Source organism: Heloderma suspectum, chromosome 5 (assembly GCF_057233095.1).
Source record: "Heloderma suspectum isolate Gila_16-S chromosome 5, 16-S_ref, whole genome shotgun sequence".
NCBI lineage: Eukaryota > Metazoa > Chordata > Lepidosauria > Squamata > Helodermatidae > Heloderma > Heloderma suspectum.
The window spans coordinates 63,185,258-63,257,346 of NC_139462.1; the positions used below are offsets into that span (position 1 = coordinate 63,185,258).

At 43.3% G+C, this 72,089-nt stretch overlaps 1 protein-coding gene across 3 annotated transcripts; it reads left to right on the plus strand.

The window, feature by feature from the left end:
• Nucleotides 1-436: 436 nt before the first annotated feature.
• Nucleotides 437-51,348, plus strand: EDNRA (endothelin receptor type A). 3 transcript variants are annotated; one of them, XR_014792102.1, is made up of 9 exons: nucleotides 437-710; nucleotides 7,271-7,725; nucleotides 26,526-26,650; nucleotides 28,664-28,862; nucleotides 36,899-37,051; nucleotides 39,278-39,411; nucleotides 43,518-43,626; nucleotides 46,280-46,663; nucleotides 47,794-50,939. XR_014792102.1 is itself a non-coding variant. In XM_084856222.1 (8 exons), the coding sequence occupies exons 2-8, from the start codon at nucleotides 7,339-7,341 to the stop codon at nucleotides 46,418-46,420; spliced, it is 1,248 nt and encodes a 415-aa protein (XP_084712348.1). In that variant the 5' UTR covers nucleotides 437-710; nucleotides 7,271-7,338; the 3' UTR covers nucleotides 46,421-51,348. The 3 variants fall into 3 exon arrangements, 2 of the variants coding, with proteins under 2 accessions (XP_084712348.1, XP_084712347.1); XM_084856222.1 differs by having other exon boundaries at nucleotides 46,280-51,348; XM_084856221.1 differs by having other exon boundaries at nucleotides 437-1,271; nucleotides 46,280-50,940.
• The last annotated feature ends 20,741 nt before the right edge of the window (nucleotides 51,349-72,089 follow it).

A 72,089-nucleotide genomic window follows, 5' to 3' on the forward strand; every position in this document is an offset into this window, starting at 1 on the left:
CATGACCTCTGGATTTGTTCCCCAGAAGGGGCAAAAGGGGACGTGGGAGGAAGGGCGGGGCCACGATCCCTCAGGCGTGATGCACGGCTCTGCCGCCTCCTTGCTTACCTCCGTCCCTTCCACGCAGATGATTCCGGATTGCAAGCACTTGCCCTGCAGCGGACGAACCGTAATCGATGCCTCACCCTTGTTTCTCAAGCGAGCAAGCACGCAGCCCCTCCCCTCCCGGGGAGGAACTGGTTAAAGTACTTAGCGTTCCCAGTTTGCAGGCGCGGGGGGGGGGAGGCTGTCTTGGGGGGGGGGGAGCTTGCTAGATCATTGGCAGCGTCTCACTTTTGGCTGGAGGCCTTATTTTTCGCCTTCGCCCTCCCCTTTGAAACTGGGGGATGGGGAGAAAAGGGGGATGATCTGGCCGCGCTCTCGCTCTCGATTAGCTGAGGTGGAGAGTCGGACTCCCACCCAGCCAGACGGGGATTGGGGCGGGGGGCGCTTTGCGAGGTCTTCCCTAGAAAAGAGACCTCCGAGGAGGAAACGCCGGCAGAACCCACTTCCTTCCAAACTTGCGCGGCGGCGCGACTCTAGATAAAGAAGCTTCCCATGCCCGGAATCGGAGTCCGGAGCGGCGGAGGCGTGTTCTCGTCCCCGGCGGCGCGCCGAGGGCCACTTTCGCCGCACGGCCGGCGCGTTTCTCTCGCCGAGAGCAGCAAACGGTGGGTGTGCGGCGCGAAGCCGCGTGCGCGTCTCCTCGGAGGGCGACTGTGGCGGACTCCTTTCAGGGCCGGGTTGTTTTGTCTGCGCCGGAGAGGCGCGAGACGGGAAGGCTGGAAAGCAGCCTAACCGGGGGATGCTGTTGCGCCTCTTGGATTATGCAGGAAAAAAGCGATCACCTCTTGTCGCACAGCTATAGTCTCTCTCCCTCTCCCCCCGTTTACTTTGTGTATGGGTATGTGTTCTGCTTGGACGCTGCTGCGTTGAAGGAGAAAAGACAAGGCAGACACGGCCCCTTATCTCTCCAAAGTACGCTATGTTTGCTTTGTCTGAAATGAGCAGAATTCAAACGTCTGGCCAGACTCGATCTGACACGGGAGACGCGTGAACAGAAGAAGCTGATGGTTTCCTGAAAGCCCCGACGGAGAGAGGACGAGAACCGGGCGAGGGGCTGTTTAATTCTACCCGCTCCTGTCGTTTGGCCTTTAAAAATCCTCCCCCGGAACCCCGCCGCCTTCACACCTACGAGTGTGGGGGAGATAGCGGGTCCAGCTCGACATCGGGTGAGATTGAAGGCAGACCTGGAAGAACGTCCTATTGAAATGAATGGCTCCTTCCAAGTTTAGCACGAAGTTGCCGAGTAGATCATAACTTCTCACTTTTGTGAGAGGTTCTCAGCACACTATGGCAGGATAACGTTCAGTTCCTTTGAAATCAAAGGCCCCTTTCTTCTTGCATGTAAAATGGGTTGGATCCAGATTTAGTCACACTTCAAGTAGACCCACTGAAATCCGTAGCTAAATCTGGATCCAACCCAATTCGTTTAGGATGGCCTGTACATTGTACTGAAGTCAATAGGCTGAGATCCTAATTCACTTTGTTAAAAGTACTAAGTTCCATTAATGGCATTTATTTCGAACTGATAATGTGGGGATGAGGATACCAATAAAGTAATGCAGCAATACACTTTTTTAATAATAATAATAATAATAATTTTTAAGAGCACCCTAAAACTTGCACTGGTATACTTGTATTTAAACAAGCATTCCAGCCCATCGTAGTCAATATGACCAAATCAGTCTAAGTGGAAGTTAAACTGTTTTACAGTTCAATCCTAAACATGTTTAGTCAGAAGTCTTGTTGCCCTCAGCAGCACTAGCTTCCTAGTATGCATGTTTAGGATTGCAGACGTAAGTAATTCATACACTAGAAAATTAGTGTTTATCTACCTGCATCAAAGTGTCCTTGGGCTTTTGGGAATTATGCCAATGTTTGTTGTTGTTTTAATTAACTTCAGAAATCCCTGGACACATAGCTTGTTCTTTCCTATACATGTTGTAAGATAACTTAACCCAGTGCACAACAAAGTAAAAACCAAAGTGCTTGGCTTTGAATCAGTTGGTAATTCAGTCCTAAAGAGTAAAATGATTTAATTTGGACTGCACACCTAAAGTCACGTACTTAGAGGTAAATTCAAGAGTTAGGCACCATCCAGCAATGTTCACTTCCCACTGGAAGCAATGGAATAGGTTTCAGTCATTCATGACTGACAAGTGATGTTGATTTTATTGGTACACATGCTCCAATCCTTTGCCTGTTTACTTCAAAGTAAATCCTACTGAGTTCCAATGGGACTTACTCCTTTGTAAATGTGCATAGGACTGCAGCCTTAGTCATGATTAACTTCAGTTGAATTTCACCAGATGGGTTGGATCCAAGCTAAGTTAGTTGAATTTAGACTGCAGTCTTACACACACTTACATAGGAGTCTCCTTGAAGTCAGCAGAGGGGCTCACTTCTGAGCAGATGTATACATAGGATTGCACTACACATTCCTATTACAATCAGATTACATTAGTAATCTTAAATCCTGTCAATTTCAAGACGAACTAAGTCCAATTTGCTGAGTCTGGATCCAACCCAATATGTTTAGGATCACATTGTGAGTCTCTACTCAACAGAAACTAACCAGTTTAAAATGCATGAAGAGTAGATTTTAAATTCTGCTAAACATCAGTTTAAGATAGCAATGCTAAGCATGTTTACTTGGGAGTAAGCCCCACTGAACACACTGCAACTTACTTCTGAGAAAGTATGCGTAGGATAGCAATGTAAATTCCTTCAGTAAACCTTAGCCTGAGCTTCCTGTGTTCCAAAAGGCTGTAAATGCACTGAAATTACCTAGACAAAGGATATGGCAATATATACGGAGTAGGTACATACATTATGAGGCATATGTGCCTCCTACGTTCAAGTGTAGCTCCTAGGTGGTTCAAGAAAGTGAGTAGGAACAGAATTCAATGGAAAAATCCCTAGTGTTCATGTCCATTTAGGTCACAGTAGAGTCCGATGACCACAACCTAGAAAACCACATACTGCAATCTATGAGAGCCTGGACAGAGTAAGGAGCAATGCTGTCCATAGGGGCCCACTGTCTACAGGGCCCCAAGGTTGGGGGGGGGGAGTGTCCTTAGATATTGTGGGTCAGGCTAGTCGAAGGACTTGTGTGGCTATTAGGGACTGCAGGAGAGGGAGAAAACAGGACAAGGTCAGGAGGGAAAGAAACAGCAGCACACAGGCAATTTAGATTGTTGGGAAAAGATTGTTAGAAATATCCCTGTGGCTTGACCACATCAGAATTTCCAAATCTGGCTTTGAGGGTCAGGAATCAGGATTATTTTTCCTCTCTTGCTCCCCAGGGTGCTCTCTAAGCTACTCTGTAGTGACAAATAATTTCAGTGTATTGATATCTTGTGGTTTGGGAGCCAAAAGAGTTCAGTTCTCATCTTTAGGGCCAGATTTTCCAAACAGCTTATTTTCCACACACAATATCTGAAAATTATAGTTTATACAAAAAGAACTGCTAGAAGTTCAGCTCCTTTGAAATTTCTTCCCACTGTTTTATTTTGTTTTACTTAATGACTTCCAACATTTGGGTATTTTTCATTTAGACAAAAAGATGAGTAAGTGGAGACATGATAGAGATGTATAAAATAATGTGTGCTGTGGATAGAGAGAAGATCTCACAGGACTCTAACCCAGGGTCATCCAGTGATGCTGAACTGTGCAAGATTCAGCACAGACCAAAGGAAGAACTGTCATGCAGTGCTTAGTTCAATTATGGAATTTGCTTCCACAAGATCTGGTGATGGGCTTTAAAAACAAACCAGACCAGGCATCCCCAACCTTTTTGGACCCGTGAGCACATTTGGGAATTTGAGAAACTGCTGTGGGCACCACTACAAAATGGCTCCCATGGAAGAAGTGGCTAGTCACATAATGGCTGTCATGGAGGCCTGGCTAAAGAGGTGGGGGGGGGAGAAATAGCGAGGCTAGAAGCTGAGAGGGAGGGGGAAATCACATGGCAAAGGGGTAGAGGGATGAGAAAGAGCGAGGCTAGGTGGGGGGATAAACAGTGAGGGAAAGAGGTGGGGGAGAGATAATGAAGCTAGAGGCTGGAAGTCAAGAAAAACAGCACAACAAAGTGGTGAGTGGGAGAGAAAGAGCAAGGTTAGGGACTAGGACGAGAGAGAAAGAAGAAGGCTAGGGATGGGGAAGGGAGAGAAATAGCAAGGAAAGGGGTTAGATGGAGAGAAATTGTAAGGCTATATGTAGGGGTGTGTGTGTATATATGTGTGTGTGTGTATATATATATATATATATATAGTATTTCCATATATAAGCATTTCCATATATAGGCATCCATTCATCACTATGGATATATACAAATCCATGTACATATATTAAAAGGGGGAAGTTTTTGTTGTTGTTGTTGTTAAAGCTTTCCAGGTGCCCACAAGCGCTACATTGGGGACCCTTTGTGGGCGCCGTTGGAAGGCCCCGTGGGGGTGCCATGATGCCCATGGGTGCCATGTTGGGGAGTCCTGGACTAGACAAATTCATGATCAAGGCTATCAATAGCTGCTAGTCATTATGGCTTCAGGATCAGAGGCTACATGAATCTAAATACCAGTCACTGGAGAACAACAGTGGGAGAGGATTATTATGCTCATGTCCTGCTTGGGCTTCCCAAGGGATGCTGGGCTAGATAGGCATTTGGTGTGATGCAGAAAGGCTCTTCTTATATTCTTAAGGTGGGATATATTTAGGTCTGATGTCCCATTAACCTAAGGTGCATACTGCCACCAGTGAGAAGAACATCCAAGTGAAGTTTGTTCCTATAGAAATCATTTGGTTTTTTAAAAAATCTGTTCATAAGATGCTTTGTGGGGATTGGGGAATTTTACTGTTGGTTTTGCCTATTGATTCCATGGGACAGCCATGATGATATCCTAGAAATATGGAACATTTTCCCATTTGGAAAGGGGCCATAACTCATTATTAGAGCATATGTATTGTATACAGAAGGTCCTAAGTTTAATCGTTGACTCCTCCACTTAAAGTAGGGGTGGGCAACTTCTGACCCTCCAGATGTTTTGGCCAACAACTCCCATAATCTCTCACCATTGGCTATGCTGGCTAGGGCTGATGGGAGTTGTAAGCCAAAACATCTGGAGAGCCACAGGTTGCCCACTCCTGACTTAAAAGATCTAAAGCAGGGGTGGGCAACTTGTGGCCCTCCAGATGTTTTAGCCTACAACTGCCATCCGCTCTAGCCAGCATAGCCAGTTATGAGGGATAATGAGAGTTGTAGCCAAAACATCTGGAGGGCCACAAGTTGCCCACCCCTGATCTAAAGGAAAAGAGCTACAAAAGATATTTGTCTGAGACCCTCCTTTTAGAGTTGCCGCCCAACACTTGTGCTGGACTCTGGCCATTGTATTTAGAAATGGAGTACCACTCTCATTTACTTCAACTGGGCAAACAACATGTTACACTCAGCTGTATGTATCTTTTTTCCAATGGTTTCTTGAATCAAAACCCAAAAATCTTTAGGTGCTACACGTTTCAGTGGGAGAACAGTAAGAGGAAGTTGCTGCATAATCCTTATCCCTCTCGCTGTTCCTCTACTCAAAATACCCCTCCTACACTTTTGTCCTTTAGGGGGAAATGTACAGGAATATGTCATGTGTGATTTGGCAGTTAAATAGGTTGCTGTGTAGGGTGTCAATACCAAACTGAAAATAGCTCCATCTGACAACTAGTATGGACTGTTTCTTGGGGTTTGTACAACAGTTGAGCCCTGTGCGTTGAAAGCAGAATGTGTCGGTGTATAATCTTCATGCAAAATTTTAAATACAACAACATATAGGCCACAATCCCTGGAGGATTTCAGTAGGCTTAAGCATGCCTGATTGTGACAGAGTCACAATCCAGCCAAAATTAAGCACTTAACTCTCTACAATTGAAATCAGGAAGATGTGCATCCTAGACATATATACTCAGAGGTAGGTCTGCTATGTTCAGTTGGACTTAATCTCATGTAAATGTGCATGGGCTGGCTAGTTTGTGCCCTGAACGTCTCATCTCCCTATTAGCCAACATTACCACTGACTATGCCTTATTTCAGTCAGGGGCGTCCTGTGACTATTTCTCACAGAGAGCTGAAGAAAGATGATGCATAATGACACATAGGAAGGGAATCACTTGGCTTACGTGATTCTAATCAGGACTTTGCATTTGAGTTTGTCTTTTTGGCTTGTAGTAACTTTATTGGTTTGGTGACTAACTATTACTCCTGCAGAAAAGGGACTCAGACATTTCTGAAAGATATTCCTGTAAATTGTTAAGGAAAGTAGTCTTTCTGATCTTCCAAGGACCAAAAGTTTTACAGCACCCAATATGTATTTCACAATTCTAAATTTCTCTTTTTCTATGATCCTAATCACATTTAGGATCATGGGTGTGGGAGAATAATTAAAATCAGTGCAGTTTACTTCCAAATAAATATGCTTAGGATAGGTGGGGTGAAATTAGGATTAGAGAATGGAAGTTTTATAAATAAAACACTGACACATGTAAACAAATGTACAAATATGTTCCATTAAAATCAATGTATTTCTAAATGTGCTAGCCTTAGGATCACAGACTTACATGATGGTTGGCAACACATGAACTGTCTGCAGTGAATATAAACAATATTTAAAATTTCTTGGGATGGTGTCCTTATTTCAGTGGAAGTAGTACTTTCATTTTCAGAAGGGTTTAGTATCCAGTGGATCTGTCTGCACAAACGGAAGCAGAAGGAGGCTATTTTTGCTGATTTCCCGTGCCACTTCCTGTACTGTTCTAGAGGGTCCCCCAGGCCCCAGCCTGCCAGAACAGATTTTCAGGGAGGCAAAGAGGGCTCCATGGGGAAAGGGAAGCCAAGACGCAAGAATGCCCCATTCCATGCATGGAATATGTTCACAAAACTCTGCATCCAATGAATTATGTGGACATAAAGTTTCTTGTAATCAAGGTGCAAAACTTACAAATAAATGTGCTCTGGATGTGTTTTGCAGGCTGCAAAATTGCTTTTATCAGTAGGCATTCTTTAAAATGCCAATCATCTTTTCAGAATGAAAAATGATTTCTCTTTTAAAAATAAAATAAATAAATATAAGTTTTGATTAGTGTGCTGATCCTGCAACATAAACATTTTCATTGTTTTTCTTTGCAGGTGGAATAAGTAAGAAATATAATATTGAAATACTGATCATATTAATTTCTGGTACTGAAGATTTGAAGATGGAAGCATTTCATTTCAGGATGGTTTTGGCACTTCTAGTAACTGGATCTGTCATCAGTGACCATTCAGACAGCTACCATTCAAACGTGACTTACTCTGGAAATGATGCCGCTGGCACAGAACCTAAATTGTTGCTCCATACAAGTCAACCCAACAAAACCTACAAGTTTTGTTCCCTACGTCCTAGAATTCATGATACTTTCAAATTCATCAATACTGTAATATCCTGTGCAGTTTTCATCATTGGACTTGTTGGGAATGCAACTCTGCTGAGGATTATCTACCAGAACAAGTGTATGAGGAATGGCCCCAATGCACTGATAGCTAGCCTGGCACTGGGAGACCTCATCTATATCGTCATAGATATCCCTATCAATGTATACAAGGTAAAATACCACAACTTTTATTGTGCATTTACTTTATGGAATAAGAAATGCTATGGGGATGTAACCCTCATGGTTTGCATCTGGATCAATAAGCCATCCTATACTTGTGTATGCCCATCTAAGGAATAATTTACACACACTTGTAGGCTTAAGATGTCATCTTGCATCACATCTTAGGTGCTGATAGCTGAACGTGTGAATTGCCTCCACTGCAAAACATTGTGCTTGGAGTGACATGAAGCCCCTGTCTATGGCACTGGGTATGTGATGCTTTTTCACACATACACATGCAAATCATCAGTTGGTGTTCCAGTCCACATAACTTTTCAGTGCAGAAGGGCATGTGGTAAGCGTTGCACCTATGGCAAAGCCGTTGCCTGCATGCTTTTACATGTTGCTGTGAAACATATAAAAGTGGGTAGATTAGTGGATGTAGCTTGTGATAAGCTGAAACAAACTGAGAAAGTAGTGATAGTATGTCCGGTGGATCACATAGTGCCACAGTAAAAGGTTAGTGTGAATTGGTTCTTAACCACATTATAACCAATGTATTTACTTGGGTGTTATCCACAAAGTGTAATGAGCTTGGAGAGGACAAGCAGATGATGAGGGCTCAGCTCCAGACATTCCTAGATGATACTGACGCTTTTGGGCCCATTTCAGTCTGGCTACTGGCCTGGCTATGGATCAAAAATGGCTTGGGCCATTTAATGGAACATAACCCAGTGGATTACCTATACTGAGAGAATGACAGATAATAAGTTACTGTTGATTCCCCTGTACTTCTCTGTGGCTTTGATACATCAGCCATGGTATCCTTTTGGATCACCTATAGAGGATAGGAGTTGGAAGCACTGTTGTTTAGTCAGTAATAGGCAGAATGAGGGATAATAAATGGAAAGTCAATCCACGTGAGCCAAAGGTGTGGTTGATTAATTGCTTATCAACCTAAGGAATTGGTATTTGACCTGTTCTGCATGAGGCTGCACCCCCACCCCAAGGTCCAAGGTCAACACTGGGTGGTAGAAGTGCTTTTAGATCCAGTCCTTTTACATCCAGCTGGAGGATGGATAACCCAGCCATTTGTAACATATAGCACCTTCCACAAACTTCAGTTAATGTACCATCTCAGTCCTTTCTTGGAGAGAGGTGGTTTGGCCACAGCTATGTATGCTCTCATGTCTAGGCTAAATTAGCATTCTGTGTTGTATGATAGACTGCTTCTGAAAAGCATCTAGAAAACTTCCAACTGGTGCAGAATGTGGTGGCCAGACTATGAACTGGGGCTGGCTCCTCCTGCAGACACTTCATTGCTCTAGTGTTAAAAGATCTTTAGAATCTCAATTCCAAGTGCTGGTTTTGGCTTATAGGGCCCTAAACAGCCTGAGGTTGAGGTATCTAATGCAGGGGTGCAGAACCTCTTTCAGCCTGATGGCCTAATTCCATTTCAGAGAAGCTCTTGGGGGCCACATTCCAGTGGCAGGTAAGGCCAAAGGCAAAAAGAGTGGGGCCAAAATACAAAAAATGTGAACATGTTTTAGCTTAAAGCTCTTAATGCCACTATCTAAGCCTTGGGAGAGGCATGCCAATGTTTTAGAATGGGGAAAAACTGCACTAAAGCTGGGAAACCACCAAATGATTGGTCGGGGGAAAGTGGGTGGGGCCTGGAGAATAGGTCGAGGCCTTCTGGGGGCTCCTGGAGGGTCAGATTTGGACCCTGGGACTGCAGTACTCTACCCCTGGTCCAGTACATCTCCTCCCATGTGAACCTGCCCATTAATTAGGATTTTCTTCAAAGACTCTTCTTCTGAAGTTAGGCAGATGGCTGCAGGGGAGAGGATCTTTTCCATGATGGCACCCAAATAATGGAACCCTCCTCAGACATGGGGTTGGATCCAGACTTAGTCATACTTAGAGTAGACCCATTGAAATCAATGGGACTTCAGTTAGTCATGATTCAACCCAATAAGAAGGAACATAGGATACTGCCTTATATCTAGTCAGGTTATTTGTCCATTGAACCATATTTGTTCATATTGTCAACTCTAATTAGCAGTGGCTCTCCATTTAACTTCAATCGAAGATAGAAGATAGAAGAATGGCAGATAACAGTAGGAAATAAAAGACCATTAAAAGCTCGAGACAACAGGACAGACTTCCCAGGGTGCATAAAGGATAACAGAGTTGGTGAGGGGAAAGGGAAGGGACCAGGACCCTGGGGTAGGGCACGTGCTTTGCATGCTAAAGGACCCGGGTGCAGTCCCTTCCATCTCCACTGAAAAGGGCCAGGTAGTAGCAGATGATGTGGAAGAAGTTCTGCCTCAGACCTTGTACAGCCACTTCCAGTCAGAGTAGTACAATCCTGGGCTAGTTGGACAAATAGCCTGCCTTGATATATGGCAGTTTCCTGTGTTCCATTGCTGAAGCTAAGTAGCAGTTTTATCTGATCAGCAATCTGGAGGAGGACCACTGGGAATTTCATGTATGAACAGGATATACATGCAACATTTTAAAATGAATTTTAAATAAAGAAAAGGAGGGTCCATAGGAGCAACAGCTGTATTAATCATCTTTAATCATATACTGTAAATTAGAGCCCCCACAAACCCAAGGTCCCTGCTGCAATGCAATTAAACAGCACATCTGTGTGGAGAATTGCCTTGCTTTCTTTAAAACTCTATACCAAATAAGAACTGGGTGACGGCACCCTTATCACAATACAGGGAGGAAACTGACATACTCCCACTTGTGGAGAAGTATAAAAATAGTGATACACTTTCTAGGAGAAGGAGACGGTCAGCCTCCCTCTATGTACTTCGCTACATTTTAGGGATGGGATCAATAGTACAAGAGAACTGTAGCTATACAATTCCAGTCTGGATCAGGACCACAATGGAGGTCCTCTCCCCTGACACCGTGGTCCCAGTCATGATCAGCTCTCCCCACCCCGGTGCCTGTTTTTGGTCAAGAAAAATCAAGCCTGCAATTACAAATTATGAGCTTAACGAAATATGTAGTTTGGCCCTTGTTTTACATCTTTACTGTAAGATGCTTACTCCCAGTGCAGCATAATTGTTTTAAAAAATGAAACAATTGAATTTGATTTTTGATCTTGCTCTTTGTTCAACTAACAATTAGAAACACAAACAGAAGAAGCCAAAGACTCAGATAGTATATTTATCATTTTATACTGTTTATAATGACATTAGAACAATTCAAAATTCACAGAATACACAGAAACAATTGTATCTGTGCATTTGGAATGGTTTCTTATTGTATTATAATTAGCAACTCTATTCTCATTTTCATACAACCAGAGATTGGGGTTCCCTGTGGGGTCCCTTCACCTCTTGTTTTGAGCAACTAACAAAATCAAGACATGCAAAATAAAGAGAGCAAAATGCTTACAAATTCCTAAGATTCATTTCATGGCCTCTTTTTCAGAGGCTTGGCCAAGGAAACTATAGTTATGCATGATGAAAATATTCTCTACTAGTCACTTTATCTTTGTTTGAAAGTAACACTTGCAGACTGTCAGAACTGATGTGTTGGAGTTCTGATATATGATATATTTATGGCCAGTCTCAAATAAGTTTAACATTATTGAGAGTGCCGGAACCAGTCTTAGTCACTTGGGATTACTGAGCAAAATTATTAAAATTCGCCCTTCCTTTCCCTTCTCTTTGGATCCTGAAGTTCATGAACTTAATGACCCCTTCTTGCCCAACATTTCTGATACAGCAAAATGATGCTTTGGTGTGTAATATGGCTTCACTTGTACAAATGAGTTTTTAGTTGTAAATAATCATTGCATTTTCTTGACCCAATGTACAGATGCCTGACAGCTAATTTAAAACACTCTAATAAGGCTGACATCTGGAACTCCTTTAAAAATATGTTGCAGCACATTCGCCTTACACTGCATACCACTGCATTTCTTTTGTCCTGTATGCAGGGTAGTGTAGGTGGTAGTCTTAGAACCCGGTTCACGCATGCACATACATAACTTGATTTCTCAGCAGCAGATAACTCAGCTGAATGTGTGGACTTGTTCAACTGAAAATCATTGTGTTTGGGGTAATATGACTGTGATGTCCCATTCACACATGCCAGTGACCACTTGATATTACAGTCATTAGTCTTATTTGAGTGTTCTGCCTTCCCTCCCAGTTTACCACTGCATGAGAAGGAGAACAGGAAGGAGCCTTTTGCCCCTGCCCCTTCCCTTGCACCCCTGTTGCTGCTTTATTGCTTTTCCAACCCATGGGGATCGGCATGGTGATGCAACAGAGGGGGCAGAACTAGTGCATGTGTCCTCTCTAGCCCTCCCTCCATCATGCGAGGGGCATAATGCCTGAGGAATACACTGCATACTCCTTGACTTAGGTGGTTCTTAATGCACTTTCCAACTCAATCCTATGCATGTTTACTCAGAAGTGAGTCCCACTGTGTTCACTGGGGCTTCCTTCCTAGGACAGGGGTACAGAACCTCTTTCAGCCCAAGGGGCAAATTCCATTTCAGAAAAGCTTTCAGGGGCCGCATTCCACTGGTGGGTGGGGGCAAAGCCAAACAGGACAGGGCCAAAGGCAAACGAGCTGGGCAGAAATGCACCAGATACCAGCATAGTTTAGCTTAAAGCTCTTACTGCCAGTAAATAAGTCTTAGGGAGGCATTTCAACCTTTAAGAAGGGGGGTGGGATGCACAAAAGGCAGGAAGTCGCTGAATGGAAGTGGGGCCAGAGAACATAAGAACATAAGAAGAGCCATGCTGGATCAGACCAAGGGTCCATCTAGTCCAGCATTCTGTTCATACAGTGGCCAACCAGCTGTCAACCAGGAACCCACAAGCAGGACATGAGCTCAACAGCCCCCTCCCGCCCATGTTCCCCAGCAACTGGTGCACATAGGCTCACTGCCTCTGGTACTGGAGGTAGCACATAGCCATCAAGACTAGTAGCCATTGATAGGCTTCTCCTCCAGGAATTTGTCTAACCCCCTTTTAAAGCCATCCAAACTGGTGGCCATCACTGTTTCCTGTGGTAGTGAATTCCATAGTTTAACTATGCACTGTGTGAAGAACTTTCTTTTATCTATCCTGAATCTCCCACCAATCAGCTCCATAGGATTGTCCTGGGTTCCTATATTTTGAGAGAGGGAGAAAAATGTCTCCCTATCCACATTCTCCACACCATGCATAATTTTGTAGACCTCTATCATCTCTTCCTTTACCCTCCCTTTTTCCAAGCTAAACAGTCCCAGCTGTTGTAACCTTCTCTCATAGGGGAGATGCTCCAGCCCCTTGGTCATTTTAGTTGCCCTTTTCTGCACCTTTTCCAGCTCTACAATATTTTTTTTTAGGTGTGGTGACCAGAACTGTACACAGTATTCCAAGTGCAGTTGCACCATAGATTTGTATGGGGGGGTAACTTTCTGGGGGACCCTGGAAGGCCAGTTGTGGCCCCCACTAGGCCTGAGGTTCTGCACCCCTGCCCTAGGAAGTGTGGTTTGGATTTCAGCCTTAAAAGGATTTTCTTCATAAAGTGTTATAGCTTTAGGGGCTGGTGGTATGAGCTGCTTTATTCATTACAGAGCAGTAGAAAGCATGCCAATGCATTGCGCAGGGTTAGCTTGCACAAGGAGATGCCTTATATGAATCAGACCACATTATAGTATTGTCTGCTCTGGCAGCAGTTCTTCATGGATTTCTAGCACTGCAGCCTCTCCTTTTTTAACTGATGATGTGAGGAATTGAACCCAGGGCCTTCTACAGGAAAAGCATGTGCTCTACCACTCTGCTATAGCCCCTTCATATTTCCTGTTGGAAACACAGACTTGCCTTACTTAAAAGCCAAATCTGAACCTTTATATGTATATATCATTACTTTTTTGTTTCTCGTGACTCTTTCTCTAAATCCAACAGATCTGGTTATAAATCCTTTTTGCTTAGCATTCTTTGAAGAGCCCTAGCAGAATGAAGTCCTGGCATTAGTACAAAGGTCTAGCTTAGCTTTGAATAAAGTTTAGATATAAAGATCTTGGGACAGACTTCCTCCCACATGGATTCTGCCACAACCTATGAGAGTCATGTCTGTCTCACTGACACCCCTTTTAGATCATTCCCAGTCACTTTCTCAGGTGATGTGTGTGTGTGAGACAGATAATCTGTGTATGTGCACACACATACACATGAGCGTCAAGACTTCTTCTTTTCTTTTTTGAGTATTGGTTTGTGCGCTTGTGTGTGTGTGTGTGTGTGTGTGTGGTGCACATATTTATACACACACACATTAAAAATGTGAAAGCTGAGATGCCAAGAAACCAAATTTTGGGCCCAATTTTACTTGTTACCAAATATAGAGCGATATACAATATACTGCAACAAAATGATACAGTCTGGAGTGTGTGTGTTCAGGATTCCAGCCAACCAGCTATGCCCCATTCCAGGATACTCCATTATATTTTCCCCGCTCCAGGTTTTTGTGTTTTTTTTCCTGCCCAGGCCTCAGTGTTCTGTGGCCACTGAGACTGCTCAGTCCTCATTGCGCTGTTTTGGCCCCCCCCCCCGACTCCCTTAGATTCCCCCCCACCAGTTTTTTTGTACTTCTGCAGACCTTGAGGTTCCACCAAGACTGGTAATAATTCCCTCTTGTGCATAGTTTGGCTACCTAAGGATCCACACTCAGAGAACGAGTTTACTATTAAGATATACTCTATATCAGTGGAGGCTGGTGGCTCCAACGTCAGTGGGGTGGTGGATCCGCTCCAGGTTTCAGTCAGAACCAGTCAGAACTCTAAAGGAGCTATCCAAGGCTCACCTTGGAATGCATTCTCCAATAGCGTGCCTACTATCAGTCAAGCAGCTATGTGAGACAGCTTGATTCTTCAACATAATATGTGCCTAGTCCTTTCATCCAGCCAATACTGGTTGTGGGCTAGTTGTGTATGAATGTGTAACTCATTCATCACCTTGATAGCCAGGTGTTTTCATAAACAAAAAAGCAAGAATCTGTATTTGTTTTTTGTTTTTTTAATCCATTCATTTCCAATCTAGGCTGTTACAATGTGCTCTATATAGGGCTGCCTTTGAAGAGTGTCTGGAAGCTTCAGTTGGTGCAAAATGCAGCACTTAGGCTGCTAAGTGATGCACGGTATTGTGATCACATCACCTTGGTATTGAAAGATCTGCACTGGTTGCCGATTGTTTTTCGGGTTCAATTCAAGATGTTGTGTCCTATAAGGACACAATCCTATGTACAGTATGTTTGAGCAGCAAAAATGGCTGGCTGGGGTAGGCTGGGAATTGTAGGCCGTTTTTCTGCCTAAACATGCATAGGATTGTGCCTGCAATGGCTTAGGGCTATCTGAGGGACTGCATATCTCGGTGGGGCCTATCTCGTGCCTTTCTGAGGCACTGCCTACCTTGTCATGAGCCTACTCAGTTATTAAGATCAGCAGGAGAGGCCCTAGACACCCTCGCTGGCAGAGGCCCAAGGGCTTTTCCTGTGCTGCTCCCAAACTCTGGAACACACTTCCTTTGGAGTTGCGATTGGTCCCCATTCTCCCAGCACTGGACTTTTAAAATTGTTGTTGTGGCTTTTAAGGTTGTTTGTAATGTTCACAATGTTTTTATTTGATTATGGTTTTTATTTTCTGAACTTTTTGTAATCTGCCTTGTTTGGCTTCCAAAAGGCAGTATGGAAATACAATCAGTCAATCAATCCTGCAATCTGTTGAGTGGGGGTGGAGTGGGGAGCCTGAAAACAACGTATAAATGTTATAGACCAATGTACCTTGGATTCACCCATTTTGTGGTAGCTTGTTAATTAACAAAAGCAGCTGTTCTATCACAAGATATGAAAGGCAACACAGCTGTGAGAAAAAGAGGTACTCTGCCCAATGCTTGGAAAGAAAAACATGTTTTAACAAATCACTGTGTTTGTGAATGTGTACACATCGGGAGGACAGATCAGTTTGAAATACAGTGGGCCTAATAGTAGAGGGGACAGGAGACGGCCAATTCCCCAGACAAAAAAAGGCAAGCAATCCTTCTGCAAAAACAATAAAAAGAAAAGAAGGAAACCAAATCTATAGAACTATAAACAATGCTTTGCCATTAAGCAAATACTATGTAATATACCAGTGCTAGAAGGAACCAAATTCTATTATTTTGACTGGTTTGCTGGATGTTCATAGCTGCAGTTTATGCCCCAATTTGTGTTTAGAAGTTTGTACCATTAGATTTTAAAGTTTAGAATGTCTGTAGCCTGGTCCTTGAGATTAAACTTGCCACTGTGCTCAGCGGTGGTGTAGTGGAGCCAGGGCTCACAGGGACACACCATTGCAACTTTTTTTATTAGCAGGGATGTGGATGTTATCTGTCACCACCACCCCTCAGACTTCTGTGTTCCCTCTGAATTTAGCTGCAGTCCTCACATTAGCTGTGGGGAAATGGATTTTCCCAGCGACAGTATATTGCTCCTTGTTGTAATGGGTGGCTTAGTTTTGAATGGGCCAATAAGACCCATTAACTTTACAAAAGACCTTCTCTTGGTGGAGATGAAAACTGCTAGAACTGGCTTGTTGATAACGGATCAACAAAGCTGCCTGCAATTTTGGCCTCTCCTTGTGTGGGGCTTAGGTATAGAGATGAGCACCTGAACTTCAAAATATATATGGGTGAAATAAGTCACCATGGTTTGAGGCATGTGCTGGGTGCCTGTGAGCACACGTTCTGTAACCCAACCCCTGCTTGTAGGTTGTTGTGTCATCTGAACCCAATGAGGGTGGGTTGTTGGTGTGGTTAACAAACCACCTACAACCCTAAAACAGCCCACTCCAACAACCCACCCTCACTGGGTTTAGGGGTTAGGTTATGGAATGGGTGCCCATGGGTGCCCAGCATGTGCCACAAATCACAGTAGCTTATTTAAGCCACCATGGCTGAAAATGATCATGCCAACCAGGTCTATACCACTGGTGATCAGGGTTAAAGGGAAGGAGAAAGGCGAAGGACAGGGGGGCTGTAGGAGCAGGCATAATAACAAACTTATATTTTTCGTGTTTAAAATCCTGCCTAGTGTGCCTTCCTTGCTAGGGAGGGCTACAAAACAAAGAGGGGGGAAAACAATGCTACAACATGAATTGACAATGAGGTGCCCCCTGACAATGCACTCTGCTTAGGAGTAAACCATTTATTATTTGGGTTTTCAGCAGCTCTGTGCAAGGTACCTCTTTGCTTCCATGAAAGGTTATATGGACCCTTCATAGTTATATCTGGCAATTGAACTGGGTGGGGAGATGGAGGAATACAAAAACTTTAATTGGATGGGCCTGTGATATTTGCTCATCCTCTGCTTAAAAACACAGGTGTGGAGAATAGCTGGACAGGAATCAGGATGGACTGAGGCTGCACTCCTAAACTCTCTTTTAAGTGTACTTGCAGTTCAGCTATGCTGTTGGTGAAACAGGCATTTGATCACTTTGCCAGGCTCCCAATTTGCTGGTCAGCCAGAGGTGAATTAACACTCCACCTTTAGTATTTGAACTGACTCCAAGACAACGGCTTTACAACAGTCTACCTCTCATGCCAGATGCAATATGTTTATTACATGCTGGAAGAAGGATAAATTTGCTACCATTAATTCTAAGTGCAAATATTATTTTCAAAAAATGTTTCTTATACAGGGAGCACAGTTGTCAGAGAGCGGAGCAGAAGCATAGGTCCAAGTCCAAAAATAGTTACATGCAGATAACAGTGCAAATCCAGCCAAACACATTGGTTGGGAATGCATGTTTGCATTGCAGTGTAGATGGAAATGGGCTCCCCAGTCCATACCACATAGAACCCAGTTTGCACTATCTAGGGGTGCTGGAGAAATCTGCAGTGGATTCAAATGAGTTCAGATTTCTATGAACCTGACCTGCGGATTCCACACTGGGCCTGGGTTTTCTGAATTGTGCAGACTTGCGAACCGTTCCTTTGGGGGGGGGGATTTGTGCAAATGCACACTTGCACAAGCATGAAATTCTCATACAAAAAATCCAATTCTGTCAATGAATGGACAACAGAACAAAAGATGACTGACAATCCACAAAACACAGATGAAATGGATTTAACAAAATCTATACATCCCTAGTTGGATCACATACCTCATATCTGAATGTACCCTGCAACTCTGCCTTCCCTCCATATCACCTGTGATGGATCATAGCAATTAAATACTCCAGCCTTATGGAAAGCCTCCTGAACACCAGTACTTAATACCAGTGTAGCCATCACCTATACCAGTGTAGCCATCACCTTTAAGCCTTATTTGTGATATTCCAGGGACATCTGGATAGCCTTTAATGGGAAACAAAGGGCTAGACCAAATGGTCCAGTCCAGCAAGGCAATTGCTATATTCCTTCTGTTAAAAGCCATTAACAAAACCTGCATTTTAACACCAGCAGAATTTTAAAGGCGATTGTGGTCCAGGATCAGGGCTGGTGTCAAGGGTAGGCATGGTTGGGCACCTGCCGAGGGCCCACACCCCAGCAGGGGCCCACTGAGAAGAGCCCCTGGACTTGCTCCTCCTCTTCACCATTAAAACCTGTTTGTTCACCTGCCTCTCACTCTGGCCCAGACGAAGGGGATGGTGAGATGGAGGAGCAACAAATGCCACTGCCTGCTTGCTCACTGTTAAGTGTGCAAGTGGTCATGGTGATTAGAAAGAGGATGAGGAGCAGCAGCAGCAGGTGACAATAGTGGTGAGAAGGTAGACGCGCTGAGGGAGGGGGCCCATTGCAGGTGTCTTGCCCAAGGGCCCTTTAAAACCTGGACTGGGCACCGTTCAGGATAGGAGGTTCCAACAACATTTACCTGGCCATGTACAAAACTTTAGGAGTGTCAAAAGGAGCCAAAAAAGTGCTGACATGTGCCACCCAAAGCTTCCTTAGAAATTATTTTTTCTCCTCTGGGTCTTACCATGTTTTCTTAAGGGTTTGCATACCATTTAGATTGTTGAAAGCATCTTCTATCCAGCAGCAAAAGCAGTGCCAAGCAACTTATAAATACCAACAAGTAAAATGAAGCCCACTTGGTGACATTTAGAGAAATCATCCAAATGGAATGTTCTCGGCACTTACGCCTTGTTTATTACAGCTCCGATGTTATGGTGGAAAAACCAGGGTTAGAGGGGGCGGGGATGTTCAGGAAGTTGCGGCTGTCTGGTCAGTTTTCCTGAATTCCAGAAGCAGAGCCTTGAAATCTTCAAAGTTTCAGATTTCAGCACCCAAGCGTGTGGTCAGAATTCTGCTATGCCAGAGACTGCACTGCCAATCTATTTTGAAATAATATGGCTTTAACATTGTAAAAAGGTTGTACAGTATTTAATGATAGTCCCGTGTCCCTCACGAAAATTTGGAATGAAAAGCCCGGACCCTAAAGGGCTGTTCGCAAGAGCCTCCTGTGTGCTTATGCCATGCACACAGAGGGCACGGCTGAACTGCACCTGCCAGCCTGGCCCCTGACCTTGGCACATTGAACAGAACGTTGGGAGGAAGAGCTTATGCATGTTCAGCGGGACACCCACAGCTCCTCACCCAGTCAGGAAATTTGCACATTTAGTGTGGGCTTTCCTTCTCAGTGTTCCACTCGAAATGGATGAACAAAGGGGCAGGGCAGATGGCTCACACACAGACCAAGGTGAGGCCGGCAAACATTTATTTATTTATTTAGCCGCCCATCTGGCCAGCTGCCCAGCCACTCTAGGCAGCATACAATACTAATAACAAATTTACATAATCAACTGAACAAAACAACACTACTCTAAAAAAACCTCTAACCCACCCCAAATGCCCTCCTGAAGAGCCAGGTTTTTAAAGCCCGGAGGAAGCTCATCAAAGAGGGGGCATGGGAGGTCACTAGGGAGGGAATTCCACAGAGTGGGGGCCACCACAGAAAAGGGCCTCTCCCTGGTCCTCACCAGGTTAGCTGTCCTGGCAGACGGGACAGATAGAAGGCCTACCGAGGCCGATCTCATTGAGTGGCGTCCCTGGTGCTGTTGGAGGCGCTTCTTAAGATAGACTGGGACGGAACCATATAGGGTTTTAAAGGTCAATGCCAACACATTGAATTGGGTCCGAAAAACAACTGGTAACCAGTGCAACTCCTTCAGCACTGGAGTGATGTGGTCTCGCTGATGGCTGCCTTTAATCAGGCAGGCCACCGTGTTCTGCACCAGCTGCAACTTCCGAACTGTCTTCAAGGGTAACCCCACATAGAGCACATTGCAGTAGTCCAGACGAGAGGAGATCAGGGCATGAACTACTGATGGGAGCAGATGGTTAGAGAGATAGGGACACAGCCGCCATATCAGATGGAGTTGGTACAGCGCTGCCTGGCTCATGGCTGACACCTGAGCCTCCATGGACAGCTGGGAGTCTAAAATGACCCCCAGACTGCAGACCTGGTCCTTCAGGGGTAGCTGCACCCCATTAAACACCAGGTCAACATACCTCAACCTCCCCTAGTCTCCCACAAAAAGTACTTCAGTTTTGTTGGGCTTCAGTTTCAGCTTAGTCCTTTCCATCCAGCCACTCACCAACTCCAAACAATTGGACAGGGTTTCTACAGCCAACCTTGGTGAGCATTTAAATGAGAGGTAAGAGTTGCCTGTCATCCGCATATTGGTGACACTGCACCCCAAACATCCTCATTATTTTTATTGTAGAATTTTATTGTTTTAAACTGTTTTATTATACGCTGTACATCGCCCAGAGTGGCTGGATGACTATAATATAATTATAGTCCCCAGTGGCTTCATATAGATGTTAAATAACATCAGGGAGAGAATAGAACCCTGTGGCACCCCGCAAGTGAGCAGCCAAGAGTCTGAAGTCTCCTACCCCAGAGCTACCTTCTGGTACCTGCCAGAGAGGAAGGAACAGAACCACCGTAATATGGTGTCCCCTATGCCCAACCCCCGCCCTCCAGGTGGTCTAGGAGGATACCGTGGTTGACGATATCAAAAGCTGCTGAGAGATCGAGGAGAACAAGGAAGGAGCATTTGCCCCTATCCAGAGCTCTCCCCATATCATCCACCAAGGTGACAAGGCTGTTTCTGTCCCATGCCCAGGCCTGAAGCCCGATTGAAATGGATCCAGATAATCAGCTTCTTCCAAGTGTGCCTGCAACTGCAAAGCCACCACCCGCTCAATCACCTTGCCCCCAAATGGCAGATTTGAGACCAGACAAAAGTTGTTCAAGTCTTGGGGATCCAAGGAGGGCTTCTTTAACAGTGGTCGTATCACTCACTGCCTCCTTGAGGACTGATGGCATCACTCCCTCCTCAAGGGAGGCATTCACCACCGCCTTGATCACCTCCCTAAGTCTCTCCCTGAAGCTCATAATGAGACAAGATGGACAAGGATTGAGTAAGCAGGTGGTCGGCCTTAAAGATGAAAGCACCTTGTCCACTTCCTCCAAAGGAAGAAGCTGGAACCGATCCCACACAACCGGTCTGCCACTGGCCGCCCCTTGTTCACTAACTGTATCCACAGTGCACAGAACAGTGCTCCTGATCCAGTCGATTTTATCTGCCAAGTGCTTTGCAAACTCAGCACAAGAGGCCTTTGAATGCTCCATTGGTTCTGAAACAACTGGACCGACCAGGTTCTGGACCATTTGGAACAGCCTCCTGGGACAACACTCTGCAGACGTGATAGAGGCAGCATAAAAAATCTTTTTTGCTGCTCTTATCGCCACGTGGTAGGCTGAAGCTACAGCTCTAACCTGTGTCCAATGGTCTTCGGAGCGAGATTTCCGCCACTGGTGCTCTAACCATCTCACCTCCTGCTTCAGAGCTCGCACCTATGGGGTGAACCATGGTGCAGTCTGAACCCTGTTCAGGGGGAGAGGGCGTTTTGGAGCCACACGGTCTAATGCCCTGGTGATTGCAACATTCCAGCCGTCCACCAGGGTCTTGACCAAGTGGCCATTTGCGTGCTCTGAAGAATCTCTAATGCTAGGGTATCCAGATGTCCTACTTTACAAAGGACAGTCCTCTATTTGAAGGTGCCCTCTGCCTGATGGGCTGTCCAGTCCGAGCCTAGTTTAAACTCAAAGAACCATGTGGAGGGAGAGCAGCAGGGGCCTTGAAGTTGCCCATCAGCACCTGGACAACTGAGCAGGCACACAGGTCTAGCGATGATGGGGAAATCCGTTTTGGGGGTGGAATTCGCTGAGCTTTCCTAGGCTTGCCTCCCCCCCGCCCCCGGACTTTGTTTCAGTAACTGCTGTGCTGCCTGACTCAAGCTGCAGTGAGTCAGGCCAGTTCATGGATCTTCTGGGAGTATTGAGCATGGGGTGGGGGGTGGGGAAGGTTCAGCAATTTGTGCAAAATTCTGAGCAAGTTGTGTAAATTATGGCCACATTTGCACAAATTGCTCAGAAATTTGCACAAATTGTAAAACCTTCCCCCCAAAATGCGCTAAAAAGTTCCCTGAGTTTGGGGAACAACCCACAGCTCAGGTCACAGACGCAAAGTGAGTCGTACACACTGCAGAACTCTATCAAGCCAAAAAAGAATCAGATTTCCCAGTAGCGAACATCCCTACACAAGTCACATAGCTGATCAGCCACTCCTGGGAAGCAGTATAACACTCCCCATACTTCTCCGTCACGTTGGGTATTTCCTTTACTCTGATTGGCTCCCAGCCAGGCATCCGCATTATCTGGGAGCACTGCATATATTTCTCATCTCATTGTATACCTGGACAGCATACTGGGGCCTAGGATGTCTGAACACATAAGCTGTATACCACATGTGGGAACTTCTATACTGATCTCTTAAAAATGTGATACCCTAAATGTGGAATCTAGGAATCCAAGGGAATACGAGGGCTTGGGATCAGATATTTGGTTGCAGGTCAAAAACAAAATTTTAATGCTCTGTGAATGGGAAAGCGAACTGGAGCCAGATTTACACTGAATCAACTGCACTGGCAGAAGTAAAGTTGCCCAGCCTCTCCTTCCCATAGCAGCCCCTCCAGCCCCCTGAAGATATTACCCAGAGAGTCAAGAGACCCTGATGAATGGGATGAGCTATGGTGTAGGGTGGAGGGGGGATCCCTAAAGGGACCTTCCATGAACAGAGGCCTTCCTCTTGCTGAAGATCTTCTCAGGGAAAGCAAATTCTGGATCCACCTCAGGCTGTTCATCTATATCAGCCTTCTCCAACCTGGTGCCCTCTCAGATGTGTTGGACTACAGGTCCTATCATTTCCAGCAAGCATGTGACCATTATGGGAGCTGTAGTCTGACACATCTGGAGGGCACCAGGTTGAAGAAGACTGCTGTAGAAGCTCATAACAAGGCAGGCTGACAGATAACAGTATTGAGTATTTTACTAATATAATATTTTCTGCACCTTTCCCCCCTTCTAAGCCTGGATATAAATAAGATGATCAAATAGTTATTCTGTACCTTCTTCAAAAATGTGCGTCCTTTCCTGCTATGCTCTCTCCCAATTTCAGGTCACTGGCAAGATCACATGCTATGCTCGGACATATTGTGATTTTGTTTTACATACAAATCTTTGTAACCTATAATGTACTCCATAAAAGTCAATTGAATGTGAAGGATCCAAGGAGCAAAACACTGGCATGCATCTGTACTTGTTCAAAGCATTTGTAATGTCAGGGAGCGCAGCTATTACCATAAGCTCCCTAATTATTCGGGGGGGGGGGAACCATTTAACTCACATACGTTGATGCTTCTTGAGGGAAGGAGCAATTAGCCAGAAAAGAATTCCTGACACAGATATTAATTCACATGTGAGTGTATTATGTTGCCATCTACCAACAGTCTACAAAGCTAATGAGTCCTAAACTGTGGCACAGAACAAACTGTGTATGTGGGAATATTTTCCGCATTCTAATGGAGTTGTGTCCATATTCCAGGGCCATAACATCAGATTTATCTGCTATAGTCCAGACCACAGTTATGCACACTTGAGTCCCATTGAAATCTGTGGGACTAAATGCATCTAATTCCATGCAAAACTGTGGTCACTAAATGTGAATTCCCCTTGAAGTTAAGTAACGGTACTCTGGATATAAGCAGTAGGCAAAAGTGGAAAGTATAGTACATAGAAACTGAATCTTTATTGCACTATTTATTCATTCATTAAAGGAACAATCCCATGCATGTTTAGACAGAAAAAAGTCCTACAACTCCCCACATTCCCCAGCCACCATGGGGGAGGGAGACCAGGGCCATTCCACCAGCCCTGCTAAAAGAATCAGTTCTCCCCCTCTTCCCTCCCCATTTCTCTTTCCTCATGTGTTGTCTCTTTTCAGGTTGTAAGCCTGTGGGCAGGGACTGTCTTGTTTAATTGATTATATGTAAGCTGCTCTGGGCACCTTTTTGGCTGAGGAGAGGCATAAAGATATTTCAAACAAATGAATAAATAAACAAGACAGGGTTGAACCTCAGGCCTGTCTGGGGTCCCAATCTGGCCCTTTAGGCCTCCCAGATGTCCGTAACTCTTTCCTCTGACCCTGCCCCCTTTCCCTTGGCTGCCAATAATTTGCTGCATTTCTGGCTTTTGTGCAAGTTTTTCCCCACTCTAAAACGTTGAGCGGGGAAAAGGCGTAATTAGTGGCAGTAAGAGCTTTAAGTTAAAACAGGCTGGTATTTTTTGGCCCTGCCCCCTTTGGGGCCCTTTTCCCTTTAGCCCCGCCTCCTTTTCTCTTTCGCCTTAGCTACCTGACAAATGCCATCCCCAGGAGCTTCTCTGACATTGAATTTGGCCCTCGGGCTGAAAGAGGTTCGACACCCCTGACATAAGGGAATCTCTAAACTTGGCATCAATTTAGCCAGGATTCCATAGAGCACAAAAGAAACTCTACATAAGCTTCGGCCTGCTCTGTGTGTAGTTGCACTCCTCCTTAAACAGCGGGTTCACAGCTTGGGTGTGCTGTTAGATCTGACCCTTGCATTGGATGCTCTGTAGTGTGAAGAGCCTTTCGCAACCTTTGGCTGGTGCAGTAACTGCAGCCCCCTCCTAAACAGAGATAGCCTGGCTACAGTTATTTATCTTCTTATAATGCCCTGATGAGATTACTGCAGTGTGTCACAGGTTGGACTGCCTTTGAGCACTGTTCAGAAATTTCACCTAGATTATGAGCCGGTATGCATTTGTCTGCTCGTATTTCATCAGAGATCTCTTTCACCTGAAAGAACTTCATTGACTCCAGGTAAGTCTAACTAGGGATGGACGAAAGGGACTTACCTGGTCCCGCAGCTTGCTTCGCGGTGGGGGGGAGGTGCTTCGGTTCTCCCCCCGAAGTTCAGGCGAGGGGGGGGAGGCGCCCCCAGAAATTCAGGCCGGGGGGGAGGCGCCCCATTCCTCACCGCCGAAATTCAGGCCAGGGAGGAGCGCCCCGTCTACCCGGCTGCGAAAAAAAAGTAAAGTAAAAACAACAACAACACACACCCGTGATAGGCTACGTAACAAGTTACGTAGCCTATCACGGCTAGATTTCCAAAGTCAGCCGTGATAGGCTACGTAAATCGTCACGTAGCCTATCACGGGTGACTTTGAAAAAAAAAAAAGGGCGTACACAAATGGCGGTGCCCATGGGGAGCTGCCATTTGCGTTCCTTAGTTTGGCACGTCTAGTCTACGTAAAGATTTACGTAGACTACAGCGAAAATAAGGGAACGCTATTTGCGTTGCCGTTATTTTCGCCGTAGTCTACGTAAATCTTTACATAGACTAGACGTGCCAAACTAAGGAATGCAAATGGTGGCGCCCCATGGGCGCCGCCATTTGCATATGCGCTTTTTTTTTTCAAAGTCACCCGTGATAGGCTACGTGACGATTTACGTAGCCTATCACGGCTGACTTTGGAAATCTAGCCGTGATAGGCTACGTAAATCGTTACGTAGCCTATCACGAGTGTGGGTTGTTTTTTTTTTACTTTCCTTTTTTATTTTGCAATGGCAGTGGTGGCAGCCGGTCAGAAGACCGGCCGCTGCCGCCGCCCCCGCCAAACCGCCGCCGGGACCCGCCGCGGAGAGGGACATTCTCATGAGGTAAGTCCCATCCCGGGCGGGGGGGGCGGGGGGCCGGTGGAGAATTTCACCACTAATTTCGGGGAGCTGAATGCATTGGCATTCGGCCTCCCGGAGATTCGTGGAGAAATTCTCCACCATCCCTAAGTCTAACAAGCACAATTCAAGGTGTTGGTTTTGACTGAAATGGCTTGGACTGGGTACTTGAAGCACACTTCTCCTCCCATATGAATCTGTAGCAAGTCAAAGCTTTGCTTTGGAGGCCTTCTTCTGGAGGGAAGGGGGTTGACCAGGGGGGGACCTCTTCATTGGTGGCACTTGGGTTATGGAATACCCCCTCCAAACATATCAGAGGCAGCAACACTTTTCCTTTGAAAGTGTTAAGACCCTGTAATTTTTGGAAGCTTTTACTTAGTGGGCTCAGGTTACTACTTTTATAGGTTTGTTTTCCTAATTTTAGACTATTTCTCTTAAAGTGATTAAGTTGGTTCTAGTGCCATGTTATATGATTAATTTTATTTTTTAATTAAAAAGATGTATAATCTATGTTACTTAGATAAATGAATAAATGCCATCTTCGTTGTTTTACTAGGACCACTGGATGATATTAGAAAGTACAATTTAACCTGGAGAATTTTAATTTGTTGGGATGTGGTCTGAAGACAGTAATGGTGAAATTCAATTATCTGTTGGTACTTTCCACACAATAATTTAACATTTCCCATTCCTTTTTATAATTTAGCTCCATGCTCAGTGGCCCTTTGGGAAGACTCCATTTGGGCAATTCCTTTGCAGTTGTGTTCCTTTTATCCAGAAGGCATCTGTGGGAATCACCGTCCTTAATCTCTGTGCTCTAAGCGTGGACAGGTAAAGAATGTTATATTTCATTTTGCTAAAAAAAATTTCCTAGAAGAACAACCAAGAGAGTCCTAAAATAAGGGCATTGGTTCATGCTTTCAGCGGCTTCTGAGATTATTAACTTCTTGTTTAAATGTTAAGATTAAAGCCCTCATCCTTTGCTGTGTTGAAATCCAGTGTGGTCATTCTCTCAACAGATACAGTAAATTAACTTTCTAAGTTGAAAGGCCTTTTCATTGGCCGTGCTGGCTGGGGATGATAGGAATTGCAGTACAACACATCTGGAGGGCACCAGGATGGGAAAGAGTGATTTAATCAAACAACTTGTTGATTTGGATAGGGCAGGGGTGGGCAGAAGGGACATCTCTAGATGTTTTGGACTTCAATTCCCAGAAGCCCCTGGCAGCATGGCTAATGGTCAGGAATGCTCGGAGTTGAAGTCCAAAACATCTGGAGATTTACTTTCTGCCCTCCCCTGATATAGAGGACACTGATCAACCTACTCAGTACTCATAGGAGACACAAATGCATTGCACATTTCTGTGAAATATTTACCTCTGGGGATTATAGCGATGACTGCAGTGCTTTTGCATGTTTTAGCAGCAGTGCAGCAGGTGCTATTCCAGGGGTTCATCTCCACAGTATCTTTAGGCAGCTGCTGGGGCCCCAGAATCCTGGCAGGACCCGCTGATGCTGATGCCTGCCCTGGGTCCCCTGCTCCAGGAGGTGGGTAGCTATGCAACTGACATAGCATTGCTCCGGGGCACTGTGGGAAATTTAAAATGGCAGCTTGTCGCCAGTTGCCACTTTCACCAGGTAAGCTTATGATTGGAGGGTGGGGCTCCGCTGTCTGAGCAGGCCTGTGAGGGCACTTTGCCAAGGCCTGGCTCAAGCCTGGAGCTGGCCCTGCATGCTCTTCATTACCAGACCCTTAAAGGATGTTGAGGAGGTTTCTGGCAGCATCATAAAAGCAGCTGCACTTTTGGGGTCCACAAAGCCACCAGTGCCCAAGGGTAGCTAACAACAAATTGTAGGTTAACTCTGGGTTGTTTAACCCCTAAACAACCCAGCGTTTCAAGGTTCGGACATCATGCTAATAAACCATGAACAGGGCGATTGTAGGTTGTTAAGTGAAAAAGGAAGTGAGGAATGTACTGGAGGCAGTGTGCTCATTTGTTCCTGCTGGATTTTGGCAATTTGTGGGTTAATTAATCTAACAATTGCTGTTTTGTAGGAACCTGGCCTATGCAATCTTGGTTCTCTTGCCTAGCTTGCCATGATATAGAACAGAGGTGGCCAACTTGTGGCCCTCCAGACATTTTGGCCTGCAACCCCTATCATCCCTTGCCATTAGCTACCCTGGCCTGGGCTCATGGTAGTTGGAGGCCAAAACATCTGGAGGGCCACAAGTTGCCCACCCCTACTAAAGGACTAGGGCCACAATTTCAAATAGATGTCCAATGGCTCTTATTCAAGACAACATGTCAGCCGCATGCTTGCATGATGATGATATCAAGATAGTCCTACAAATCCACTCATTATTGCAATTTTTGGGGCAACTAAGGCCCCTTCCTGTCCCCAAAGCCCTGCTCCTTCTGAGAAGGGACTGTGGGAGGGAGCTAATGTGCTGCGGTCTTGAGGAGTCCACTTCAGGAAAGGTGAGGGAGGAGCAAAGTGACTCAGGCAGTGCCTTGAAGAGCTCCTCAAGGCGCCAGCTGAATGTGCAGCCAGCTTCGCTCCTCCCTTGATCAGGGAAGGCAAGGGAGGAGAGGAGACGACTGAGCTGTGGCCTTGGCAAGTGCTCCTCAAGGCAGAGTCACTCCCACACCCTCTCCCTTCTTGGAGGCCATGTTGTCCAGATGGAGTAGGCTGGTAGGCCATATTTGGCCTGCAGATTGGAGGTTCCCCATCCCTGTCGTAAAGTAACTTGAAATGTGCCTATATTGTTAGGCCTTCCTTTAAAACTCTGACTTTTAATAAAGAACCAAAGCTGGCAATTTAATGTTCCTGTGTTTACTGTAGGTATCGAGCAGTTGCTTCCTGGAGTCGTGTCCAGGGAATTGGAGTCCCCATGATCACTGCTATTGAAATCTTTGCCATTTGGATTCTTTCCTTCATCCTGGCTATCCCAGAAGCCATTGGCTTTCAAGCAGACGAGTTTGACTATAAAGGAAAACGGTTCATTTCCTGTATGCTCATAAATGACAACAGGTTTTTGAATGTATGTATTGAAATAGAGCAATGGTGGTTATTTTGCTAGTCTGAAGGGACAGTCCAGCGAGATGGGTTAAGAGGAAGAGGAGGAGGTGAGATGATGCAAATGCAGGGGGAGGGCTTATGGGGAAGGAAATGTGGCAATAGTCATGTCAACAAGCAGGATGCCCAAGTCTGATACATTTAGAAAAACCTTAAATGTTTCCAAAACTTTTATAAACCTATTAAACATTGTAAATGCTAAACCTTTAGCTGCTTTCAGATATGGGCTGGTTCATGGTCAAACATTAGTCATCAGAGGTGTCCCTCTTCCTGCCTCCTCTCGTTTTGCATGCTCCAGTTTCCTCCTCCCCTTCCTGGTTTCCGGTAACTACCTCTAACTATAGCTGGTATCTATAGCTCTAACTATAGTTTTCCCCCAAGGCAAGATCAATAATCTTCTTCAGACTATAGTTTCTGAATCCTCTTTTGAGGCAAACTATTTTTAGTAATTGTAGTTTGTCTGATTTGGATGTCATGGTAAACCAAGAAGTGGAAGACAGAATTGGCACATGCCATAGGAGGAAGGAAGGCATAAGGCCTTGGCATGTTCCTAATGGCCAATCATGGGTTGGTTGTGATATCCAGAACAGGCCACTGTTGTGATTGGTGTTCCGCTTCCTTGAGTTTTAGGAGCAGAGCTAAAAGGTTTAGTTTCCTTTGCATGAGAAAGCACTGGAGAGTTATGCTGTCTTTGTAATATTTGCTTTACTTACAAATGTGCAATCAGAACATAGTCGAGGCAAATTCCCTCCTTATAAGCAGGCAGTGCAACCACTAGCCATGCATCAGGTCCCTAATGATAGCTATTCCACCTCAAGGATGGACCAACTATCTCACGGCTCTCTTTCTTTTTTCTTTCTCATTGCCCCCAAATTCAAAGCTGCAAACATCCTTTCTTTTCCCTCCATACACCCTTGCACAGCACTGGTTGACTGAAACCACACCCACACCCTACAGAATCCTACAGAAAGATTTCTCATGCAGGAAAAAATATATTGGTACCTTTTGTGGGAAATCTAGTGGATAATTCTGGACTATTAAACTATCAGCCCAACATACGGTGGCTTCCAGTGCCTCTAACACCATTGTGCACTTTTCCTCTCTGTCTTTCTCATGCACAGAGCAACCCTGTAAGTCGGGGTGAGCAACCTGTGGCCTTAGGGCCCAATTTCATGGCAAGGACCTCATGCAGCCCGAGAGCCACAGGTATCAAAAGCCCTCAGTGGGCAATTTGGTCAGACCTCTGGCAAGAGTGATCTGTCCCTCCCTTGGCAGCCTGCTGGACAGGGAGAAAGAGGGAGAGAGAATGGGGTGTCAGAAAGAGAGAGAGAAAGAGTGAGCTAACCCACTTGGAACTGGCCACCACTGGCATGTGGCCTCCAATAGATTACCCCCAAGGAAATGTGGCCCTCAGGAGAAAACCCCCCCAAACATTCCCCACTCCAGCTCTAAGTTTGTGAAGTCAAATGGAATGTAGGCTAGAAACTAATGTCAGGTGTGGGAATCTCATGGTATGGAGTTAGGCAAAGGTTTTTTTAAAAAAAGCTTAGGTAAATGACCAACTGAAAATGGTTGGTATCCGAGAGTTTCAAGGGGTCTCATGAGTCAAGAGCCCCTGGCAACAGTATGATCCAGTAAACTTCAGCTATACTTGATAAGCGCTAACTCAGGGGAACACCTTCCTTTGCCCAAGTGATCTTAATGTGAGACAGTGTTTCCTGATCTACAACCTAAGATATTTTGCTGTGAGTTGACTGTGTAGATTGATTTGTGAAGAGCTAGTGGGTCGATGAAGTGGAGGTTGAATTGCACGACCTGTTGGCTTTTCCAGCTCTGAGATTCCGTATTTTCGTCCTTCTCTTAGAAGCCCTGATAAATAGTTCTCAAGTTTCTTTATGATAGCTTCTTACTTGAAAATAGTTGTTGTGTGCCCCATAAACTTTTCTCTGCAATAAATGTGTACGATCAAAGCATTCTTATTCTTTGATATTGGAAGAGACTAGGTGCACCTTTTTCCCACATTAAGCATAAACAGGCATAACTTTTTAATTTTTTGTTAAGCAAAAGCAGGCTTTGGAGTAATGTTTAAAAGTCCATTCAGTGTTTTTCTAGCAGTTCTAACACCAGAATCTGGACCAGTTCTAACCCAAGTTTTAGTGAGGACTCAGAATCTCTCTGTACAGGTTAGATATATTTAGGCCAGAGGTCAGCAGAAGTTCGATCGAGTTTGGGTAATAGATCACTGGATGATTTGCAGTAGGGTGGCAAGGATTTCTGGCTCCCAGCTGTTTAATAATACCATCTGACTTGGATTCCTACATTGAGCAGGGGGTTGGACTCAATGGTCTTGTAGGACCCTTCCAAACCTACTATTCTATGATTCTGTGATCACACAAAATGATTTTCACCACTTCTGTGATCACACACTTAAATTATACTGCTGAAATGAGGAAAGGCTGCGGGAATCAGGAATGGATTTTTATGTGGAAGGATTGTGAACTCAACTTGGTTCTGGTACTCAGCAGATGCTCAGAAGCAACCGGCTCTTTAATTCTATGTCTTTTGCACCTGGCTCCAGTTGGTGAGTCTCTAGGTTTTAGTAAAACACAAAGTAGATCCCACAAGCCTGACATCTACCCTCCCCTGGCTTAGTGGCAGCCATGAAAGATTCTGGCAGGGCTCAATCAACTGACCTATTTCTTCTAAAATCAGATTAATAAACACCATGCTTTGCCCTGAGCACTTTTTATGGCTTTTCCTGAGTTCTCGAAGAATCTTACCTTTGGGGACTATAGATTTTAGTGGAGGAATGGGGCTGTTTAACTCTTTGCTTTCTGATCTTTTCCCATTCACAACCCCCACCCCCCATTTTTCTCCACATCAGTATTTTTCCCCCTGTAAGGGGGGAAGCAGTGTGCATGTGTGGCCAGAGTGAGGCTTGGGAGGTGTGAGTGGGAAACATGGTTGGGAATGGTTTGGCATTTCTCTACTGAAACTCATAGGTTGCTTTTGCTTAACAAAATAAAACTTTTCAGAAAAGACACGTACAACATCTTGTAATAAGTAATTAAATGTGTAATTAAATTCTCCCTCCAGTTTCTCCCTAAGAACACTAGTCTAACCTTCTGCCTTCCCCCAAATATTCAAAACCAACTTTCACTTGAGAGCCACCCTAGTTTGCAAAGGTCCCTCTTCCCATCCTGTGTATTTGGGCAATGTCTACATACATAAATACACATTTGTGTAAATGAAAAAAGGCAAGTCATGGAAGTTTCAGATAAATGAATGAAGGGTAAAAGGGGAAGCCTCTTCAGATTTAACTCTGCTACTATCTATAGCAATTGCTACAGTAAATCATGTCAGTTAATGTTAATAAAACTTTATGCTTGTCTTCCGTTGCCTTGGAAACCTCTTACTTTTTATTATTTTTCTAGAGCCCTTCTTTCAAATATTTGTGCTAGCTGTAAATCCCCAAAGGCCAGTGCTTTAGGGAACATGTGAAAAGGCACATTTCCTGTAGAAAACTAGTTCCATGTGGACTCGCACAGAAAACAATAGGATGCCTGTGTCACTTGCATCAAAGCACAAAACTGGGTTGACGCAAGATCTGTGTAAGCTTTAACAGCCACAATTAATCATTTGCAGACATTTTGGTTTAGCTTTTATAACTTAAAAATGTCACAGTATCACTCTCCTAAACGTTAAATAGGTTGAATGTAGTTTTTGGTAGACTTTCTAGCATTATTTTCTTTAGCATGATAATTTGAGTTCTACGGGAAGAGGGTAGATTTTTGTCCTTTATCCACATGAAATGTATCTTTTTGATAGAAGCCTGGGAAATTTCTAACCCTGCAAATTTTCTTCAAGCTATCCTGCCATGCAAGGTTTCAGTGTTAGAGCATATGCTTCGTATGTAGAACAGTCTTCCCCAACTTGGCGCCCTCCAGAAGTTTTGGACTACAACTCCCAGAATTCCTAACCACTGCCCATGCTGGATGGAGCTGATGGGAGCTGAAGTCCAAAGCACCAGGTTGGGGAAGGCTGACGTACAAGGTCAGGTTCAGTCCCCTGGCATCTCCTGTTAAAAGCATCTGAGTTGGGAAAGGCTAAGCCTTGGAGAACTGCGGCCAGTCAGAATCGACTAGTCTTCATTTTCCTGCAGTAGAGGCTGGTGGCTCCGATGTCAGTGGGGCTGTGACTCCATGCTGGGTTTCAGTCAGAACCAGTCAGAACTCTAAAGGAGCTATACAAGGTGCTGAACCCATTTGGAGGGTAAGGTTCAGCACCTTGGATAGCTCCTTTAGAGTTCTGGCTGAAACCTAGAGTGGATTCACTGCCTCACTGACATAGGAGCCAACAGTCTCCACTGTTCTCCTGCAAATGCCCCCTTCCTGCATATTTATACACTGTCTCTCCAAAGCAGTGGCTTTGGAGGTGGCTTTCAATAAAACAGCAAAAAAAAGACATTAAAAACAATCAGTAAATACAATAACATCAACCATAGCAGCAACACAAGACCTCAGTGCCCATCCAGCAGCTATCTTTTACATCTTCTTCCAGGTTTACAACTTCTTCAAAAATCCAAAGACCAGAACAACTCCAAACACCATTGGGGAGGTTATTCCATAGCCTTAGAGCAATGGCAATAAAGGCCGTACTCCTTGCCGCAGGAGTCCACCTTCATGCAGAGTGGGCACCAAAGCAGGGACCGTCAGCTGCATTGGCTTGTGGTGAGACGATCATGTACATCCACGTAGCACATGAAGGACTGAACTGGTGTTGGCACTTAGCATGCTGCTACAAGCCAGTCTGGGCTGAATACAGCATGTAGTCGACACCTGGAGATGACTGCATGGGCAGGTGTTTTCTGTATGACTGCCACATGCTCAGAGAAGATCCACAGGTATGGCTTTCATTTAGTTTCATTAGAGTGCTGCAATGATGGAGAAATCTGCATCTGCAGAGCCAGCCAGATCAGGGCTGATGAAGAGGCTGAGGCAGCAATACACTTAGGGCTCCCTTGAAGTGAAGGAAGTACGCTCCCCTCCTGCTTTTTAGCGAAGACATACATTTCACCCAGATTGTGCAGGGTGTTTATCTGCTCCAATGTTTTCAAGCACCTTCTGGCAGCTTTCCAGGAAACCATTTGAAATGGAGCTGAAGAGAAAAACAATAATATAGATTTTAATATAGTAAGGAGAGAATTGAATAACAGAGATTTAAGTCCTTCCCCTCTCAGGCTAAATTTGACTGGATAGTCTCTCAAAATTTACTGATTATTATTTTTAAATGTGCTGTTTTTATTGTTTTTATTTAGCTTGCCTATATCTGAAAGAAGCAAACATATAAAGGAGAATCCATTCTAGTCCAGTGTGTGCTAAATTTTGCTCTACTTTAACATGAAATATCTCTAGGGACATATTCCCTTCAGTTCCATTGCAGCCAGCTGTTAGCTAAGTAGCACTTTCTCACAAATGTTCCCACTGATTTCAGCGGAATCATTTGTGAGAGATATTTGACATGAGAAAAGTTTACATTCAGGCCCCAGGCGAAAGGACCTGAAGTAAATAAATTATGCTCCCTGGGTTGCTCTCTCCTCCCACCCCACCCCCACCATATAACCAATGCCTGTAATTATGAAAAGGCTAAAAATGTTGCTTCATTAAGAAAACATTAATATGAGGTAAAGCTTTAATCTTCCTCTTCCAAAGCCAGCTTGCCATTGAAATATGCGTAAACAGAACTGCAGACTTGTGACTCCTTTGAACAGTAGCAAAGAGCCACACACATAATCCTCTGCTATTAGCATCATGATATTCTGGTGTGGGAACAAGTGAAATGACATCTGGTAGGAATAAACAAGTGATGGGAAAAAGAGGATGAGAAAAAGGGATACCCTTTATATACGTCCCTTTCAGGGACTGATAATCAAAAGATAGGAATAGTTTCGTGTGTGTGTGTGTGTGTGTGTGTACATACTTGTGTTACCTATCTTTAGAAATGGTCCAAATGCATACAGTTATTCTCAGGGTGGTAAAACTGTGACATGTTTTATCAAAGATATTCATCCGAAATCACCAACAGTTCTAAATGTGAAGGGGGGTGGGAATAATGGGATGTTTGAGGTATCTCCTGCTTCCTGTCACATAGTACACAAACCATGCAAAGGGTTACATTCCAAGCAGGGGGTTAAAACAGCCACAGACTCAAAGTCACTGGAAACAGCAACTTGGACTCCACATTTTCCAGATTAGTGCATGTTTAAGTGGCCTCTTTCTGCCTGGTACATAAGCAAAGCAGTTAATCTGCCTACTGATAGCAGAGCACGATTATACTTGCAAGACATTCTTAACCTTTTGGAATCAAAGCCATTCATAAAAAAGCCTTAAAAGGTAACACAGTCCAGGGTTTTTGCTGGGACAGGCTGTTAGCAGGACTTCTATTGCTTTTTGATTTTAAGACAAAGCTTTGTAGCCATATGGTCACTGGGGTTTGAAAGTCAAGATTGGATCAGTTTTGGCAAGTCAGTTTTGGGAAATGGTCATATCCACAAATAACTGCAACCCAAATAAGAAGGGCCACAACTCACAGGCCGAGAGTGTTCAGAAGGTGCCTTGACACATTTATCACCGGGGTAAATTAACACATTTCTTTCCACACTTCTTTGATTCCAATGGGTCCTCTCATTTTGTCTTATAAGACAAAATAAGTGGAAACTTGCAAAATGTCACAGAAAGTTGCCTAATAGCCACACACCCTAGATCAAGCCCTACCGCCAGCAGAAACACCATCAGTGATACGCTTATACCCACAGAGTATAATGTCCATGGCATTCTGGGTGCCTCCACTGGCTCTCCCAGTGGGTGCCTCTCCTCCACCTCATTCTAACCTCCTCAGCTGGCCTTTGGTTTGCTCTCTTAACAGCATTTCTTGGGATTGCTCTCTTAACAGCATGTGATGGGGACCCTACTAGCAAATTGTTAGTTATGTAATCTATTATTATTGGAGGGGCAAGAGCCATATGGGATTTTCTGATTTGAGACCAAAATAACTTGACCTCTGTTCGACATTATGCACCTTGACTTGCCGGGAGAGCATTTGCTACTCTGCCTCAGACAACAAAATGTCTTGGGCCAGCCATGTAGGAAGCCAGTGTCGTTATTTATGCCTAGGGGAATGTAATCAAATATCTTGATAAATTCTAATTCAGCTAATTCAGACTGAAGTGTCTTCAGAGATTGAAATTGTCAGGGTGGATACTGAGCCCCAGAGTAGTTCTGATTCTGAGGAGGACCAACCACCCGTGGGAGAGGAGCTCGCTCATCTCTCACAGGCACAGTGGCAGGGAGAGATTCCTCCTGCCTGCATTCCTGAGAGAGATAGTGACCCTAGCAGTGAGAGAGCAGGGGATGGGATCTTGCTGGACGCTTGGTGGGGACGGAGGGAGTGGCTCCTGATGGAGGGCGCTGAGAGGCAGCACTCTGCCCGCTTGGCACTAAAACAACGGTTGTGTCCCGAGGATCCCTGGGTAAGAGGGAGGACCTCTCCATAGCCCATAAGTTCAGAGTTTTCCCTCTCTTCCCCTTCAAATGGGGACCAACTGCCTTACCCGGAGCTTAGGCTACCCTGCTAACTACCCCAATGCGTTTCCTTGCTTAGTCGCTGGTGAAAGCATCTGAAAGAGTCATTAAGTTGTAAAGGAATAAAGCCTTGGAAAGAATCCCTTTCATCTGTGTCGTGAGTTAGCTATTGGAGGGGACTTAAAGAGGCAGCTAGGGTGCTCCTGACAGAAATGTTCTCCTACTGATTTCGGAAGGTTGCCATTTCTAATAGAGCTTCAGCTACTGGGTGATACAGAAATTAAATAAATAAATAAATATCAAATTTGTGTCCTTTTTTTTTTTTTGCATAGAGTCTGACCTGTTTGTCCTATGTAAAATGCAGATGGGACATTGCTTTTCGTTTAGTCATAATTTGTCACATTTTGTATTTCCTCTGCAGTTTTATGTCGACGTAAAGGACTGGTGGCTTTTTGGTTTCTATTTCTGCATGCCACTTGCATGCACTGCATTCTTTTACACCCTGATGACCTGTGAAATGTTAAACAGGAGGAAAAGTAATTTGAGAATCGCTCTCAGTGAACATCTTAAGCAGGTAAGGAAGGAAGGCAATAGCTAGAAAACACTTCCACATGCATTTTCCATGTGCTGTCTTGAAAACCTTTTCAGCACAGACTTTAATAAAACGCATTCCAAAAATAGAAAGCATAGCTAAAGGTGAGTTTTGACCCAAAAGTATTCAGGCAAACTCAGAACATAAGGGCAATTTTGAGTGCAATCAGATAATGCAGACACCAAGTTTTAGAGACTAGACACGTTTATTTCCTTTTTAAAATGTGTGCAGCAGTTTTGCTCACCCACTCTCTAACCTTAAGTTCTAGTTTCTGAATTCCTTGGCCTCCAGCTACAAGTCTGTGCCAAAGATACGTTCCTACATTTCTCTTACTAAACGTGTTTTTCTTTTGGGTCCTTTCAACTTGAGCCAAGTCCAAATAAAAATATATTTCCTGCTGTGAAAGAGAAGGATGATTAATGTAGTCATGAACATTGTATGATTGATGCATGACATTTTTGTAATGGTATTTGAATAAAACTTTAATTTTCAGTTCCACTCCCTAAGAAGGGAATGGGGACTGTGTGACTCTCTAGATTTGTTGGACTGCAAGTCCCATCATCCTTCACCATTGGCTATGCTGGCTAGGGGTGATGGGATTAGCGGTCCAACAACATCTGGAGGCCCACACATTCTCCACCCTGCCCCAAGATACACCACAGGTAGACTGCTTTCAGGCAGTGGTGCAGCAGGAAAGCTTAGACCCTGGATTTCATGGTCTTAGTTCAGTTGTGAAGAACATGAGTAACATTTCTCCCCACTCCTCACCATCCCATGCTTACAACTGCTTCTATATTCCTGATATGTTAGAACAAAAAAACCAATGATAATGATAATTCTCTGGACCAGTGGAGGCTGGTGGCTGCGATGTCAGTGGGGCAATGAATCTGCTCCAGGTTTCAGTCAGTACCAGTCAGAACTCCAAAGGAGCTCTCCAGGTTGCTCTGCAGCTTGGATAGCTCCTTTGGATTTCTGGCTGGTTCTGACTGAACCCTGGAGTGAATTGACCACCCCACTGACATCGGAGCCACCAGCCTTCACTGCTCTAAACCTACGCAGTTTCACATTTTATACTCACCTAAGTCATAGCACCATCATGACTACAGGAATAAAATGGAGTCTGTTTCTGCCTCCCAGATGATAACACGTTTACCCGGAAATAAGCGTCATTTGTTATAGAAGAGGATAATACATTTTTCTAGTAAAAATAATAAAATGAGCCGCTGTAACCATGAGCATGCCCTGACTATAAAATGCTTTTTAAAATAAGAAGGAGGAAATACTGATGTGGCAAGGAACGTCAGCTAGGGATGTCGGAGAAATCAGCAACGGAACCAAATGAGTTTGGATTTTTATGAATCTAACCTGTGGATTCCGGAGCAGGCCAGCTTTTCCCTTGTCGGGTGGATTCCACAGATTTGCAGACTGTTTTGCAGACTGTTTGGGAATTTTGCACAACATTTAAAACCCTGGCCAAAAATGTGCATTTCTCCCATAGGCTATAGTGTGAAAATACGCATTTCTGTGGAATTCGTGCAATTTGGGGGAATGTGCACATTTTTGCATGTGTGAATTTGCACATATTCACATCTGAGCAAATTTGGAAGCTTCAGAAGAATCTGATTCTGTTGATGGGTGGATGACGGAACAAAGGGCTCCTGACAATCCGTGAGACATGGATGGAACAGATTTTACACAACCTGTACATCCCTAAGGTCAGCCCTGGTGGCCTTGGCATGTCCATGCTGGCCCAGGTGCTTGACACCAGGCCTATTTGTCACTTCCTCTGTCACCTCCACTCTCTGGGTGGTCATTTGAGGGGGGCAGCTGGGCTGTGAGGCCTGGGCTTTGACCCCAAGGGGCAGCCCTAGCTGCACCACTGCTTTCAGGTTTTAGAGTGGTTGCTTTAATCCAGAAAGTCCATGTGCATCAGCTGATAAACCCCTGACGATTCTAAAGCCGTCCAGGAATTAAGAAGTGTTGATAAGAATCCTACAGTATTGGGTCAGCTTCTTGCCCAGTGCATTTTTCTTTTTCCATGAATAATCACTGCAAGATCAGTCACTAGCTATATGTGTAATAACCATGCTCTCTAAGGCTTTCCCCGCCACTCCCTTATATTTGGGCAGTTTCCGTTTTATTCTCAGTAGGTTTGTGCTTGGCTTGGTCCAACTTTTTCACATACTTACTTGTCCTTTTATCCTCCAGCGACGAGAAGTTGCAAAGACAGTTTTCTGCTTAGTTGTCATTTTTGCCCTTTGCTGGTTTCCTCTCCATTTGAGCCGGATTCTGAAGAAAATGTTGTATTATGAAGATGACCCTAACAGATGTGAATTACTCAGGTATTATTTTAATATCATTTAATTTTAACTTGAATTCCATGGAAGACACTAGTTGGGACATCACTGGCTCCATTGCACCTGAGTGTTTCCACTTGTCTCTACTTCCTTATTGCTTCTACTCAAGCGATCAAATTGATTCCTCCCTGATAAACCATGCCAGCAGGATTTAGTGCCAGCTTCAGAAAGCAGGCGTCTCTTTTTACACAGATCATTATCCAGGTCACATAGAAGAATTACCTATTATTACTAGTGTTATTTATAGGACCATCAGGGTACATTGTGCTTTATAATATGGCACATTTGGATGTCAAAATGCTGCCGTGTGTGGCTGAACTTGTAAGGTCATATCCAGTAAAAATGTAGGAAGTGGTTCAGCTATGAAGTGCTTGAAAAATGCACTGAATTGTGGTTCTGGACATTTACATTTTATGAAGGAAAAATAAAAATGTATAATATTACATTGCAGTTGGCCCTCAGCCATTTGCAGTCAGGCACTGGAAAATAAAAAGTACACTCATGGGACCACTGTATTCCTTTCCACTGGAAGTCCAGCAGGTGGGTTGCCTCCAAATGCTTCAGGATCCTTACATGAGCTTGCACTGTCCAAATAGTCTCTAGTGGATATGAGAAATGGAGCTTATTTAAACCCCACCCCTTTTTTCTTCCCATTAGAAAAGAGACTCCAAAGCCTAGGTCAGGTTTTTCACATTCCAGAGGAAATTTGACTTGCAGTCCCGTTGACTGGATGCTTGCTGTTCAGCAGTCTTCCCCACATGGGTGCCCTCCAGTTGTGTTGGACTATAACTCCCATCACCCCAACCAGCATGGCTGAGGATGACTGGGATTGTAATCTGTTGCATCTGGAGGGCACCCACTTGGGGAAGGCTCCTGTTCCTAATGTTCTCCACAAATGTACTGTCTTCATCCATTCATTCATTCACTCACTCATGGCACTGACGTACAATTGCTGACAAAAATCAAAGCAGGAAAAAGAATAAATATAACAAAACCGATAAGAACAGTAATTTTAAAATACTGGTAATACAAAAGAGCACCACCACTGTATAAAAACAGTTTAAAATCCCTAAAGGTACAAAAAGATTTTCAGTCTGCACCACTGATACAATCAGGGTGTACATCACAACAGAGCAACCCTGCGGTGCTCCTCTTTGCTGGCACAGGGCCTGCATTGTGTCATCCTAACCCTCCCCAGCCATAAACACTGTGTGGTGGATTGCCCTCTTAAGTTAATCACATTTTAGTCCTCTTGAAATCAATGGGGCAGCTTAGTCAAGACTTAATTTCCATGGGACAAACGCATTACTAATAGAGTCTGAATTCAACCCATTCAGTCTAGGACCTGTTACTCTAGCCTAGCAACATGGGAGCTGCTTTTCCATGAACTGTTCCCTGGCAGCTGAGATAACATTGAAATGACCCAACCATGTGGACGAAAATTGATCACGCTTAGGGGTGTGCAAAATACTCACCCCGTTCCAGTTCTGGTGTCTGCAGGGTGGGGGGAGGCAATCCATCCATCCCCCCAGAATCCTTCCTGGCTGGCTCCGCTCCGCGGCAAGTCCGTGGAGCCACCGGCTGGGCCCGTCCCCAGCTGGACTTCCATCCGCTGCTGGGCTGTGGACGCAAATAGCATCCAGTGTAGCCGACGCCATTTGCGTCCCTGCTGTTTTCGGTGATAGGCTGTGTAAATGTTTACGTAGCCTATCACGAAAAGAGTAGCGACGCAAATGGCGTCCGCTACGCCATTTGCGTACCTGCTCTTTGCCATGATAGGCTACGTAAATATTTACATAACCTATCACTGAAAAGAGCTATGCTGGACACCATTTGCGTCTGCAGTCCGGGGCAGTGGACAGATGGCAGCAGACGGACCCAGACCGGCTGGCAGCAGGTAGGGTCCATCTGAGGAGAATTTCATGGGGGGAGTAGTCTGTTCCGCCACAGACTCTAGGGGTCTCATTGCAGTCCATTCCGCCACAGACTCCAGACTCATTGCAGTCCATGGCAGATTTCTCCGCCATCCCTAATCACAGTACCCACATAATCAGCACCTTAGGCTGACAATTCCACAGGGGGAAAAGTTATGCTGTTGGCCTCCATCTATGCAGTTAGCTATTTAAACATTACTTCATCCACAGTGAAGCAACTCATAGGAAAGTGGTTCCAACACAGCTAGGATACATTTTCAAGGTCCTCTCAATATATATTAGAAACCATGGCAGAATTAACTTACACACTGAGTTGGTTTTGTTTGCTTTCATTGTGTTCTTTCATTCATTATTTTCCCAAACTACTGTATGATCAGCTCTTGATGCAATAATACAGACTGGTCAAACCAACAATTAGTTAGTCTATTCCCATGTTCTCCCATAGAGTTTAGAGTCTGCGCTTCTGCAGTAGCTGAGGAGTGAAGTTCTATCTATACATGCCTACTTAGAAGTAAATCCTATTGAGTTAAATGGGTCTTATTCCCAGGTAAGTAAGTAGGATTGCAGCCGTAAGGTCTACAGGGATTCATTTATGAGCATCAGAGTGTTCTCCTTGATTATCTTAAGTATAAGCTACTAGCAGTCATACCCTCTGTTACACTTGGATTAGCATTTCAGGTGTCCCACAGGAATAAGTTCCATACATCAGCTGTGTGTGATGTGTTTTGTGGATTGTCAGGCGCCTTTTGTTCCATCGTCTAACCATCAACAGAATTGGATTTTTTTTGTTTCCAAATTTGCACATGGAAAAATTAGCAAATCCCCCCAAAATCTGTATTTTCATGCTTTAGCCTATGAGGGAAATGAGCATTTTTGGCTGGTTTTTTTTTTATTTTGCGTATTTTTCTGTGACAGAGAATCTGTGCAAAATTTGGGAAAGTTAAAAAATGGTCTGTAAGTCTGTGGAATCCACCCAACAGGAGGAAATCCAGTCCACTGCGGAATCTAACTTCCCTAGATGTGCCTTTCTATTTTTGATACATCCCGTTTGTTTTACCAAGTGCTCTTTAGCACTAAGTTTTCCCATAGCTGTTATTCATTCCTACCTCAGAGTCAGAGCTAGAAATGGACAAATCTGTCAGTTTAGCTTTCTCCCACATTCATTTTTTTAAAATCCTTTTAAAATAAGTCTTTGCATCCCATATATGAAGAAATTTGAGAATTTTGATAAATCCTTAAAAAAAACAAACCAAGAGCCTTTCTACACAAAGCTTTTATTGTGCACTCATGATTGTTCACTCACTGTAGTTTGTGGGTCCTGTACATGACATCTTCATCCTCCAGGGCCTCTCCTGTGCTTTGCAACCATTATGCAGGTGTTTTTAGATGGAGGAAAGTGCAGTATTTTTTTGAATTGTGTTACATTTATAATGTGTAATTGCACAATTTCACTTTACCACAGTGCCATCTAGTGGCTGTATAATAAAACATATAGAAAGGCAGAGAAAGAAAAACCTGGTAAAAAGCACATATAAAGGAGCCAATCTTAATCCCACAAAGAATCCAGAAGCAGAAGTGGATCCAGGTAAAGGTCCGGGATAAAAGCCTCATGTAGAAATGCCCCCAAACAAAATTCTCACCCATCTTGCACTGACCAAATTCACTAGGTACAGCTATTCCCACTATGGAGAGGACCATGTTGTACCTGCCTGCAATATGAGATAAGCCTGCGAGAAAAAAGAAGTGACAATCCTAAGCACCAAAAACACGGTTAAATACACAGTGATTCAAAGCCAGATTTTAAGATCTAGGCACTCAAAGCCCTTTGCCTGGATGGACGAATCAGCCATTTTTGGTTTCTTCCACATTCGAGTGTTTTTAATCTCAAATTATTTCCAGGCCATTTATGAAGAGATTTGTGAATTTTGGTAATTTTGATTCATTTATCAATAAATTAACTGAATGAAATGATCACCCATCCTTCTCGTGAGATAGGCTATCTTTGAACAGGATACAGCTGAAATGTTCATATTCTGTAGGATCAGATTACTCTGCTATGTAGGCAGTCAGGAAGGAACTTCACAAAGTTATAGGTGGTTGAGTAATACCTTTCCAGCATGATAAAGGTTGTAACATTTTTCTTTCTTTTAACCCTAGCTTTCTTCTGACGTTGGATTATATTGGCCTTAATCTAGCAACCATAAATTCCTGCATAAACCCTATAGCACTCTATTTTGTGAGCAAGAAGTTCAAAAACTGTTTCCAGGTAAGGACTGCGATGTCTCAAGGAAGACACTTGAAAGTTTAGCTGTCAAAAAGAAACACTTAGGGTGCAATCCTATGCTTGTTTAGACAGAAATAAGTCCTACAACTGGCTGGGGAATGCTGGGAGTTGTATGACTTCTTTCTGTCTAAACATGCATAGGATTGCACCCTAATGAGAGAAAATGTGAAAGACTAGCTTGAAGGAATATGCATTATTTTCCTCACCCACTGACTCCTCATCATATACTTTTAACTACCACTTGGAGAGCCATAAGAATCTTTTAGTAATAAAGTATGGAACTGTCCACCTAAGTAAGCGTTCAACAACATTTTCCTGAACTGTGGTCTGTCTGTCTGTTATTAAGCCCTTGTGTACTCCTGATGCAATCCTATATGTGTCTACTCAGGGCTAAGTCCCATTGAGTTCAATGGGGCTTACTCCCAGGTAAGTGGTTACACCACCTCCCCCAAGCTGACACCCTCCAGATGTTTTACAATGCAACTCCCATAATTTTCCATTCGCCGGGCTGGGTGGGAATTATGGGAGTTACCGTCCAGCACATCTGGAGGGCACCAGGCTGGTGAAGTCTGGGTTATAGGATTGCAGTCTTAGAGAACAGAGAGCTTTTCTACATGAGGCTGTTAATCCCCTGTATCTACTTTCGGTTTTGTCGCAGAATTGAGATCCGAGCGCTATACAAAGAGTGTTTTCTTTCCTGCTTTTCTGCTACATAATCTCTAGGTGGCACTGTGGTATAGCAGAACAGTGCAAATACACAAGAGAAAATTACGCTTTCTTTCACTTTCCCAATTAAATGCCGCATTTTCCCTCCTCTGAAAAGACTCACTGAAAGTGCTGGTTAGACACAGAGGCAAAACTGGAGGGTCGCAACACTGTCTAAAGAACCTGTAAACAACCATGAGTAGGGAATGCCAAGCACATGATAAATGCCTCATATAGAAAACCTCAGAACTGAGTAATCTGCTTGCCTTGTAGGCATTAGTATGGAGGGGTACTGAGAGATTTATTCCATAGTGAGATGGGCTTATGTAGTTGCACCACCACTGTGGGCCACTTCACACATGATTACTTCTGATGTAGCTATTTATGGGCAAAGGAAATTGTAGGATGGCTCTTCAGTAACTATGCAGGATGTGAGAGCTAAGAATGTGAGCTTCTTTATTTCAGACAAGATGTTGACCTCCAAAATTATCAGCACAAGGGAGGGTTCTAAATTCACCCATGCCAGTGTCTTTGGAAGATATAGCTTCCAATAGAGAAAATCCCACTCCAAGACTTTTTGCAGAATGCCAAAGTGAAGGAGACTTCAGGAATGTTACGTTGCCATATTCAGACTAATCTACTCAAAGTAATAAACTCAGCTTTTGCCTGTTTCTTCCACAATGCAGTCCACTTGACTTGTCTGCCTGATTCCATCTGCTCTCAAGTTCCATAATAAAGAGGTTAATCCCCTTCTCATCAACCACTTATTTCTGTTCAATTAAGCCAATCTCCTCATGTCTGTTTTGAGGGACCTCTTCAGTTTAGTAGGAAAGGGGATTAGCTGAAATGCAAGTCACATTTTGTACATCCTAGTTTGTGTCAGTGCTCTTTGTACTCTGACTGGCAACTATCTCTTAATGGGGGCCAGCAGCATGAATTCTTTCCACTGCTACAAGAATCCTCCAGTATAAATATCAACAGGGGTTGAGATGGGAGTATAGAAAGGTTGAGTAAAGAAAAGGAAGCATATCTTATATTTCAATCCATATAAATTTGGCTAAACATAAAAATCACAATCTAGCATAGAGTTAGGTACACAAACTCACTGAAACTAATTTGCTTAAGTGTGCCCCAATCTCTGTTCAGGTTGTGCCCATAATGCATTGATTTTATATGTTTTTATTTGGAATTTTTAAATTAATAAATCAATAAACCGTGGCCCAGCTAGTACACTGGATTGCATTCCACAGTGTAGTCAGGAATTTAAATTTATTAAACTAATTTTTTTGCCTGAGTTGGGATAAAAGCCTCATGTAGAAATGAGTTGGGATAAAAGCCTCATGTAAACCTCTGACTTTCTTCCACTATAGCTCAATTCAGACATCACACCAAACCATGATTTAGGAAACTTGAATATGGTTCAATGTGATGTGTGAATTGACATATCATGATTTGCAATTGACTGACAGACCAGAATTGGAAACCATGCTTTGAAGTGACTTTGCAAGCCATCATTTGTGCTAACTATGGTTTGGGGTGATGTCTGAACTGACTAATGATCATGACAGCCATAGTTTAGCCTCCAGAGGCTGCTGCATTATTAAGACTGGAGTGAACTTACAAAGATGAATTCTAAGACAACAGAAAATTAATGCTCAAAACTATAGTTTTGCCTGATGTAGATTGAGTAGCTCCAGCCTTGGTTTGGGTTCTCAAGTGAGGTTATCACACACCATGATTTGGCATGATGATTGAATTGAGCCTGTGTCTGGTATCATTAGAAAATGTTTCAGTATTTTAAAAGTCTAATTCTACCCATACCCACTTCTGCTTGCTTCACTCTGGAGGCTTCTGTCCTCCAGTGAAGACAGGGATGATCCTTCACAAAGGAATGGAAGATTAATTTGTTTGGAACCCTTTCTCTTGCCAGTCGTGCCTCTGCTGTATGTGCTACCAGACAGGAAGTCAGACATCATCTGTTCCTATGAATGGAACAAGTATTCAGTGGAAAAACAATGAACTGAACAATCACAACACAGAACGGAGCATCCACAAAGACAGCTTAAACTAAGATTCGATGGAAGCCACACGTCACAATTCATGAAGATTGTTATTCGATAAACATACTTCATTAGAAGCTCTGTGCCCTAGCACTTAATTCCAAAGATGAGCAAATAGTACATAGGTGAAGCTCTGTACAGATTTCCAAATGGAAGCTCCTCTTTCTTACAAAGAAATCCGCCTTTTGGTAAAAACAAGAATCATCTACACAGTATTCTGAGGAGTGTTTGCAGACTCCAGATGGAATTGTTCAGTAAGTGTGTTGTGTATGCTGTCATTTACAATTTCATAAGTTGATATGCGTCGTGATGGATTCTTTTAAGATTGTGAAAATGTAGGACCTATAGCTGCTCTATGTTGCCATTCTCCTGACAGGAAATATTTTAGTAAGTATATTCTGCATTTAAAAGCACATTCCGCATGAAGATATAGATATATATATGCCAGACCTCAGCAGCATGTTATTTAATGAATATTGCAAATGAGACATTAACTGGACAATTATCGTTTGCAGCACTTTGCTAGCCACTGATTTATAGGCATAGACCTGAAATAGCAACAATATTAGGCACTTAGGACATAAACTGATGCCCCAAAGGTACTGCAATGTAATAGCTCTGCACAATCTTTGTAAAACAAGTATATTTGTATGTATCAACATAAATGTGATCCTCTGTGAAAGGACTGTTCAAGACCCATTCATATTTCACTGGCTCTGTTTCATCTAACTGTGTTCTTACTAGACCATGAGCCTAATACTCTAATCTGACAAAATCTGTGATAACTGCAAATTGAAATGGGAAGGCAACAGTAGGAATGGATCACTTACTACATTATTACCAGAAGTGTTTTGGAGAAGGTGCTCACTTGTGCAAGGCTGCTTTTAATTATATTCTATTAAAAGTTACATTTGCAGTAAGATAGTGGTGTATGTAACAACCGTACATCTTGAACTTTGGTTGTGTGATTATGTTTTGAACAAATCCAGAACCATGGACATCCCATCACATTGGGCTCCATCCGACTATAAGCCTTGCATGTGCTTACTTCGAATAATGTTCTATTGAAATGAGCCACAAATCCTTTGTGATTAAGATTGGGGGTGTTAAAATTAACAGAGGAATGAAACTTCTAAAACAGAACATTTTGCTTGTATTTATGGAAATCATTAATTATCTAACACAGGAGGTGAGACAAATGGTTTGTGCCTAAGTAGAATCTAGAGAACACACCGGCCCTGATACAGCTGTAGTTGTGAGCATCTTGATATAAATAACTAGTGGGCCCAATGCAGATCAAGATATGCATCAAAAGACTCAAAATCAAACTTGATGTGTCACAGGAGATCCATGATCAGGATCCTGCTTTTTTTTTTTTTTTAAGGAGATCCAGTTGGGGCCGTGGTGCTGGAAGAAGGGTTTTAATCCTTTACATCCAGGCTGGATTACTACAATGCTCTACATAGGGCTGCCCTTAAAGACAGTTTGGAAAATGTGGCTGCCAGGATGCTAGCAAGAGCAAAGTGGTCAGCTCCTATAACACCAAGTTTACAATTCATTTCTGGGCTCAGTTTAAGATGCTGATATTGACCTTAGTGGGAGGAGTCATAACTCAGTGGCAGAGCACCTGCGTTGCAAGCAGAAGGTCCCAGGTTCAATCCCCGGCATCTCCAGGTAGGGATTGGAGATGTTGCCTGGAGAGCTGCTGCCAGTCAGTGTCGACAATACTGAGCTAGATGGACCAAGGGTCTGATCCAGTATAATGACTTCTAAAGCCCTAAATTATTTAGAACCTGGTGACCTGAAGGGCTGCCTTCATCCATATGAACCTACCTGGGTTTTAAAATCGTCTTCCAAGGCTCTGCTTTCTGGACTCCTGCTAAATCAGATCTGCTTTGGGAATACCAGAGAGAAGGTCTTTTATTATGACAGCACCAAGATGGTGGAACATCCTCCTGTGGGAAATCTGTCAAACCTCCTCACTTGGTACTTTTAAGTGTGCTTTAAAATATTTTTATTCAGGAAGGCTTTTTGTTTATTACCTTTCGTGTATGCTGGCCTGTTAACTTGTTTGAAACTGTGCTTTTCATTGTGTGAGTTTTACTGTTGATTTTAATGATTGTACTGCTTTTATTGTTGTATTTATAAGGTGACTTGTTTTTTTAAAAAAATTAAAAGGCAGGGTATCAGTGTGTGCATCTAAAAATATATATAGAAATTATCCCCACACTATTTTTCTGATTTAAATTTCCCTTTGCAGCTGTTCTAAGTTTCTGGTATATTTTCCCCTGAGGGTCAAAGAGTGGCTTTGGAAAATCCATTTGGACCAGGACAACAGCACAGAATATCTCCCCCCACCTGCTTCTCCAACATATGACCCTGTTCCTCTGTGGTGCCTCCTTTGACTGCTTTTAAATTAAAAAAAAAAAAAAAAACACAGGGACCTTGCTCACAGATGCCCATATATCATTTTGTTATGCCGTTATCCATCCAGTTCAGTATGGCTCATATGTGCATTCAAATGGGGATATGTGACCCAACATGCCTCAGCAGTGAATGCAGAAGTTTGCTTTTGTGGACAGATCTCTCGTAATGGAGGTTCAGAGTGACTGCCTTGGATCAACTCTTGTGATTGTGATTAGATTTAGATTAGATTAGATTTTGTACAAGGCATTTTACAAACAAACAAACAAAAAGTAATCAGTAAATAAAAACAGGTCCTGAAAGTAGATTCAAAAGCCTAGTTTGCTCTTGCTATCTGTGCTTGTACATCTATGAGAACTATTTGTCAGCTTTCATATTGTTTTATATTTGACCATCCAGTATCTCAGTTTTGTTATAAACAATTTCTCCCTACCAGTGCGGTACAAAGTAGGTATTCTGAAACAATGTTCAAGGCCTTCTACAGGGCACATGGCACATGCACAGATTCTCTCTTGGAATGGTCTGTCTTGCCATCTCTCAGTCAGGATCATCGAGTTTATCTGAAAGAATCTTAATTGTGCGATAGCTTCCCTCTAGGTTTTTTTTTTTTTTTTAATACTCCTTTGGCAGGAGCTCCTGCCCAAGGAAGTGTGGTGGGTGGCTACTAAGGAGAGGACTTTTTCTGTTGTGGCACCCCAGTTATGGAATGAGCTTCCCAGAGAGGCATTGCAGTCTTTTTGGCGCAAGGTAAAATACTTCCTTATTTTCCCAGACATTTTAGTCTTTCACTTTCTGTTGTTTTAAATCTGTCACTGTATTTTAAACCTCTGCAGTGCTGCTAGGTTTTATTTTAATTTTGATTTTATGCTGTAGTTTTAAACTTTTAAACTTTTATATTGTATTTTATTATGCTGTATTTTGTGGTTTTAATTGTTGTGAACTGCCCACAGAGCTTTGGCTATTGGGCGGTATAGAAATGTACTCAATCCATCAGTCAGTCAATCTGTAGCATCTACTACTCTGTCCCAAGTGCTACATTTATATTCGTGACTAGTGTCCCTTTCAGAGGTGCTTTCAATGCAGATGGGGGAAGTGGGATCACGTTGAAAGAATGTCTAGAAAGGACCTAGAAGTTATAGGAATTTGGATGGAGCAAGAACAAATCACACTGGCTCCAGATGTTCTTGTCTGTTGTGAGTGGGCAAGCCCTATTAGATTTAGCAGGGATTACAAATAAATAATGAGGGTTGCCCCTAATATGCTCAGAATTGCATGATGAAATCCTGAAACTGACCGCAAGTATTATTTCCTTGAGCAGGGGGTTGGACTCTTCTTATAGGCCCCTTCCAACCCTACTATTCTATGATTCCTGTTCCACATATGACTGGATTTTGGTCACTCTGGGCATATTTCAATGTCAAGAATTTGTCTGCAATAATTATAAATCAAACAGACTATTTCTGTTGGTCATACGGCATTTTAAAGTTTTTAATTTTTGATATTTTAGCAGTTTTATGCTTTGAACTTATGTATATTGCCTCAAGTATCTTCTGGAGGAAATGGCAACTGACACATTCAATAAAAATGTGAAATTTTATCCATATAATGGATATGATAACTACCCTGATAACTACCGTGATAACTACGCCATAATTGTCATAACTTCTGTGGTGTTGCAGGTTTTCGGGCTGTTATTGCCATACAGGTAACGTTTTGTTAGCCAGCAAAATGAATTACTTACAGCACTGTAATATACAATATGCACACTACAAAAAACTGCCAAGAGATTTATAGCAGCTGTTAGGCCTAACTGAGGAAAATAGCTATGTGGATCTAAGCATTCATCTGTATTTCAAGTGGAAGATACCATTCCGTGCATAATTTACAAGGTCAAATGCAAAGTGCCTCTAGTTACATCGGCTGAACAATTTCTAAAATGTTTACAGACAGACAGAAGATAACATTGCAATTTGTATATATAAAAATTCTCCTGTGTAAATGACTGTATGTATTTTGGTGAGTGCTTCTCATTATGCTTCATTCTGTTTATATGCATATGTATATGTCCTTTTTCCAGAAAAATATATAGTGTTGACATGGTTTTGTAATAATATGTAAGAGCATGGTGTGAATTTTTTTTAAAAAAATTCTTCCTAACAGCCCAGTCATGACATAATAAGAATATAAATTATCCTAGATAGCAGTATAAAAAAAACATTTCCTGGTTCTGACTCAGCGGATTCAGCTTCAGTGTCAATATGGTAGAGCATGCCTTGATAGAACACAAGCTAGCAATTGAATTTCTCCTAAGAACCATTTATACTCCTGATTTTATCACCTCACACACAACAAAGGTCTTAACTGGAATCACAAGCAAAGTGCAATACTTAAATTCTCATTGCCTTCTTCTCCCCAGTCCTTCAGAAGTCTGTGCTTTAGGGCATTTTCACAAGTAACCCTAAAAAATTTATTTCCATTACCACATTTGTAAACTGAATAAAATCATTGCATGTTCTGCTTAATCCCATTCTTTTTTATTATGCAATCCATATATTATGCAATCCCTGCAGGAGTGAGAGGTCTATTGCTGGTAATACCAGCCTCCTGCTATCACTTGAGGAATTTCCTTTTCTTACCTTGTCACTATACAAAGGTAATTTGGTTGTTACTATGAAAGCTGTTAACCTTGAGAATAACAATGTGGGAACTGAATTTTGCTAAACCACACTGAAGAAGCAACAGAGTATTTAAGTCTCCTTTTATATAACAATAAGAACTTGTTTCATTCTGCAAAACGTCAACCAAAGCCAAGTAGGTAATCAAAGCAAAATAGACAAAACACTGTCCCCTAATTGGTGGTAGCTAGCTTCCTTCTATTAATTTCCCTCTTAAACAACAAGACACAGACCTCATAGTCATATATATTCATAGGACTTCTGCAATTTTTTCAACCTCCAGCTTCCAATTGCACTGAGGTTTTTTTTCGCCCTCCACCTGTCCACCTCCTCTGTCCATCCTCTCTCAGGAAAGAAACCCAGTCATACTGAAGTTCTATAACAGGGATAGGCAACATGGTGCCCTCAGGCTCCAGTGTGCCCCTAGATACCTTTCTTGGTGCCTGCCAAGGTGCCCTACTCCCCCCACTTAAAAACAATAACATATTTTCTTACTGGTAGCAGGGATTGCTAAATTGCTTAGTGTGTTGGGGGGATTAGACCCCACCTCTGCCTTGTGTTCGGTCTTTTGGGCAGGTTATTCATCCTTTGCCATGGCTCCCATTTCACCCGTTTTGTGGTGGTGTCCAAGACAGTTTCTCAAATTGCCAAATGTGCCCATGGGCCAAAAAGGTTGCCTACCCCATTGTATAATCTCCAGAGCTAATTGAAACTGTATTTTTACCTCCCTTCTTCTTTCCTAATGATCAATATATAACCTGTAATATATTTTATTCTGTTCTTCATTTGTTCTATCTATCTATCTATCTATCTATCTATCTATCTATCTATCTATCTATCTATCTGTATAAACCACTTGACTATACCTAAGAAGACATTTCAAAGTGGTTTACAACATAAAAATTTAAAATACAAAATACCCACAGTTTAAATATTTAAAAACAAAATAAATAAATACAATACAATACAAGAAAACAGAATACAAAACATCTCACGTTAAACACATTAACTGAAGCAACTGCTCCCTTCTGGATTCTGCCAACAACAATGCATTGCATTGGATCCAACCCAATGAATTCAGATGATGGGGGTGGGAAGCAGGACAAGAACCCAAGCCTGCCATTCCTTGCATTGCTTCCATACCGTACTCTTTATTACAGTCGTTTAGACCCACTCAATTTAAAATATACAGACAAGTATACAGATATTGATACATAGGCTCCATTTATTTAATCAAACAGTTTGATTGACCAGGCAAAAGACAGACCCTTGCAAGTACCATTGTAGACTGAACCAACCTATGACAAATCCCTCCTCCCTCAGCTGTACACGTGGCACCCAGGAAGCATGAACAAATAGTTCAAGATGCCCAATGTGGGGAAACACAGGCTCAGTCTAATATACAAAATGTCCCATGTTGCATTCTGCCCATGGTCTAACAGGGGAAAGGGTTGACAAGAAGAGACAGACATACTCACACCTCAGACTGTACTCAGAGGGAGTAGTGCAAGGACCAATGCCCTCATTCAGGCAACTGTCTGACACAATCATACCCAGGATCTCCACCATGTTTGGGTTGATTGTCAGGGTCTGGTGGTGTTTCCCCCACCAGAACTTGTTATAAACTTCCCCTCCCCTTCCACATCAGAGCAATACTACTGTTTGGTTAATCATGTGAACAGGGGCCTGATTAGGTCAGGAGGAGAAAAAAGAGATTGATCTGTTGGGACCATTACCTGTCCACCTAAGTGGAAAGATGCAGATCCCTCCTTCAGCCTTAATTACGGATGTACGAAAGTCACTTACCTTTTTGCAGGGATGATTCGCAGTGGGGGGGAGGCACTCAGCACCTCCCCCCGAAATCCTAACTTGGCCAGCTCCGCTCCATGGCAACACTGTGGAGCCGCTGGCTGGGTGCATTCGCAGGCATGTGGAGCCTGGGGACGCAAATGGTGGCGGCTACAGTGACCGCCATTTGTGTTCCTGTTTTTGGCCGTGATAGGCTACGTAAATATTTATGTAGCCTATCACAGCGAAAGACAGGGGCGCAAATGGCGGCCGCTATGCCATTTGTGGCCCTGTTGTTTTTACTGTGATAGGCTATCACAGCAAAAAAATAGGGACGCAAATGGTAGTGGCTATGGTGGCCGCCATTTGCGTTTCCTTTTTTTGCTGTGATAGGCTATGTAAATATTTTGGTTAATCATAAGTAAAAAATATTTACGTAGCCTATCACGGCCTCTGCAGGGATGCAAATGGTGTCCCTGCATTAGGCGTGATAGGCTACATAAGTATTTACATAGCCTATCAGGGCCTAAATGGTGGCCACAGAACGGCACCAGCAAATAGCGTTGCCCTTATTTTTGCCGTAGTCTACGTAATCTTTACGTAGACTACAGCAACCAAATAAGGAACGTGAATGGCGGCTCCCTATGGGGGCCGCCATTAGCCGTAAGCGCTTTTTTTTTTTTAAGTCACCCGTGATAGACTATGTGACGATTTACGTAGCCTATCACGGCTGACTTTGCAAATCTAGCCGTGATAGGCTACGTTAATCGTCACGTAGCCTATCACGGGGGCGTTTTTTTTTTTTTACTTTTATTGGAATGGCGGCGGTGGCAGCCGGTTGAAAGACCGGCTGCCGCCTCTGCCTAGGGATGGTGGAGAATTTCTCCCCGAAACTTCGGGGGGCCGAGCGCCAACGTGTTCGGCCCCCCAAACAAGTTTTGGGGAGAAATCCTCCGGACCCCCCCCCCGCACCCCGCACCCCCCCCCCGGGACGGGACTTACCTTCGCCGAATGCCCCTCCCGGCGGCGGGTCCGGCCGGCGGTTCGGCGGGTGTTCGAGCAGGGCAGGATCAGCAGCCGGTCTTTCAACCGGCTGCCGCCGCCGCCATTCCAATAAAAGTAAAAAAAAACGCCCCTGTGATAGGCTACGTGATGATTAACATAGCCTATCACGGCTAGATTTGCAAAGTCAGCCGTGATAGGCTACGTAAATCGTCACGTAGCCTATCACGGGTGACTTTAAAAAAAAAAAGCGCGTACGGATAATGGCGGCCCCCATAGGGAGCCGCCATTCCCGTTCCTTATTTGGTTGCTGTAGTCTACGTAAAGATTTACGTAGACTACGGCAAAAATAAGGGCAACGCTATTTGTGTTGCCTTTATTTTCGCCGTAGTCTACGTAAACATTTACGTAGACTACAGCGACTAAATAAGGAACGCGAATGGCGGCTCCCTATGGGGGCCGCCATTAGCGTACGTGCTTTTTTTTTTTTAAAGTCACCCGTGATAGGCTACGTGACGATTAACATAGCCTATCACAGCTGACTTTGCAGATCTAGCCGTGATAGGCTACATTAATCGTCACGTAGCCTATCACGGGGGCGGTTTTTTTTTAAAAAAAAACAATGGAGTTCGCGGCCGGGCAAGGCGGAAAGCCTCCTCCCCGGCCTGAATTTCAGCCGGGGCGAGGCGGGAAGCCTCCCCCCCGGCCTGAACTTCGCGGGGGGAGCCGCGAAGCGCCTCCCCCCCACCGCGAACAAGCTTCGACGAAAGGTGCCTTTCGTCCACCCCTTCCTCTGCCCCTGTCGAAGACCTGACGAACTGCCGCCGGGACCCGCCGCCGGGAGGGACATTCAGGAAAGGTACGTCCCGTCCCGGGGGGGGCGTGTGGAGAATTTCTCCCCGAAACTACTTCGGGGGGCCGAACACGTTGGCACTCGGCCCCCCGAAGTTTCGGATAATTCGGATAATTTGTGGGTCACAAATTGGGAGAAATTTTCCCCCATCCCTAAACTAGGGACATGCAAATCAGCAAAATGAGCTCCGCAAGGTTTTCCAAATTCATCCTTGAATCATTTCAACTCATGTCTCTGTCAGATTGCAAGCTTTGATTTTTTCTTTATACATGAAAATCTGTGTATTCTCATGCACATTTCCCCAAATATTCACATCAACTGTGCACATTTTTGAAATGTATCCATTCGTCTCCCATTGATTAGAGTGCGTTTGTGTGCATTTTCCAAAAGTATGCATTTTTTCATGCACATTATTCAAATGTACACATTTTTGAACATTTTTTGTTCTGCTAATCACACCACAAGCACGGAATTGTACAGACTTTGACCGCAGATTATGTTCAGGTTCGCATTTTGTTTCAGGAGGTGTGAAATGGGTATATATTCTGGTCAAAGACAAAGTGAAATGAATTTCTCATACATCCCCCAAAACAACTGAGGTGGGTCACAAATTGGGGTTTTTCTTTCATCTGTTAACCACCGGAAGACCAGAGACTTAGCTGAAAGAGTCGCAACGTTTATTGAACAGGACCAGTAGTGAAATGATGTCTGCAAGCAACCTAATGAAATGGGGTTTTCATCCCGGCCATCTGCTCCCATCGGTAGTACATGCCCTGGTCTCCTCTCATCTAGACTACTGTAATGTGCTCTACGTGGGGTTACCCTTGAAGACGGTTCAGAAGCTGCAGCTGGTGCAGAATGGGTGGCTCACCTGATTAAAGGCAGCCACTGGCATGATCACATCACTCCAGTGCTGAAGGAGTTGCACTAGGTACCAGTTGTTTTCCAGGCCAAATTCAAGGTGTTGGTTTTGACCTTTAAAACCCTATATGGTTACAGCCCAGCCTATCTCAAGGAGCGCCTCCAGCAACACCAGACAGGCTGCTCAACAAGATCAGCCTCAGATGGCCTTCTCTCTGTCCCATCAGCCAGGACAGCTAGTCTGGTGAGGTCGAGGGAGAGGGCCTTCTCTGTGGTGGCCCCCACTCTGTGGAACTCCCTCCCTAGGGAACTCTGCCATGCCCCCTCTTTAATGAGCTTCCGCCACGCACTGAAAACTTGGTTATTCAGGCAGGCATTTGGGGTGGGTTAGGGTATTTTTAAATAATGTTTTCATGTATAATTTTACTGTTTTAAATTGTACCATTGTACATTGCCCAGAATGTCTGGGTGACTGGCCAGATGGGTGATTAAGAAATTTAATGAAATAAAATAAATCCTTTCTGTATCTGTAAGGGTTTCATTTATATTATTGATTTCTTGTTAGTGCTGTGCCAAAATCTGTGTCCCCATTTCCCTAAAGTTTCCTTCCCTCAGGACACATTAGAATTTCTTTTGAAAGTCTCTTGGTGGTGCTTTTGAGGTGTTTTTTCCCTTACCATTGCAAGATGGTCGAGGGTGCTGAGTGTACCCCACCCCCCTGTTACTATTACACATCTCTCCTCACTCTGCAACCTCTTTGGCTGCCTGCACTTCCTGATCTGAAAAAGCCTCAGGAAGGAGGAATTACCTCATGACAGATTCACCTGGGATTTAATTGAAGTGTGGGAAGCTAGGTAGGCTGCAGGTTGGCAGAGAGATGTAAAAGTACCAACCCACAGAAGCAGCTCTGCTATTGATTAGTCTAGGACAGGGGCAAGCAGAACGTAGATTGGAACCTATTGGCAGATCTCTGGGTGGTTTGCTGTAGATTGGCAAGGATTTCTGACTCCCAGTTGTCTAACAATAGCAACAGCTAAAAACCCTTCTCCCCTCCCCCTCCACCCCTAACGGGCTGCTTGGAAAGAATGCTGCAAGGGTGGTGGGGGTGGAATTGTGCATGAAAAGATGTGTGAGTTTAGTTCTGGTTGTTGTTGTTCAGTCGTTCAGTCGTGTCCGACTCTTCGTGACCCCACAGACCATAGCACGCCAGGCCTTCCTGTCCTCCACTCTCTCCCGGAGCATGCTCAAGTTCATATTCATTGCATCGGTGATGCTATCTAGCCATCTCATCCTCTGCCATCCCCTTCTCCTTTTGCCTTCAATCTTTCCCAGCATCAGGGTCTTTTCCAGTGACTTTTCTCTTCGCATTAGGTGGCCAAAATATTTGAGCTTCAGCTTCAGTATCTGTCCTTCCAATGAGCACTCAGGGTTGATTTCCTTTAGGATGGACTGATTTGACCTCCTTGCAGTCCAGGGGACTCATAAGAGTCTTCTCCAGCACCACAGTTTGAAAGCATCGATTCTTCGGCGCTCAGCCTTCCTTATAGTCTAGCTCTCACAGCCATACGTTGCTACTGGGAAAACCATAGCTTTGATTATATGAATCTTTGTTGGCAAGGTGATGTCTCTGCTTTTTACTATGCTGTCTAGGTTTGCCATAGCTTTCCTCCCAAGGAGCAAGTGTCTTTTAATTTCATGGCTACAGTCACCATCTGCGGTGATCTTGGAGCCCAAGAAAGTAAAATCTGTCACTGCTTCCGTTTCTTCCCCTTCTATATGCCAGGAAGTGATGGGGCCAGATGCCATGATCTTGGTTTTTTTAATGTTGAGTTTCAAACCAGCTTTTGCACTCTCCACTTTCACCCTCAACAAGAGGCTCTTTAGATCCTCTTTGCTTTCTGCCATTAGGGTGGTTCTGGTACTGATTACAAATGCCTGGGCTGAGTATGTGGTCAGCAGCACCCTATTCCTTAATACTTAGCTATGTGTGCCCACCTGAGCCACCATTTTGCACCTGGCTCCAGTTGGTGAACTTTGGAATTCTAGTTTTTTTAAAAATGAAGTAGATCCTACAAGCCTGATGTCTGTCCACCTCTGATTTAGGATACAGTATCTCCAGAAATGTGTCAAAGGCAGTGTTGCTCTTCTTATACAAAAGATGAAGCTTTCTACTGTGTACTTTGTAGAAGACGGCATAAAAACAAAGACAACCAAACATTCAAATCAGATTTAATTTAATTGTACTCACAGAAGTAAGATTTTTGTGTAGGGTGAAACATAGTGATTGCTCCAAAGCATGACACCCTCTGTTAGGTGCTTGCTAACATCACCTTTCATCATCCCTTCAAGGGAACTATGAAAGCATGGATCACTGGTTATCCCTAATTCATGCTTTTTCAGACCATGCTTCATAAAGAAAGGTCTTTAACACATCTTGATACAATAAAAACACCCCATCTATATCACTGCAGTGGTGGGAAGAGGGAGTTTCCTCAAAACATAGATCAACTGCTCTTACTCTAAAGAAAGATAAAAATTGAACTGACCTTTGAGTCCTCAGCCTGCTATCAGCAAGAGTTTTTTCTTTTCTTTTGTGTAGACATGATTGCTGCTGAAATCAATTGCTGGTCACATTTTCACAGTTTTATGTGTTACAGTAGTCACTTCTATTCTCCAGTAGTTGTTCTGTATAAAATATATATCTAAACTTTCAGATCCTATTGGAATCTTATACAAACTATACAAATGTACTTGGCTATGATGGAATTCCAGACCAGCCTATTCCTTGAGGTAGGTGTCCCTTAAAGAAGCATGTCAAATCAACAGGCAAATTAGTCCTTACCATTATTTAGATTTCTCTACCATTCTCTCATAAGGGATTAAGGTGGACTGCAGTACAGACTTATCTATGATCCTAATAATCATTCAGTAAAAAATATATATCTTTCAACATAATAACTTCCCTTTACCATAAGTGTGGAGTTGGTACTCATTTTTTGAGCATCATAGATGCTTCATATCTCCTGTGATGATATCACATTTCCTGAAATTCCAACAGCAAAATTTTGCATCTGGGAAAATGTAATTCTTCCTCCAGGAAGCAATGCACAGTCATTGCTATGGGGATCAGAAATGTGGGTGCAGAGGTGTCACAAATCTCTTTTGGTTATCCAGTTTTGTGAATAGTGATGAGCACCATTCCCCATCAGTTTGTTCTTTATAGTTTATAACTGGGGTTTCCAACATGTTGCCTTCAGGTGCCAGCATGCTCCCTCAGTGCCCATGAAACCATCTATCCCTCCCTAATTATTTTTTTTAAAGTGGAGTGGGGTTTATTCTGTGCATTTAGGGCAGGTATGTGATTTGGGGGGGGGCAATCTACATTACAACTTTAAACTGGTTTCAAACCTGTTTTTAGCAATTACGGCTACCAAATACAGGGATTCTGAGAATTGTAGCTCTAGGAAGAGGGGCCGCTTGGGCAGGGGACAGGGGTCTCTAGCAAAGAATTCTCAGTACCCTCATGGAACTGCAGGATCCCTTTAGATAAACCGGTTGAAAACCAGTTTAAAGTTGTAATGTAGATTGCCCCTGTGTCTGCAGTGTGGGATGCATAGTGTTTTTTTGTGGTTGCAGTGTGGGCCATGTGGTTTTGAATGTTTGCAGTGTGTATATGGAAGTATTTGGGAAAATTGATTTGGGGGTAATCTTCATATTAATGTGGGTTCACAGAAGTGGTTTTGTGTTTGTGGGCTCCCACAAGAGGGAGTTTGTGGACTCCCTTCTCTGCCTCTACCTGGGGTGAGTTACTTGGCTTTTAGCCTCACCAGTTTGCCTTGTGTGATATGGGTGTTTTATAACCGGCCACACACACCCTACAACAGCCATTTTATGAATGGGCACCTCCCCTGTGACAGTGCCCATAACATTTAATTTGACTATTGATTTGAGCTAGCTAGTATATTAGTTTATGACGTGAGATACAGGCACATATGAAGGCTGTTTTGTATTATTTAATATAAAGATAATAAAAGTGTCATTTGAGTTCCAGAGTTTATCTCAGTGTGTAGCTGGACACATTTTGTGTAGTGGGGGAAAACTGTACCATGGGAATGAAAGTTTGGGGGCATTGTGCATATGGAGTTTACTAAGGAGCTAGGTTGTTTCTTTAAAAGAAATAGATAAGGAAAAAAGAAGGTAAAAAGAAACAGAAAGTAAAGATGAATAGTGTTTCCTTTCAGTCTTCATAACCCATATCAAGACTGTATTCTAGCATTCCCTTTATTCCCTAATAACGAACGAATCTGGCTTCACACAGGTGGGAATAGTCTTTATGTTGATACAGCGAAGACTGCAAGTAAATGTACGCAGCTGTCAGAACTGAACACATTATGCCCACCCTGTCTGAGTGAAGCCATGTCTGTTGGCACCCCTAGGCATAGCCCCTGAAAGGAGGGGGTCTGTCCACTCCTTTCCTCTGAGGGGGAGCTGCCCCACAGCAAGGGGGCAGAGGGCAGGTCTATAACTCTGTCCCTCAGCCTACCAATCTCCCCTGACTTCAAACTGTATGGACTGCAAAGCTATGTGCTGGTTAGGAAAGTCTGCCCCTGGTGGCTGAAGATGTACTGCAGCCTTTATCGACATGGACCTGTCAGTCACATTTACATTAATTAATTAATGTTTTAAAAACAAAATAACATTGAGGTGCACATCACTAAGGTCCCCTTTGTATGCATGCCATGTTCCAGGAGTCTAGGTTTCATGGTCTTTGAACTATGCCAGTGATAGATGGACCAACACACATCCTCTTTTATTTTTATGGATTCCTTTCAGAACTTACTTAGCTGAAATGCACCTCATAAATATGTACATATTCTTCCAACCACACCTTGTCTCTTCTTAGTACTAGGCAGCACTGGTCACTATGCAGCAAGATGTAATAGAAACAAATATATATAGGTAGGTTCTCTGCAACAATAAATGCAGAAATCCCACTCACAGATCTATTACCAATTCCTTGTTTTACTTGAAGGGCCGACATACATAATGAAATGGCGAAACTGCACATGATAGAATTCAATACGACAATGAGCAATTAGAGCAATGCGACAATGGAACCAATTCCCTAGGGAGGTGGTGGGCTCTCCCACACTGGAGGCATTCAAGATGAGGCTGGACAGCCACTTGCCAGGGATGCTTTGACTTAGATTCCTGCACTGAGTCTTATAGGCCCCTTCCAAACCTACTATTCTATGATTCTATGACATTTGGCCTCACATGATGGTTGTCGTATTTTTTAACAAATAGCTGGGGGGGGGGGAATGCTCAGCAGACTGATAACTTATTTTATTAAAACCTGTGTTGAGGATGTTTGAAACGTCCACACATGGATAGACAGACATCCTGCCAAGAAAATGAAACTGTCTCATAAACAAATCTGTTGTGTATCAATTTCACAAACTTCCCTCTCTTTTATGGTTTGTTTAGGTACCAGAAGTGGTATGCATGCACTTCATCTTTACAAAACAGGCCAAGCAAAGCTATTGACTGACTAGATAAGGGGAAAGGAATAAACAACCTCTACCTCCCTGCCCTACAATAAATTATCCAGCTCTTTATCCTCTAATCCATAAAAGCAGCCCTGTACAGAGATTTTTTCCTTTGAAGTCAGTTAAGAAAACATCACAACATTTGCCCTGAACTGCTTCCCAATCCTTTTATTCATGTCACGAATACAGTTTATAATGGATCTCAGCATGTACAATTATGCCTTAACAAAAGTAACTTGCTTGACTCATTTTTGCAGATACTGTGGTTGTAATTCTCCATGTTCATGTATAAACAGAACTGAAAATGGGAAAGGATGAAGTAATACATAGAATAAAATCACTTTCTGAAGCTGCCCTACTTTGGAAAGTCTGAGTACCTTTTAGGTAGACCACTTTGTAGCACCACTCATTTGCTACTGCCTTCTCCAATGACATATCTACACTAGGAATATCTATTGACTCATTATTGTTTCACTGTCATGGCTCCCCCCCCCCCCAAGAATCCTGGGAATTGTTGTTTGCAGAGGGTGCTCAGAATTCTCTCTTACAGGTCCTCACAGAGCCGTAATATGGGTTCCATGGGTACAGGAAAATTACTCTTAATGGCACCATCGTATGCATGTTTAGAAAGTAAAAAGTCCTACAACTCCCAGCATTCCCCAGCCAGGGAGTTGCAAGACTTTTTTCTGTCTAAACATGCATATGATTGCTCCCTAAGCAACTGTAATGTAAAGGTCTGTAATATAGATATGCCCACCCCGGGATATAGGCCTCAACCTCAACATCACATGAGTAGTTGATACTTTTACAAATCATCAGCTGAAAACAATAGGACAATGGTTGCCTTGGTTGTTGACAAAGGAAATTAAACATTATATATCTTGTGCCTAAACTGCTGCAGCCTATAACCCTGTCTCCCCCGCCCCCCATATATTGTGGGTGAAGTCTGAAGTGAGGAGCCTGGTATTTGTGCATTGGCTCCCCATAAGATTTAGAATCAGGGGATCAGGCGTCCCATTTCAGACCTTTCCCCAGCATGTGGATAGTGGAGGCGGAACCAGCAAGCTTGTGACAACTAGGGCAGGTTTAGTGAGCACGGCCCCACGATGTCCTTCACATGATTGTAATTGTATGCAGAGATAATGCCCCCATTGAGCTTGTGTTTGCAAATTTAGACTTAGTTGTTCCATGGCGTTTGGATGTGGATGGCCTAAGAATCTAAGAGAGCAATCCTATGGTCCCTAGGCAGCCTCCAGGGGGCCATAAGATTTTTTGGATTCCTGGATCTGAGGTAAGAGACAGCGCTCCAACCTTGGACCCAGGAGTCTGAGCTCACCACCTCTCCCCTGCCCCCTCACAGCTGGCATGGAGAGAACCACACAGGCTGCCTCTAAAGACTCACAAACATAACCTTAGAGAGGAGGGAAAGGGTGCGGTTATGTTGGTGGAGAGGGGAGGAGACTGGGACGGCCAGCCGGCTTGTGAAGAATCCCCCAGCCACACCACCCTCCTTCCCCCCCACTGCGCAGAGCCCCAGCTAGATGGTCAAAATTGCCCGTCTAGTGAAAATGCAGGGCAAGAGGAGCACAGAGGAGACAATCACCTCCACACTCCTCCCTCCTTGCATAGGATGACAGCCTCAAAGTTCAGAGGCTGACAGAGATCTGGATAGGATTGCAACCTAAATCAAACAGTAGAATAATATAGTAGTAAAATAATTAACATCCAACTGACAACTCAGCAATTCACAGAACTTTAATGTTCTATGTATTCTAGCTTCTAGAATAAACCTGGTTTAAATGGTTTGGACATCACAGTGTTTAGTGGATGTTTTTAACCTGCTGAGTGAAACTGAAACTGATGTTAATGCTTTTGACATAGGCTAGAAGAAATAACCCAACGTCTGGGATTGGTGTTCTTTCAGCTTCCTTTTGAAACACAGAGAACACTGTCTAGAAGTTTCATCTTCTGTAGCAAATTATCTATTAAGTATGTGTCCTACAGGCTTTGGGAAAATTGCTCTAACAAAACATTGCATGAGAACTGAAATGCTACATCATTCTATCCTGCCATGAGAGATTACATAAGCAATGTTCTCTATCCAAAAGATAAAGATAAAAAACCTAAGATTATATAAAAATTAACATGTATGGGAATGAAGAAATTTCTAATGCCTTCTTTCTAAAAATAAGTCATATTTCTCACTATATTTATCCTAGTTACAGTATTACTCTTAATATCCCTAGTGGAAAACCATCCTTGTATAGGAACAGAACTGAGCACACTCTGGGAGAGAGCAGAGGACAGGAAGGCCTGGCGTGCTATGGTCCATGGGGTCACGAAGAGTCGGACATGACTTAACGACTGAACAACAACAACAATAGGAATAGATATTAGGCCAAGATAGCAGTATTCTTAAGGAATTTCATAGGGGTGCTTAAGGGTTTCATTTGGTCTGCATTTCAAAGTGAACTAATCTGATGCATGTCTCCTGGACTAATGTGTGGATTGGAACACAGTTATCCAGATTTTGCACTTCTCTGAATTTTGCAATGCAGTTTTGGCTTTAAAAACATATCAAAATGAAAATTTTAGAATAAATTATGTTTAGAAAAGTGTGTTTTGTGATTTAAAACTATGCATTTTTAAATCACAGATTTATGCAGAAACAGGACAGGATAGGCTTATGAATGAAGACATGGGAAACTGGAAAAAATAGACTGATCTGTCCATCCCTAAGCATTTCCCACTTCACAAGCGGCAAGACATTCAGAGGCTGCATTACACTGAGGTTTGGTGAACCTCCTTTGGATGAGAGAGCGCACTGGAGACTGAAATGTTTTTGTAATCTGTTGAATTACAAACATATAAACAGAGTCTACTGGAAGCAAGGAAGCTTTATGTTCATTAATCCTACATCAGGTGCTCAAAGAGGACAATTTCACCTCCTCTGGAACTATGTGCTTGACTATTCCTTCATCACATAAAACAGCTATAGCAGCCTTCCCCAAATTAGTACCCTCCAGATGTTTTGGACTACAACCTCTATCATCCCTGGCCATTGGCCTTGCTGGCTGGATCTGCTGGAAGTTGTAATAGTCCAGGAATATCTGGAGGTCATCAGGTTGGGGAAGACTGAGCTACACAGTGATTTCAGAATATGTGGAACATATTTTATATTGATAGGATCAGAAAATTTACTGGTGCTCAGGAATCCTCTATTTCCCACCTTTTGCTCAGCTGTGGATCTGCCAGGATCACTCATTATTAGACAGCTTTTTGAGCCTCTTCTTGATAAGGATTGAAACACCAGCCAACAGTGCACATCTGTAGCCCTATAAAATAAGCTGCAAACATCCTGGTGTTTGGTGTGGAGGGGGAATAGGGGTATTTCACCCAGTCTCTTTAACTCTCCTTCCCCAAAAGCTGATTCGGCATACTTATTTCACAGGGCTATATGCACACATCCGAGCTGTTGGATCCAGAGGTGGCTCTATCGTTGGGGTGAATAGGGTGGTGACCCCCTGCCTGCCCCCTGCCCACTTGTGGCACAGACACCCCCCCCCCCACAACCAGGTACATTTGCTCCAATGCATGGCTTGCAGTTGCCGATTGCCATGCATTATCTTCTCCTGCACTCCTCTGACAGTCTCAATAGACTATTGAGTATCTGCTCTGCCCAACCACAACCAGCCCCAATGAGCACCAGCCACCACTGGTTGGATCAGATCCAGGATTCACACATGCAAAGCACACATTTGCACGCACAATGTCCCATCCAGCTAGGGCTATGTGAAAACCTGCTTCAGTGTGCCACAAAGTGGATCAGGGCAACACTTTTATTACTTTTAAATTATTATTGTAATTTATTTTGAAAATAAACCTTTTAAATCAAAGTGATTCAGGAAAACTATTTTATTCAATTAGATCTTGCAGAGAAACTCTAAAGGTAGTGCTAGTGAGACTTTAAAACTGGTGTTGATTATGGCTTTTTGGATATATTTAATGATGGTCAATTCTTAATACAAGTGCAATTACTAGCATTTTAATACAAGAAAAGTAGGTCTGGTTTGCTCTCAGTATAATAAACTAAAGGTATTGAAGAGAATACTGTCTTTCATATTATTATGTTTTGAAATAAAGAAGCTATAAAAGGTACATTCACACCTTTGCAAAGCAATTATGTAAAACTAGTGAACTATTATTTAAAACTTCTGGGAAAAATATTGAAAAATGCTGAAGCAATGAAAGATGCTGGTTTCGCAGGGCTGGCCCTACCATTGGGCAGAGTCAGGCAACCACATCGGGCAGCAGATTTTGGGTGTTATGAAAGGGCAACCAATTATTAGTTATTTAATTTGTTATTATTGTATTTTACTGCCAGGGATGGGGAGAGATGCTTGTGGGATTTTCTGCCTCAGGTGCAAAAGTTACTTGACCAGCCTTGGGTATGTCACACCTTAATTTGGGTGGGTGAATGGGCACCATTTGCTGCTTTGTTTCAGGCAGCAAAATGTCTTGGTCCCATTGGTTTGATTGTCTTATACTCATAGAGACTTTAAAAGGGGAATGGGGGGACAGAGTGCTGGAGTTCATTTGGAAACTAATCCCTACAATGTAGGCATTTTGAAACAATATGGACTTTTTTGTTTGTTTTATTTTTGAAAGTTTCTACCCTATATTTTGTCCCCTCAGACACCCCCAAGGCAGCTTCCAGACATGTTTTCACTTAGGTAGTAAAAATCTGTCTCTAGGCTGTACCACTTCAGATTACAGGTGGGGGCTTACATAATTGAATGCTCCTCTGCAAAGAGAACTAGTTGTCAGGATGAACCCTTGCCTTCTCTCTGACATAATAATTTGTGATGTGTAGAAATCTTTATATATAGTTCCTACATTCAACACTTACATTCACCTACAGTCTGAAATGGTACAGCCCAGACATGGTTTATCACCTCAGGGTAAACTAGATCAGTATTTCTTCTGGGAAAAGCATGACTGAAGTCCAGTTTTCACTCAAAGTTTATTAAAGTTTTGTGGGAAAAGAGCTATTTGGCAGCATCCCAATCAGTAAGGGGCTGAGAATGATGTGTCAGAAAGACTCAAGAGACCCAACAAGCCACTTTAAAAAATAAAAGACATTTATTTTTCCAGAGGCCCAGTTTTAGTGTCTTTTATAGATGTCCTTAGTCTCCAGGATAAAAGCAAACAAACTAATAAAGACTCCCACAAATATACTAATATATTAATCAATGCTGCTATTCCATAAAGGTTTTAAAAATTCTTCTCTTGATTGCTCAGAAACTATTTTTCAATCATAATGTAATCCTGGAAAAAGAAGGAATGTATTAATACAAGGAAGGTCTTCAGTCAGTGTTATTCCTATATTTACTGGGATCAAAGTCTATTTTCATCTTCAGATAGCTTTATGTTTCCCTGTGCTTCTGTTTAAAAAAACATTGTCTATTTTATCATTTTATTCCACAATGATGAGTTACAGTTAATCAAATGCACAAATTTTGTGGTAACTGCAGTTAAACAAATTTCTGCACAGCTAAAATAAAATCTATTCACATATCAAGTGAATATTTTATTCACACACACCCCAACACACAGACACAGATACACACGCACACACACACACACACACACACACATCTTACCCTTATCCTTTCAGCCACTAACTGGAGAGGATTCCAGTCAAAATTCTTAAAGAAGCTCCTTTTTATGGCTGTGATTTAAAGTAGAAATAACTGCATAGGTTTGTCAAGAACAAAACATGATATACTTGGACTTCTGAAAGCTGTTGATGACGTCAATAACCAAAAGCTCCTGAGTGAACATAGGCATCACAGGTACGACGACAGGAACTCTTATAGTTTGGTAACTGGTTAAAGAACAGGAAGCAAAGGGTAGAAGTAAGTGGACAGTGTTTGCAATGGAGGAAAGTAAGCAATGGGGTCCCCAGAGGTAGCTCTACATTTGGGGCAAACGGGACAGTGACCCTCCCTGCCTGTTCCCCACCAACTTATGGCAGAGAGATCCCCCAACCAACAGGTACATTTGCTCCAATGAGCTGACAAATGCCATGTATGATCTTCTACTGTCATCGACTGGTCCCACTGGGCACCAGCCGCATCCCCCAAGGATTTAAAGTTTAAGCTGTCAAGGGATTTGTCTTAATTTGGGGCTCCCAACAGCCACAGTCTGATGCTTTACCTCCTGAGCTGTCAGGATGGTGGTTGAGATGTGTTCCTCAAAGGGTGCAATAGAAGCCCTATCACCTGATTCAGTCACCTGATCCAAAAGACCAATCCAGGTCCACCAAATCCTATGAAAACACAGCCTCGGAGCATGTCCTTCACTCTGAGCAATTTGTCTTGCTGTGAAAGGAACCTGTTCTTGCTCAATTCTTCCATGTCTCCCATCTGTCTTGGTACATGCTTCTTGACATTCTGATCTTCAGTTTCTATTTTTTGAATTTGCCTACCTTTCGCTGTACTACTCACCTTTGTCTCCATTGAACTGAGAGCTGGTTGTCCCGCAGGCTCCAAAACTGACCACTCGGGGCCTGATCCCTGATGGTCCCGGGAATATATTCATAAATGTTCTGGAGTCAGGGGCAGACAATGAAGTAGCCAAGTTTACCAAAATAATCAGGATGGCGAAAATTCTGAGAGACTGTGAAGTGCTCCAGAATTATCTCTCCCAACTGGGTGAATGGGCAACAATATGACCATTGAGTCTCAATGTAAGCAAGTGTAAAATGATGTACATTTGGGGGCGGGTGTGTGTGTTAACTTCACACTGATGGTGTCTGGACTAGCAGTGACTCTCTTAAGAAAATGAACTTGGGGGCATAGTGAATAGCTCAATGTCAACTCTGTTGCAATGAAAAAGACAACACAGTCCAACCCCCCCCCCCCGAAAAAAAATTCACTAGGAATTTGCTAGGGATTATTAAGAGAGGGATGGAAAATGACACTGCTGGTATGTAATGCCTTTATATTTAAAATCTATGATGTACTCACATTCGGAATACTATGTATCTTCCTGATCACTCTTTTCCAGAAAGAATATTACAAAGCTGGAAAAGGGTACAGAAAGGGGCAGCCAAAGTGTCCAAGGCATTGTAGCATTCCCCCTATAATAGAAGTCTAAATGTGGGTTTGGGGGGCATTGTTTATGTATTTATTTATTTGATTTATACTCCGTCATTCCATAAAGAAAATGGCACTCAAGGCAGCTAATAATCATTTTTTAAAACTTAAGTTAAAAACAAAAAAATAAAACAAATACATTAAAATCCCAGATAAAAATGCACAAAAATTTAGAGAAAATATTTACAGAGAAAATATTTACAATAGATTCATTCATACAACATATAATTAACGTGGAATTTGTTGCCACTAAATGTGGTTATTCCCCAACAAACACCCTACAAATTAGAGACGTAACTCATGGCTGAATACAACAACAAAAAAGACTGATCTAATTATATAAACAAAATCAGTCTAATCAACTATCTTTAGTATAAAAACTATCTATATACAACCATACAATTAAATCCCAGTAATACTAGATCAGTGGGTTGTCTTTCACACAACAATTCTGCTATGTTCCTAGATATAATAGAAATATAATGGGTTGGATCCTGGGTTCTCTTCTATGAATGGAAGAGGTTATTCCATCTGTGGAAGGCTTCCACTGGAAGAAGGGGGGGGGGAAATTCATTGACTTCCCCTCCCTTTTGCAGCACCCTGCACCAGCCCCATACTGTTCCAGAGGATCCCCTAGATTTTTTGTGTTGCAAGGAGCTGCAGGGGGATGGGGAAATCAGTGAAAGCTCAGGTGAGCAGAGCTGAGGGGATGCTCCCACCAATGGACCATTGGTTAAGATCCAAGCCATTATCTTTGGACTGCATGGACAATTTGCTGTACATATGTAGAATATAGAATGAAAATGTCATCCCTCTGGTGAATCCCCATTTGCAAAACCCTTTAATCAATAACATAAATAAAACTATTTCTGTAATTGAAACTTCCTGTTAATCAAAGCTCCTAATGCTGTTCCCTGTAAACCCCTGCCCCCAATCAATCTGCATTCAGTGCTTCTTTTTTTAAGAGATCCATAAAGGAACATTGGAATATGAATAACTTCGTATTCCTTGCTAATAAATATACAGAACAGAGAGAGAGTATCTTCAATTTTTAGAACTGTAGCACACCCTAGTGGCAAACAGAGCATTTAACTTTCATACTAGTGGCAGAGGTCAAATCTTGCAAATACTCAGCTGAATCCTTGTATGTGCTTTTTAATTTTTTTATAGTCCATCCATATATAATAACCAGAGTTAAATAACTTGGAATAATCTTTTTAGTTGGAAGCGACTGAACGAATAAACAACAAACAAGGACAGAAGAACCACATTTATCTTAAAAATGAACTGGACAGAATTAGGGAGTCTCATGTATGATGAATTTTCATGCTTTTTTAGTAGGTCACTGATAATGATATCAGAACATATTTTCCCCTCAAGTATTTTAATTTATCTCCTTCCTCTGTGATGACAAAAACTGGAGATAAGAAGCTGGAAAAGATGGATATAAACTAACATTTTGTTTCTACATGATTGTAAGATGGTGAAGAGATTGGCTTGCCTCTCAGCAATTATAGCAATATCCTATATGTAAGGCACACATGACAATTCTGTCAAGTGATGGTGTCTTCTGATTCTGTTCCCACTGGAGCTGCTTACAAGAACAATTAACCAGGTGCAAACTCAAGTCCTTCCTTCTGCAACCCAATTTGAATTGATTCTGTGCTTGTTTGTCTTGGCTGTATTAGAGACACAGAGCATTTGCACACACTTATATGGCTGTCTGCAAAAAGCAGACAAACCAGAGCAATCTGTAGTATCCCAAAGTTTAAGAACAGCTCATTCAGGGCTTACATAAGAACATAAACAGAGACTGAATCCTGACAAGACAGAGGTACTGCTGGTGGGACATTCGGGGGGGCTGGGAAGTGGTGAGATGACCTGTTCTGGATGGGGTTGCAGTCCCCCCTGAAGGAGTAGGTGCATAGCTTGTAGAGGACACATATCACCAAAAAAGAGGGCAAAAGAGGACATGGATTGGCATAAAATTTGCATATAAATAGATGCAAATTTAGAAATCATTATTACAGTTTAAATAGAAATACAGCCCATCTCATCATAGTGTGGGAGACTATGACAAGATAACCTGTGTGCCTTGCTCAGTCTGCTGTCCAGATGCAGTTAATGGGCAAATTCAAGGTCCATCTCTTTCTTCTGATGGTTCTTTATACTGGACTTGGACCAGACAGCCCTTCAAATGGAAGACACTTTCAAAACAGAGGACGGTCCTCTGGCAGCCCTTCAGATAGAGGACTGTCCTCTGTAAAAGAGGACACATGGCTACCCTAGCAGTTGCATTAGATGGTCCAATGGTCTGTTTCAGTATGAGGCAACTTCATATCTTCACACACACACATGGTTGTAGCCAACTGGTGTCCCTCCGCACCCCTGGAGGGCTCATTGATCCAGTAAAGGCTTCCGTCAGTGGAATGGGGAGGGAGGCGATTTTTGGTGATCCTTCCTCTTCCTTGCAGGCTTCTCCAAATCTGCTCTGGAGGGTTGGGGGACTCTTTGGATCAGCATGGGAGGTAGCACAGGGGGACTGCAGGGGCGAGGACAATTTGCCAAAAGTACCAGAAGGATTTCTACATGGTCAGATTTTAAAGCAGTATCAATGGCTAAATGCTACCTCCAGTATCGGAATACCAGTTGCTGAGAAACAACAGCAGGAGAGGACGATTGCCCTCATGTGCTGCTTGTGGGCTTCCCAGAAGCATCTGGCCACAGAGGGAAACAAGATGCTGGACCAGATAAACTGCCCAGAGAGCTTCAAATATGGGGCAGAATAAAAATGTTAATAATAATAATAATAATAAGAAGAAGAAGAAGAAGAAGAAGAAGCCACTGCCATTGGTCTGATCTAGCAGGGCTCTTCTCCTGTTCTTAATGCATTTGCAAGCTGATCATTGCAAGAGGTCCAGATGTCTTCAATCAAGATTGCACTTCTGTTCCTGTAGGATTGTATGAGCTCTGGATGCTGTGGAATTTTCCGAGCTACTGAGATTGCTCAATATGCATATTTATACATATTTTGTGATATTATTAGTGACAAGCAATATAACTCTTAATCCTCCCCCAAATCCATGTTATTTGGTGCATGTGGTTGAGTGGGATGACTTTATTTCATTTACATTTACAAGAGCCAGGGCCTGCAGGAGAGGCCACCACCACCACCGGGGAAGAGGCGTGCCTGTTGCTGCTGGGCCTGGTGCTGCCGCTGCTGCCGCCGCTGCTGCCACCGCCGCCGCCACAACCACCACCAGGCCTTCCCTGTAGACTTCTGCCTGGCAGACCGCCAGACCCTGCAGGACCAGGCCCCCAGGTACCCAGCCAGCTGTGCTGCTCCACCTGCCCCTCCCTGGAGGGGC

Bases quoted from the DNA above. Each gene is read 5' to 3' on its own strand.
- EDNRA (XM_084856222.1), top strand. From the start codon at position 7,339: ATGGAAGCATTTCATTTCAGGATGGTTTTGGCACTTCTAGTAACTGGA. The intron at 7,726-26,525 runs GTAAAATACCAC...TTTATAATTTAG, and splicing joins TCCCTATCAATGTATACAAG to CTCCATGCTCAGTGGCCCTT. The intron at 39,412-43,517 runs GTATTATTTTAA...TTTTAACCCTAG, and splicing joins AACAGATGTGAATTACTCAG to CTTTCTTCTGACGTTGGATT.